Genomic DNA, 72,089 nt, shown 5'->3' with positions numbered 1-72,089 from the left:
GGGAGGGAGGGCAAAGTTATATTTCACATGGGGGCGCCAAGTTTATGTTCAACCGAGGGCGACAAATTGACCTTGAACTTAGGGGGCTTAATGCAAATTCATTTTTGACCGGGGGCGCAACATTGCTCGTATTGCCTGTTTATAGTGAAATATACATGTCCTGCCCAAAAAACTTAAATTGATGCGGCTGAATTAAAATATCCAAAACCAATGTTTTCGAGTTTTAAGTCTGTTTAGCGAGATAGATACCCTGTTCAGGGTCACAAAAAAGGGTTATTATCAAATTCAGCTCGCGCTACGCGCTCGCAATATTTGATTAATGAGGTATGCATCATCTGCATCAATCCCACATGTAAGTGTTAGTGTTTTTCAAGTCAAAATACATTGGCCGATCCAGGGGGCAAAGATTCCCCCCCCCCCATGGTGGCGCAAAAAAGGGGTAAGAAACAGAAACAAAGAGAAAAAGGACAAGCAATTAGAATAGGAATTATACCTTAGTCTTTCTTAAGTCAGTATATAAAATAATTGAGCTCGCGCTTCGCGCTGGCATCAATAAATTGTTTAGTTATATACGCATCTCGACCTTACAGTTTTTTATGCGAACGAGAAGCACAAGCTGAAAATATTTGATATTCTAACCTGACAACTGAATATGTATTTTTCATTTCATCAAGTTTTCAGCTAGCGCTTCGCGGTCGCATTCATTTCTTAATAGATATGCATCGTGTTCATCATAACAACTACTAACATAGGTGGATCCAGGCGGCCCGAGGGCAACCTCCCCCCTATTGACAGAGCAAATAAATTGGGAAAAACGGGGAAAGAAAAAAAGGGGGGAAGAAAGGAGAAAAAAAGAAGACGAAACATAACAGGAGGAAGACGAGTGAATAAAATAAGGTCAGGAGAAGACTTGGAAAACAATTTTTGAAAATATTTAATGTCACTATATTAAAGTTTCGCTCGCGCATCGCGCTCGCATTGCCTGTTCGATGAGATACATATCTTGCTCAATATGCTGATATGTAGTTTAAAATATCAAGTTTTGATATCAATATACAAAACATAATTCAGCTCGGACATCGATCTTTCATTATTTTGTTTTATTTACCAATTTATGTTTTTAAGTGCTCTGGAAAATGTCCGTTTTATGGTTTGAATCAACATTTACAACATTTTGTGCGCTCGCACTATTTGCCAAGTAGGCCTACCTATTGTCTTTTTGTATTTCATATAAGATTTTCTAAATATACCTTATCAGGTGTCTCGATTGTAAAAAAAAATAATAATAAAGGCCTATGATGAGCTAGCGCTGTGCGCTCGCATTTTGATTGATGAGTTATGTATACCTATATATTAATTCTATAACAAACTACTTAAATCCCCCCATTAAAAAATTCCGGATCGCGATTTGCGCTCGCATTATTTGCTAAAAATATATCAACCAATTAATCCTATTCATGATTACAAATATACTTAAAATATCAAGTTTTCAGGCCTCATGCACTGTCAACAAATTTCACACACTAGGCTTAACAGATTAATAAATATTAAATAAAATTTGTATGAATTCATAATAACTAAATTGTCCCTTTTTCAGAAATAAATATCGACAAGTTTTAGGAAAAGAAATAGAAGACAGTCATCATTCTTATATGATGACAAAATGTCCTTAGGCCTAAAATGTCTCGATCCTAGGTCAAAATAATAATATAAAAAAAATTTAAAAAAATGAAATGTATTCAGATTGCCAGGATTCTGTCGAACTCTAAAACACGCGCACGCATGTTTTTTGAGATACAAAGCTTGATCTTATTCAAAATGTGCTAAAATTATCCAGTTTCGGATCAGAATATCAGACATTTTCTGCTCGCGCTTTGCGCTCGCATTATTATTGTAAAAAGATACCAAAAATTACCCATGCTTTTTCATGATTGACAAACATGAATCGAATGTCCCATAGGGGGATTTGAAATCTCATCTTTTTAGGTTGAAATATAAAAAATGTTCAGCTCGCGCTTCGCGCTCGCATTATTTAATCGTTGAAATATGTATCGTCTTAATGGCTAACTACAAAACATCCTTAACAGGTCCCTTTTCGACCAGGCCAGAACGAATATTTAACATTTCTGCTCGCGCTTCGCGCTCCTGGTAATTATCTAGTTACATACGCGTCCTGTTCAGGTTCACAAACATTGCCCAAAATGTTCAATTTTCAGGACAAAATACATTAAATTTCATTTTTAGATTACATAGGGCTTAAGAGATTATTACACATTTATGTGGCTTATAAAGTAAAGCTAGGAAATGACTGTAAGGACATGGGCGTTTTGCCCACCCCCCCCCCCCAAAAAAAAGAGAGAATCAAGACTAAGAAAAAATAGAGAGAAAAGGAAATGGATTAGGGTGAAATATAATATTATTTACCAAATATTATGTCAAAATCACAACCTTGTATTTTTGTAATAAAAATGTCGGCATATTTGCTTGCTCGCTTCGCTCACTGGCAACTTCTTATTAATTTTATGCGATACACCATATCGAGCCCCCTCGAAATTGTTGGCTCATTACGGCACTGGGACAACCCCTTCAAAGAAAAAAAAAAATCAACTTTGAGCGGCCGATCGGGGAAAATATGGGTGAAAAAATGGCCCCTCCCCCTATTGGCGGAAGCTGGGTCCGCCCCTGACTTAGGCTTTCATGATATAATACATGAAAAATCTATTTAAAAAAATCAGATCGCGCTTCGCGTTCTCATTATTTATTTAGGCCATGTGAGATACCTCAATGTGTTTTTAAGAATGAAATCTCAGATTTTCTTTAACGTCTACCCCCCTCCCACTTCATTTATTTTTTTTAACTTGGTGCCGTCGCCACCCCCCCCCCCCCGTGCACCCATGCTGAATAAATACGCCACTGATGAGGAGAATTAGTCGATTGCTTCGAGATTGCATTATTCCCAAGAGGTTATCATTAATATTATTGAAGGGTATTCTAAATCAACAGTACAGAAACTACAGCTCCCGTTCACACAATATTCTAGTAGGGCCTACTCTGGTTAGAAGTTACACCAATTTGAACCCCCTCCCCCCATCGCTCGTGCTTCGCGCTCCCATTGATATCACATTATATATTGATGGATTTTTTTTTTATAGAACACATGAAAAAGTTTTTTTTTTTTTTTAATGTGATTATAAGATAATTCAAAATCCATTTAAGGCACTTAAGTTAGCCTGGCCAGGAGGGAGTGGGCGCCATTTTTCGAAAAGTACACATGGGCGCCAAAAATCAGGTCAAATCCCCCCCCCCCTCCTTCCCCACGAAATCCTGGATCCGCGCCTGGGTTCTATAACAATAACCCAATTAGGGCAATCACCCCCTGACAACTACTTCAAGGAAAACATTATCCCCATATTTTTACCGCCGGGGACTGTTACCCCCCCCCCCGGAAATTTACTCTCCAGACAATTACCCCGGATAATTACCCCTAGTACAGAGCCTTGAAAATGCCATCAACGTGAAGACATGGCGTGGTACTTTATCTTGCCATGTCTTAATTAATCATTGGTGGCGGAAGGCAAAAAAATTTAGGGGGTCCACCTGAAATTTTGGGATGGACACAGGTAAAAATTTTGACAAGCAAATCAACCAAAATTTATAGGAGGGACCACCAAAATTTCTTGACAAGAAAAAAAAAGGTTATCAACCAAAATTAGGGGGGGGAGGGACAAAAAGATTTTAGGGGGGCCCACCTCAATCTAGGGGGGGGGGGGGCGTAGAAAAAAAATTGACAAGCAAACAAAAAGGTTCTCAACTAAAAATCTAGGGGGGACCGTCCCCCACCTCAAATTTAGAGGGGAAATACCCCCCCCCCCCCCGCTTCCACCGCCTAAGTAATTAATACGCTTATTATTTCGACATAGCGATATATTCTATCTTGTCAAGTCGATATGTCTACATGGCGAGATATGAAGTGAACAAGTCCCGGCGAGAATCCCGATATATCGCCTTGTTGACATGTAACATATTTTAGTCGACTTGGCAAGATAAAATATCTCGCCATGTTGACATATAACTTTTTATAAGTGGACTGACTTGGCAGGATAACGTATCGCGCCATGCGGACATAATAAGCTTATTTAGTCGACAAGGCAAGATAAAGTATCTCGCCATGTCGTCAAGTCGATGGAATTTTAGAGGCTCCGTATGGCGTCTAGAGGGTAAATTTCCGGGGGGGGGGGGGTAACAGTCCCTGCACGATAAAAATATGGGGATAATATTTTCCTTGAAGTAGATGTCAGGGGGCGATTGTCCTTTGGGTCATCGTTATAGAACCCCATGGACTCGTATCATTGGCCTTTTGACCTCTTGATGACATTGGATCTCACTATATCCTGATCATAATTTTACACACACCGCGGACTATCGGACCCGCGGTCTATCGGACCCGCGGTCTATCGGACCCGCGGACTATCGGACCCGCGGTCTATCGGACCCGCGGACTATCGGACCCGCGGTCTATCGGACCCGCGGTCTATCGGGCTGTAACCTAATTGGTATGGAAAGAAGAGAAAACATGAGAAGAGAACAAAATAAGAGAAAGAAGGAAAGCATGCTAAGTATATTTAAAATCTTCATGCAGTATTGTATTTACGTTTGAATGCTAACAACGAAGGACATGACTTAAGTTCATCTAGAATATTATTCCAGCATTTCGATCCAATGAAAACAATAGTAGCTTTTAAGAAATTTAATTTTAACAAGGGTAAATGTAAATCCCCCTGTGCCCTAGTGCTATACATAAGTGTATTACATATTCTTAGTAAAACGATTATTAAAACATATTGGCAATATACATGTACCTTTAAAATAAGAGTACATAAAAATAGCAACTTGTAGTTGATTAATTTAAAAACAGTTAAAACATTCATTTTCTTGAAAATAGGGGAGCATTGTAAATATTCCTAATTGAACGCTTTTGTAGTACATACACATTCGATTTAAAATAGTAATTTCACAGTTTCCCCAAGACAATATTACAGTAAGACAAATGGGGTAAAATCATTGTATTGTATAGCATCATTAATACTTTAAAAGGCACAGCAAGTTTAATACGGTTTATAGCTATCTTATACGATAGATTATCAACATGTTTTTCCACGTGAGTTTTTCATTGATTAATATTCCTAAGAAATTTGTATGCTCTACTCTTTTGAGGTTGACATCACCTATCTGAATTTGCAAATCAGAGTTATGTAATGAATAATCTTTAGATTTAAAAAGCATATATGAAGTTTTATCAAAATTAATTATGAGACAGTTAGAAATAAGCCACTTGTAAACATTTTGTAATTCAGTATTGACAATTACATTTGTTTCATCTAGGCTTTGACCCGAGATAGTATCGTCTGCAAACATAATTGAACAAAAATATTTACTAATATATTGAAAATCATTTACATATTCACACAAAACAAAAAGCAAAGGGCCGAGGATTGACCCTTGTGGCAATCCAACAGTTAAATCAAGTTGAGCAGATGATACACTGTCAATACATACAAATTGTTTTCTATTAAACCAATTGTGTAAATTCCCCCTGATACCGTAATATTCTAGTTTCTGCGATAATATATGGTGATCAATGCAATCAAACGCCTTTGAAAGGTCTAAGAATATTCCAGTTAAAAAAATTCTATGTTAAAAAATTAATCAGATTGGTAACATTTCACTGAATTTTGAAGGAAAAACTCTGATGAAACCAAACCTTGTACGTTAAAACCCAAATCTTGGAAAAAGTAGGTTTTGTAGGCCTACCCTTCGTCTTCGATGGACCATAGCTCTTTGACCCTTGATAATTGTGATGCAAGCACAGTGTCAAATTAAAGTTGATGAATGACTTATTCATGTAAAAAAAAATTACAAGAATAAATCATGCAGTCTTGATATAGTTCACCTTTGAACTTTGGTTACCTTTTTTTAGAAACACCTTGTATATTTCTTTTGATCCAAAGATTCATGGAGCTCTCGACAATGCAAAATATTAGATCATAATGGATGGTAAAATTAAATGACAACTGAATTTGTTGTTGCTGCCTCTACCCATAACCTGCGCAATCTTCCAACTGTCCAGTTAGACGTTGGTGGCATACTCATTCTACCCTCAGGTGTCATACTCATTCACAGTGTCAAATTAAAGTTGATGAGTGACTTATTCATGTAAAACAAGTGGAATGCCTCTGGCGGTCTCACCTACATCACGCTATTCAATATAGCAGCAGTGCTGACTTTGAAAATTACTATAAAATAATTATTCACAAAAAACACCATTCATATAATGATATAATACTACATTCATTGATATTTGACCTTGATCATGTGACCTAAAACTTGTCAGTGATACTTCATTACCCCAATATCCACATTTTATAAACTACACTCAGCAAAAAAAGTTCTTGGACACTTATAAAAGTTAGAATATTCCATATAGATATTTGATTAAAGGCAAATTATTGTATGTCAACATGACCAGACAATATTCCTCTTCCAGTATGACATGACATTTTCATGTGAACAGTCATGCATGGGTGATTAAATGCTTTAAACAATAGCAATGTCAGTAAAATAAAATTGCAAGAAATGGACCATTCAAATGCTAATGATCATGGCCATCCTGTAGGCATACATTCAACAATTTCAACAGGTAGTTATCATTTGAATTAAATGCTTAGGGATGCATCATGAGATGCATAATGAGATGGATCATTTAGACATTCACTTTCAAGGTGAAGCTTTCCAACCAAGAGCGTGCAAGAGCAATAGGAATGTTGCAGTCTGGGCAGTCATTTAGACAAGTGGCTCGATATTTCCAGGTTTCACCAATTTTAAATTTGAACCAGCGGTATTTGGCTACTGATGAAGTTACAGACCGCCCTAGGAGTGGTCGACCTAGGGCCATCACCCCTGCAGAAGATAGGAGGATAAGGATACTTTTCTTTTGCTGATGCCAAGATACTGAAATTTGACATTTTTTCATCGACTAACTTTGACTTAAAATTCCAGTGGAATAGTGATGCATCCAAGGTAGATAGCTTTCTCTTCACTTTTACAGTGGTATTTGACTTTAAGTTTGCTTTTATCGTTTAATGGATATTAATGCCACACAAACTTTCACAACTGAAATAATGACTGATCGTCCTCTTGCAATTTTCTTTTACTGACATTGCTATTGTTCAATGCCTGTAACCAGCCATGCACTGACTGATCAGTTCTTGCAATTGTCTTTTTCTGACATTGCTATTGTTTAAAGCGTTTAACCACCCATGCATGACTGTTCACATGAAAATGTCATGTCATACTGGAAGAGGAATATTGTCTGGTCATGTTGACATACAATAATTTACCTTTAATCAAATATCTATATGGAATATTTTAACTTTTATAAGTGTCCAAGAACTTTTTTTGCCGAGTGTATATCTATAAACTTTGAAAGTTATGACAGCAATCTAATAATTACCTCTAAAATGGCCAAAGTTCAATGACCTTAAATGACCTTTGACTTTGGTCATGTGACCTGAAACTCGTATGAGATGTTCAGTGATAATTGATGACTCTTATGTCCAAGTTTTATGAACTATACCAATATACTTGATGACTCTTATGTCCAAGTTTTATGAACGATACCAATATACTTACAGAGTAAGATGGTAATTCAACAAATATCCCCAACATGGCCAAAGTCCATTGACCTTTGTCCTTGGTCATGTGACCTGAAACTCACACAAGATGTTCAGTGATACTTGGTTACTCTTATATCCACGTTTTATGAACTAGACCAATATACTTACAGAGATATGATGGTAATTCAACAAATACCCCCAACATGGCCAAAGTTCATTGACCTTAAATGACCTTTGACCTTGGTAATGTGACCTGAAACTCAGACGGGATGTTTAAAGATACTTGATTACTCTTATGTCCAAGTTTCATGAATCAGATCCATAAAATTTTAAAGTTATGGTAATTCAACAGATACCCCCACATGGCCAAAGTTCCTTGACCTTTGATGTTGGTCATGTGACCTGAAATTTGCACAGGATGTTCAGTGGTCCATATATTTTCTAAGTTATGATGACATTTCAAATACTTAACCTTAGGTTAAGATTTTGATGCTGATTCCCCCAACATCGTCCAAGTTCATTGACCCTAAATGACCTTTGACCTTGGTCATGTGACCTGAAACTCGGGCAGGATATTGAGTAATACTTGATTAACCTGATGGCCAAGTTTCATGAACTAAGTTCATATAATTTCTAAGTTATGCTGTCATTTAAAAAACTTAACCTTCGGTTAAGATTTGGTGTTGACGCCGCCGTCGGAAAAGCGGCGCCTATAGTCTCACTCTGCTATGCAGGTGAGACACAAAAATTACAAGAATGAATCATGTAGTCTTGATATAGTTCACCTTTGAACTTTGGTTACCTTTTTTTAGAAACACCTTGTATATTTCTTTTGATCCAAAGATTCATGGAGCTCTCGACAATGCAAAATATTAGATAATGGATGGTAAAATTAAATGACAACTGAATTTGTTGTTGCTGCCTCTACCCATAACCTGCGCAATCTTCCAAATGTCCAGTTAGACGTTGGTGGCATACTCATTCGACCCTCAGGTGTTATACTCATTCACTCAGGCATATACACATTCGACCTTGGTCGAATTTTATTTCTGCACGTCAACAGATCAGTTACTTTTACAGTTACTTTTTGTATAAGGAACATTTCTAGAATCAGAAGGTTCATCGACCAGTCTGTCTGTCACCCGGGGGGGCCACTTCCATTGACGAGTGGATACCATGCGCGACCACGGGGTCTTGAGAAGCACCCTAAACACGCATTTTCCATATTCTGAAAATGCACCCCTGCCCTTAACAAGTATTTGCGTGTGAAACCCTACCCTTAACAAGTATTGGAAACAAATACTATTGGCAAGTATTCCCAGAACTGAGCCCCTAATTGGCCTAAACAAGTACAGCGATGTATTTTCCATATTCTGAAAATGCACCCCTTAACAAGTATTGGAAACAAAACGATACTCTTAGCAAGTATTCCCTGAAATGAACCCCTAAACAAGTACAGATATATTTTATTTTTATGTCATGCGTCCGTCGGTCGTCGGTTTTACCTTTAGACACCATTATTTTGGTTAAGTACGGCCCCATCTTCCACACCTCGCGCAAATTGGACTCTAAACACGTAGTGTTGGGGCAAAAAGGACATCCTTTATAAAACATTTTGATTTTGTTTTATCATCCCCGCACATTTGACCCTAAACACGTATATTTTTCCGGGCAAAATAGATACCCTTTTTTCAATATTTTTGTGTTTTTGACACCCTTATCACGTTACGTACGTAACGTGCCCTATCTTGAAAAAGACATCCTTTTTACGTGTTTTTTTGGTCGCGCATGGTATCCACTCGTCAATGTAAGTGGCCCCCCCGGGGTCTGTCACAATGCTGTTCGTTCATTAGTTCTGTCTCGTATTGATTATTGCGGTTACACTTTGTAATTCCGAAGGTTCGTAATTCCGAAACACGTAAATTGCCTATACCTCGATGTTCGTTAATCCGAACATTTGTGGCGTTATTCCGAAGGTTCGTTATTCCGAAGGGTCGATAATCCGAAAACGAAATAAGGTTCGATGTTCCGAAGGTTCGTTAGTCCGAAAACAAAATAAGGTTTGTTGTTCCGAAGGATCGTTAGTCCGAAAAAGAAATAAGGGTCGTTAATCATTACGTTTTCGGAATAACGAACCTTCGGAATTACGAACCTCATTTCGTTTTCGGATTAACGAACCTTCGGAATTACGAACCTCACTTTGTTTTCGGACTAAGGAACCTTCGGAATTACGAACCTCATTTCGTTTTTGGACTTACGAACCTTCGGAATAACGAACCTTCGGAATATCCGAACCTTTGGAATAACGAAGCTTCGGAATTACGAATGTATGCGGATTATTGCAATGGACTTCTTCCTACAATCCCCTCTAATCAATTAATTCATATTCAACGACTAAAAATTAGGGCAGCACGATTAATTTTACAGATTTCGTGAGATCATTCCTCCCAGTCACTCTTTAATTCACTTCATTGGCTTCCTTTGAAACAGAGAACTGTGTTCAGATTACTCTTGTCTACAAAACAATGACACGCTCCAGAGTATTTAAATAACTTTTTGACGCTGTATACACCAACTTAAGCACTAAGGTCGGCTGGTGACACTAGCCACCTTTCGCAATCCTCACGGACGCTAATATTAGGGTCCCCTAACATAAAAGTTAACGCTTAATCATACACTTGATTTTTAAGATTGTTTGTACATTATAGTCAATAGAATCAAACGTAGAAAACTGCTCTAAAATCAATGCTAAGCTTTGTGTTACAGGCCCTACAGATCTGCTTTTCGTGTGCAAAATTCTTTCCCGCGACACCCTCACCATACATGCATGTACATTACGACTGATGGCTGGAGATATTCGAAATGCAGGACCTACAATCATTGGCGGCGCAAGCCAAACAATTTAGGGGGGGACCACCAAAATTTTTTGATAAGCAAAAAAAAAAAGGTTATATATCAACCAAAATTTTAGGGGGGACCGACAAAAAATTTTGACAAGCAAAAAAAAAAAAAAAAAAAGGTCATCAACAAAAAATTTAGGACGGTCCCCCACCTCAAATTTAGGGGGGGACACGTCCCCCCCGCTTCCGCCACCTATGCCTACAATAGATTATGACATGGATAAGAAAGTGGTTTTTCAAACAAATCGAGTACATATTGAGTGAGGAAAAAGTTTCCGAATTAAGGCTTAGATATAGATCATTACAGTCCATCGAATCGATATTGCATTTAATGTGGATTATTGGTGGATCACTGGCAATGGATTCCATGGGTCAGATCACCTCTCCCATGTCTCCAGCCGAAACCATTTTGCATGCGTTGATATGTAAACGGCATAGGCAATAGGCCTTAACATGCTAAACGCGTCTGAACACCAGTCAAATTTGCGGGTTTTTTTCATTTGCTTATTCCTTCTACACAAACGATATGTCTCTAGCACACAATGTAATGGGCATTATGTTTTACTTTCCCCAGAAATGGGGGATTACCGGTAGATTCTAATTCCCGGGGGGACCACATCCATTGATAAGTGGATACCAGGCGCAACCATGGGGTTTCGAAAAAGCACCCTAAACAAGGGAAGCAAGTCTTTTCCAGATTATGAAAATGCACCTTTTAACAAGTATTTAGCTTGTGAAGCCCTACAAGTATTGAAAACATATCCTCCTTTTCAGTATTTTAAACATCGTTTTTGACACCCTTAACGTTACATAGGCCTATACGTAACATACTTGCCCAGTCTTTCCCTTTTTACGCGTGGTCGCGCCTGGTATCCACTCTTCAATGGAAGTGGGCCCCCCCGAGCGGCCTCTCGAGCTCTGGGAGGAACCAAGTGTGGCTTTGGAAAGTTGTCCTAAACCGGATATAACGCTGTTACCTGAGTTTTGCACACGAAACGCAGATTAAATGTTTCCGTTCCAGATGCGAAACGAAAACAAATCTCATGTCACACAATTTGCATTGCAGGAAAGAGTTTTACGACCATGACGACGGGCCCAAAAGTCTCTTCCAAAATCAACTACCGTCGCAAATAAGCGTTCGCGTTCTCCAACGAAAGGTTGGGACTGTTCGTCTCACATATTCATTAACTTATACATTAGGCACATGGTTTGCTGTGTCAGCTTCAAAATATTGGAACAATTTGCCACTAATTTTACAGTCTCCATCAATAGTAATTTACTGACAGGCATTAAAAACCCATCTCTTTCACACTTTCAGCATTATAGTTTTAGCATTATGTAATTCCTTTTAATTATAATTATTTCATTGTAAAAAGCGCTTTGGGAAATGCGCCATGTATGTAGTATAAGATACAAAAAGATCTTAAATTCCGCAGATGTTTCGGTCGTTTGATTGCTGTTCACATCCCCCAGTGGCCAGGGCTTATTATAAACACTCGCTTCGCGGGCGGGTTCGTAATCCACACGCACCTCCCACTTGTCCACAGCAGCTAACAACCCACCCACACCTTGTCTCTCCCTAGTCTTACTACACCTTGTCCCCTTCTTGACAAACTCAATACTCTTTTATCCTCGGGGTCCATTCTTTTTTCTCACCTCTACCGCTAATTAAAAACCCATGACACTTTCACCAAAAACTAGCAGAGTTGAAGAGGAATGAATACTAACGAGGCGTAAGCATTAAAAATGGGGGTTCATGTGCTTGTTTTCAAACTATCAACACTTTTATTTGAGCAAATGTGCCTTTAAGAACATCAAAGATGAGAAAAATTCTAAACCACTCTCCCAATTATTCAAATTCAGGGTAATATTTGTCATACTTTGCCACAATGCAGAGTAAAGTATCCTAAAGAACTTCAGAGGCACTTAAAATTGGGTTCATGGACTATTTTCTGCTAATTACCTTAAAAAGTAAAACAGATCTCCAGTTAAAGTGCAGATCACAAGAAAAATCAACTGAAACTTATAGCTGATTATCTGTTCATTCATGGGCAGAGAATGAGCAGATCATGATGCTAACAAACGTAACTTTAGAAAGTCCATAAATTAGAGTTTTGAAGAAAATGGAGGTTAGATTAAAGATTCTGAAGCACTATTTTGAGTGTGTGTATAAAGTAGACAATTGATCAATTAAAATAAATTTGAATAATTTTTAAACAATTACATTGTCGGTGTCGGTGATGAGTGTGCTGATGATTGCCAGATCAGCCAATTTGAGGGGATGGAAAATAAGTCTGCCTTTCAAGATCTACTTGACAATAGGTTAAAATCTGGGGTCTATCAGATATCACACAACTGACTGTAAATACCAATCAATGGCAAACAATGTACTTATATTTTCAGTATAAATTTATAATTGATTGCAAGTATTAATTTTACGTATATATACTACAGGACCTCTATTCAAAATAGAAAATAAAATACTGTGCTAAGTACACCTTTTGCATCATATCTAATTCAAATTTCAATAATAAATGAGACAAAGTTCATTCTGTGAAAAAGTAGAAATACATGTATAATACTGTTTTGCAAAAATATTGCATAAAATCCATGTGGATAGATAGCATTGTAGAGAAATGTCATCTGATTTCAAACTTGAATGGAATACATGAGCATATAACAAAATAAATACAGTATGTCACATAAATTTGAGACCACTTTGATATTCAGGCTAAACCAAAACAAATCAAAGACCAAAATCTCAGGAATCTCTCTTTACAACTATAACAAGGCAAAAGCGATTTTGTGTCTCGCCCACTGATAAAAATAACCAGAAATATTGTGATTTGCGAGGGCACGCAACAGAATTCTATCGAAACTTCATTGTAAGATTACTGGGATGGAACAACACTTGTCATAAGAGCCTTGCACGTAATCTTTAATGTTGACCTGAAAATGACCTTTGACCTTACCATGTGACCTCTGACTGCAGCATAACATGCAGGTCCCCCAAGTCCATCTACCATCCAAGTTTGGTTGAAAAGTGAATTACGGTTGCGGAGTTAGGTGTCATAAGAGAGTCTTGCATGTAAACTTTAAGATTGACCTGAAAATGACCTTTGACCTTACCATGTGACCTCCGACTGCAGCATAACATGCAGGTTCCCCAATTCCATCTTCCAGCCAAGTTTTTTTTTAAAGTGACTTACGGTTGCGGAGTTAGGTGTCATAAGAGAGTCTTGCATGCAAACTTTAAAGTTGACCTGAAAATGACCTTTGACCTTACAATGTGACCTCCGACTGCAGCATAACATGCAGGTTCCCCAATTCCATCTACCAACCAAGTTTGGTTGAAAAGTGACTTACGGTTGCGGAGTTGGGTGTCATAAGAGAGTCTTGCATGTAAACTTTAACGTTGACCTGAAAATGACCTTTGACCTTATCATGTGACCTCTGACTGCAGCATAACATGCAGGTCCCCCAAGTCCATCTACCATCTAAGTTTGGTTGAAAAGTGAATTACGGTTGCGGAGTTGGGTGTCATAAGAGAGTCTTGCACGTAAACTTTAATGTTGACCTGAAAATGACCTTTGACCTTACAATGTGACCTCTGACTGCAGCATAACATGCAGGTCCCCCAAGTCCATCTACCATCCAAGTTTGGTTGAAAAGTGACTTACATGTACGGTTGCGGAGTTAGGTGTCATAAGAGAGTCTTGCATGTAAACTTTAACGTTGACCTGAAAATGACCTCCGCTGGAGCATAACATGCAGGTTCCCCAAGTCCATCTACCATCCAAGTTTGGTTGAAAAGCGACTCATTACGTCAAACCCCCGTTTGGAGAAAGACCGCAGTTCAGATTGCAAACTGCGGTGTTATACCCCATTTTTCATTTGGATCTCCCAAATATCATTTCCAAGCCCTTATCAACCGCGCTTGGCCAGGTAATCCAGGGGTAATCCCGCTGTCTCAATTTCACCTCAACAGGCCAGTATATGAGCGTTGAGCAAAGGACCAAAAGATAAACAACAGCTGTGCTATAAAGACTTCTCTGCCTGTAGTACGACCTTCGGAATGAAATTATTGTATTCGATATCTAATCACGTTTTCAAAGGCATATTGTATTCAGTAATCCAATGTTAGTCCATTTTCAATTTCGAACGAAGAAAATAGACCTCGAAATAAGCGAATAAAAATGACGGCATGTAATTGCAAAAACCGAGCTCAGCGCTGCGCATGCGTCCCATCGTGTGTGGCCCCCTGCTGTGACTGTATATGCCGGGCTGTTGTGTTATCTTCGGACCGACGTCAAGAAACAGGTGTTTTGATACTTAAATTGCTTGCTTGGGGCAGTTAGGGTTTGTCGTACTTGGAGAAGAGAATAGATGAGAAGGGAAACTGGGGTATAGTGTTCTCAAATGGAAGTTCTTCGTCATGTTACGGTTGTGGAGTTATGTGTCATAGGGTTTGTGACGGACGGACGACATTTGGATCCCTAAGTCTCGCCTTCACCTCTGGTGGGCGAAACAATAAAGCAGCAGTGCTGACTTGAAATCAACTATTAAATAATTATCCATAATAAACACCATTCATATGATAACAAAATTATGTTCATTGACTCTAATTGACATTTGACCTTGATCATGTGACCTAAGACTAGTGCAGAGTTGATCAGTGATACCTGATTACCCTTCTGTCCACATTTCATGAACTGTATACATAAACTTTCAAAGTTATGATGGCAATTCAACAAATACCTCTAATATGGCCAGAGTTCATTGACATTAAATGACCTTTGACCTAGGTTCTGTGACCTGAAACTAAGGCAGGATGTTCTCTGATACTTGATTACTTGTATGTGTAAGTTTCACGAACTAGTTCCATAAACTTTTAAAGTTATGATTGGTTCAAATAGCATCATGTGACCAAATATATTTCAACTATGATGTTGTGTGACGTCAGACCTCAATATATTTTTTGCTATACCAATATTCTGACGTCATTATTTCAGAAAACTGGATATTTAGCTAAACTCTCGGGCACACCGGCCAGCGAGTTCTCTCTCCCGGGCAAGTCCCGTGATGCGTCGGCGCAGGCACTAATCTGCGTTCCGCTGAGCGCGGTGGCTTGGAGAAGAGTAGGTAATTCAACGCAAGTAACCCGACTTTGCAAGCTCAGAGCATAGATTTTGGTTACAAATTATTAAAAGTAGGATATAAAACAAATATTTCAGGCGTTTCATTTGAAACCATAGTGGAAATTATTAATCCTCGGTTGGACTGGCAAAACTACTATATTTCCCTCAGGGCTTCGCCCCTCGGGAAAAATAGTAATTGCCAGACCAACCTCGGATAAATAATTCCATTATACTTTCTCAAAGCCTGATATATTTGTTTAATATGTTTATTTTACTTTTGAGCATCTAGTACTATTCAGATTCACAATTTGTTCTACTAATGCAGTGTAAAGTGAATGCTGGTGTTATCTGTAGTCCCTGTAGCAAGTTGAGCAACTTTCTGATCTTTCAGTTGGTTGAGGGAATCCATAAAATGTGACCCTGGAAATGTGATTGAAAACAATAAAATAAAAATAATTAGAATGAGCTGATAATCAATATTCTTCCAGATCACAATGTTTTGACAGAACGGTTCATCATCTTTTCACTGGCAGATATTCAAGAAATTTTGACCATTTAATCAATTTTCATTTCATAAATCAATTTTTACTACCGGTATTCAAATATTATTTTCATTCTATACATGTGAGTTCTCACAGAGAAGATAATTCATATACAGGCATAACAGTTGTTTCCTTCAGTCAGGTCCTGGAGAATCAAACACATCAAATGATTAGGAGCAATAAAGGGCAGGTCCAAGCTATTTGACTTGTGATGTACGGGACATTTAGAGACTTTAAAGTTGTGTAACATAAAAAATAAATGCACAACAGAGAATCTTTTATGGATTTTGGAAGGCTAGTTGTGCCCTCTTTATTCAATAAAAAATTTAGTGATCTACAATTCCATTAACGATTTAATATTTTAATTAATATGCGCTGTGACGTACGGGACCAGACAAAAGCTGATTTTTTGAAAAAAAGTTTTTGTCATTAAAACTCTGTGAATTGGAATAAGCTGGAAATCTCTCATTATCATGTTTTCATCTTGTATCTTATCAAGTTTCATTAGCCATGAATGAAATGAAAGAACTCATTGTTATTATGTAATAGCTCAAAATAGCTGTGACGTACGGGACATATGATGTACAGGACATTGTCCATGTGTAAAACGAATGGGGAAAGTGAAATTTCATCAAAATTTATAATTAACTTGATGTAAACTCAAAGTAAGTTAAGTTTTACATGGATTATCATGATTGATATATATTTCTTTAATAGCATACACTGAAACAAAACATAGCAAACACTTTACGACCTTATGAATATTATATAAGATGTCTTGCAAATAAGTCCATGTGTTAAACGAAAGGGGAAAGTGAAATTTCATCAAAACTTATAATTAACTGGAGGTAAACCAAAGTAAGTAAGTTTTACATGGAGTAATATGATTGATATATATTTCTATTATAGTATATGATTAAACAAAACACAAAAAAACTTTATGACCTTATAATTATGATATATTTAATTAATAACATATGTTTACAAATATGCTAATATATGCACCCTTGTTATTTATTACAAATCATAACTTTATTATCAGCCTTTTACCGATATTCAACCACTGAAATAATATCATTTATCTCAATTTACTTTATCTTTGCTCCTAATTGAAAAATAACCCTAATTAGAATTACATAGAAATCCTATGTATAAAGTATAGTGTGTCCCGTACGTCACAAAGCTTAATAGCTGATATAATCAAACATGTAATTGATTCAGTAAATTCACTTTAATTTTTGGATGTATAGTAATATAAATTAGAACTCTCCAAAGTGTGAAGAAAACTGTTCAACTTTTCCTTGATTAGAATCTAAAAAAACATATGCTAAATTGTGACGTACGGGACATTGCCTGTTGGACACCAGATAATTAACTTAATTAATTTTCAAAATCATTTTTTTCTCAAATGTTTGCATTAACTTAGCACTACAAGTCCCCACAGAAATATTTTCAAATATATAATTTGCATTATCTGCAGATCAAAAAATGTGATGTCCAGTACGTCACGCTAATTAATGATTTCTTGGAATTGCGACCTTGGCATTCATTAACTTTACGTTTTCAGAAGAAAAAAATATAGGGCAAAAAATAAAATGACATACAATATGTTAAGATTTAGGCAAAGATTTAATTTTGGCTTCAGAGGGGACAATAGCTTGGACCTGCCCAAAAATTTCAATTACAGATTATTATTCAAAAGTATCAAACAGGGATATAATAAGAACTGTTTTTTATTTACCCCCCCCCAAAAAAAAAAAAAGTTTATTGTTTTAAAACATTTGAAATTTTTTAAAACTTTCTTTTTTTAAATGATGCAATTTGCTATATTTGTTAAAGCCATACAGTTTTGGAGTTAAAGCCATACAGTTTTGGAGTTATCAATGGATGACTACTTGATTTTCACTGTATTTCTAACAGAATACATATTTTCAAGAAATTACTACTTATAAATCATAGGAAACTTAATAATTTAACAAGTGGAATGCCTCTGGCGGTCTAGCCTGCATTAAACAATTCAATATGGCAACAGTGCTGACTTTGAAAACAGCTATTGAATAATCATTCACAAAAGAAAACAGCCATATGATAATAAAATACCATGTCCATTGACCCAACATGACCTTTGACCATGATCATGTGACCTAAGACATATGCAAAAACAATCATTCATACACTGTACTTGATTACCCTTATGTCTATGTTTCATGAACTACATGTGTAGATCCATAAAATGTTTAAGTTATGATGCCAATTCAACAAACACCCCCAACACGGCCCAAGTTCATTGACCTTAAATGACCTTTGATCTTGGTCATGTGACCTGAAATGCACGCAGGATGTATGTATCAGAGATACATGGTTATTCTAATGTCCAAGTTTCATGAACTAGATCCATAAGTTATAATTCCACAAATACCCCAAACATTATCAAAATTCATTGACCCTAAAAACAAAAGAACTGTGCCTACAAATACTCCAAGGTTTGATATTGAAAAAATTCAATTCAAATGTTTTTTTAATCCGAGGTTTGTTCATTAGAAAACAAAATATGGTTAATTATCACGAAGGTTTGAAAGTCAAATTGAAGGAAGGTTTGATATCTTTGTACTTATTAACCTTATAATTTTAGACTATTGAATCTTTGCAATAACGGGCCCTTGGATTAACAAATCAGATGAAAGTTTTGAGATAAACAATGCGCATTTCAGAATAATAGACATTAGAAATATCAAACAAGCCTTTTCCAGATTTTTAAGGCTTGCATAAACCTTGATAAGTAGAAATTTACTGGGTATATATATCCTACTAACGAGATAAATATATAATTGAGTGAGATAATGTATATTGTTTGAAAAGTGCATATTGTGTTCATATTATGTTTACATATTATGTTTAAACACAGGTGTAGTGGAGCAGTACCATTATCGGCCAGTTTTCATATTGTAATGACTTTGAAATCGCTCTAAAGTGAACTGTCCATGCTTTTCATTTTATTATTCGAGCAAAAATAGGGTAGAAATGTCATAGAACTTTCTAGTAAAAATTGAAATGAAATAGTTTAGAAACTCATCTAATTTTCACCTGTTCCATAAAAAATTTGTGAACATGAAAAAAATTTCAATTTAATAATCCAACTCATTGCAATTGTCACCCTAAACATTTGTGTGCAAGAGGAGTATGCCCATCAATTACGATGGCATCATTCAATAAACTTCAGTCCCATATACTCACTTTGATCTGTTCTAAAGATGGTGAGTGAAGCACAGTGTGAGTGCCAGTGAAACTGCAGTAGCATAAAAAAACCCATTCATCATTTCATGTCTAACTTGTTCGGCAAACTTGACATGAATGTAAGCTTCATTTCAACACTGATCAAGATCATTGTATGTCTATGAATGAATACACAGATGGAATGGAGAAAAAGTGGAATGCTTCTGACAGTCTTGTCTGCATTACGCCATTTAATATACACTTGTAGCAGCAGTGCCGACTTTGAAAATGACTATAGAATAATTATTAAAACAAGTGGAATGCCTCTGGCCGTCTCACCTGCATCACGCGATTCAATATAGCAGCAGTGCTGATTTTGAAAACTACTATAACTCGCACAAGATGTTCAGTGATACTTGGTTACTCGTATTTCCACGTTTTATGAACTAGACCAATACACTTATAGAGATATGATGGCAATTCAACAAATACCCCCAACGTGGCCAAAGTTCTTTGACCTTACATGACCTTTGACCTTGATCATGTGACCTGAAACTCGCACAGGATGTTCAGTGATACTTGATTACTCTTATGTCCAAGTTTTATGAACTAGACCAACACACTTTCAAATTTATGGCTGTAATTCAACAAATACCCCAATTTGGCCAAAGTTCATTGACCCTAAATGACCTTTGACCTTGATCATGTGACCTGAAACTTGCACAGGATGTTCAGTAATACTTGATTACTATTATGTCCAAGTTTCATGAATCAGATCCATAAACTTTCAAAGTTATGATGGTAATTCAACAGATACCCCCAATTCGGCCAAAGTTCATTGACCCTAAATGACCTTTGACCTTGGTCATGTGACGTGAAACTCATGCAGGATGTTCAGTGATACTTGATTAACCTTATGTGTAAGTTTCATGAACTAGGTCCATATATTTTCTAAGTTATGATGGCATTTCAAAAACTTAACCTTAGGTTAAGATTTTGATGTTGATTCCCCCAACATGGTCTAAGTTCATTGACCCTAAATGACCTTTGACCTTGGTCATGTGACATGAAACTCAGGCAGGATGTTCAGTAATACTTGATTAACCTTATGGCCAAGTTTCATGAACTAGGTCCATATACTTTCTAAGTTATGCTGTCATTTCAAAAACTTAACCTCAGGTTAAGATTTGGTGTTGACGCCGCCGTCGCCGTCGCCGCCGCCGTCGCCGTCGGAAAAGCGGCGCCTATAGTCTCACTCTGCTATGCAGGTGAGACAAAAACCACCATTCATATGATAATAAAATACTACGTTCATTGACCATAAATGACATTGATCATGTGACCTAAGATGATCGGTGATAATTGATTAACCTAAACCTCAACATGACCAAAGTTCCTTGACCTTGGTCATATGACCTGAAACTCACGCAGGATGTTCACTGATTCTTGATTACTCTTATGCCCAAGTTTTATGAATGAGCTCAATATACTTTCTAAGTTATGACATTTCAAAAACTTAACCTTGGTTCATTTTCATTTTCATTCCCCCAACATAATCTAAGTTCATTGACCCTAAATGACATTTTACCTTGGTCATGTAACTTTAAAATCACACAGGATGTTTGGTGATACTTGATCGCTCTTATGTCTAAGTTTAATTTACAAGATCCATAAACTTTCAAAGTTATGACGGCAATTAAACAAATACCCCAACATGGCTAAAGTTTATTGACCCTATATAGTGACCTTTGACCCCTGGTCATGTAACCTGAAACTCAAGCAGGATGTTCAGTAATATTACCCTTATGTACTAGTTTCATGAACTAGGTCCACATACTTTCTACATGTAAGTTATGACATTTAAAAAACTTAACCTTTCAATAGGAGTGGGCTATACATGGGTCAAAAATGCTTTTTTGGGTCATTTTTTGTCATTTTTTTTTATTCCTTTAATGTATCTCGACATGAAATGACAATATTTTTTGTTTCGGGTCTGAGAAAAAGAAGTGTGCCAGACCAAAATAAAAAATGACATATCATGGCCAATGCATGGATATGTAGTATATACAGTACATACCGTATAGCCCCTATGGATAAAATTACATCTTTTATTTGATAAGATATATTTGTAAATATCCGTAAACCCTAATTTAGAGGAATTAAAGCAGTATAGCTATATGAAGCTGCTTGCTACCGTTCAACTGGTATTGTCTAATATCCAAGAAACACAAGATGATAAAACCTAATTGCAAAAACTTTTAGAAAAACAAATTGCCTGCCCCAAAAAACATATGAATAGACACCAAAACCAGAGAAAAAGACCATCCACTAAAGTAGTTGTAGCCAAAAATGTGATTTGGGGAGGTTTTGGCAGCCATTTTGGATTTTGGCCAGCCACACTTTTTTCTTGAACTCGAGACAAAAATATTGTCATCTCATTTTGAGATAATTTAAAAGGAATGCCAAAAAACTGTTGCCACAGTAAAGCCTATAATCAGCCATTTATAGCCCACTCCTTCTTTCAATACACGACGGCAGGTTAAGATTTCAATATTGACATCTCAGCCCATGCGAAATGCATTGCCTAGTATATTCTTGCTCTGCTATGCAGGTGAGACAAAAAAGAGATTTCCATTGTAACTTTTGTTCGGTAGGACATTTACATATAACAAGAGTCCGATGCTTCATGCAAAACGTAATACACTTGGGCAAGACCGTAACAGAAAGCTTAGTGATTGATCGCAGGGCTGAGCTCAATATGTTATGTTTTATTGGGTGCACCTTGTGTATGACAGTGGGTGCGCGGCAATGATGTAGTCAGGTTTGCTGCAGTCTTGGAGGTCTCGAGGCCGTTAGACCCCATCTTCTTTTTTCTCTCCCTTTCTTCAGGTGTCAAAGTAATTTTAAAAGGTTTAAAGTAAACCAACTAAAATATGACATTATTTAATTTGTTGTTTACTTATATGACATTTTAATTTGTTTACTTAAACCTTTTAAAGTAAACAACAAATAAAAATAATGTCATATTTCAATTTGTTGTTTACGTATTAAAATATGACATTATTTTGATTTGTATGTCGTATTTTAATTTGTTTACTTTAAAGCTTTTAGAGTAAACAAATTAAAATATGACATTTTAATTTGGTGACTCGGACTCGGACCATGCTGACTTGGACAATGGTGACTCGACTACAAGACTGGTTTGCTGGTATCCAAAACTCCTTGTGCTTTAGTGTTAATATCCCATTTATAATAATTATGATGATTTCTAAAAAAAAATGGGGTTTGGCACAGTGAACACTTTGCAAGCATCTCCGTACAAATGCACAGGAAACCTCATGAATATTTATTTGGGCATATTTGTTGATTTTACTCTTAGTTGGACTTGATCTCTGAAACTTTCATAGATTTAATTTTTACAGCTTTTTTATAGAACAAAAGTCGTAATTGCTGAAAAGAAAAATATTTCTTACAGTGCTGACTTGAAGGAGGTCCTCTCTCAGGAAGATGTGGAGATTGAGGTGAGAGTGATTGACGCCCGACTGGTGACCTGCTCTTTCTTCTTTGATGCCTGTAAGAGTGAGACCCAGAATGCTGAGAGGTGGACACCTGTCAATTAAAAATTACAATTAAAACAAATGATGCTTCACATTTTTGTTCACAATTTACAGTTAAATCACCTTTGCAGTGCATCCCAGAGACAAGGTAGTTAATGAAGCACGAGTCTCGCCTGATTTCACTATCAATAAATTATGCAATAATATGATCTTTTGACCCCTAGACGACCTTTGAACTTATTATCCACAAGAACACATGTGTGATATTACCCAATTTATTATGTTATAAACACAACTGATATAAAGAAATGAGAGCAAGGTGAACAAAAACTTGAACTGAAAAGGATGGACATGACCTCGTATCATTTGACCCCTGATGACCTTTACCCCCATCCCCTTAGTCCTCAACAACACACATGTGGTATTACCCAACGATCATTTGTGTAGTGTCTAGGAATTAGACTAGCGAGAATAGTGCCATGTACAATGTGGATTGTACAATGTTATATTGCACATGAGAACAGAATACAAGTGAACTGTGTTATAATGTAAAGAAACCGTCTGCAAAGTTAGTCGTGTGATTGACTATGTGAAGAGTGATCCTACTGAGATGTTAGATGTTACATTGGTGACCCTGCGAATTACGGGAAAGATGATGATTTGTCATTTTGACTGATTTTGCTCGACGGAGTTTGGCCCGAAACTCTACAACGTGCGCAGTGAGTACCGCTTAGTCCTATCCGTTGAACTGTGTGTTTATCAAGATGGCAGAACAGGTTACGATTATTACGGAGACAAGAAACATGAAGACAGGACTGTATGTCCATACACATGATCAGATGACCATGGGTAAGGCGTGGGAGGATTGGAATAAAGGATTAGAGAGTGAATTTTGTTATTTCAAGAAAACTGAGGCTCAAGATAAAGCTGACACACTCGTGATTGGTTACAGCCTGATAGTCCTTGGGTCCAACAGTCTGCGGGTCCGATAGTCTACGGGTTCACCATAGTCCGCGGTGTGTGTAAAATTATGATCCTGATATAGTGAGATCAAATCGAGAGGTCAAAAGGTCGAATGATATGAGACCATGGGGTTCTATGACTATAACTCAAATGGCAATCGCCTTCTGACAACTACTTCAAGGAAAATATTATCCCCATGTTTTTACTGCCCCTCCTCCCTCAGATATTTACCCTCTAGACAATTACCCCAAGTATGGAGCATTTAAATGCCCCCTCGCCCTCCATGTGAAACATGAGTTTGGCGCCCTACCCCCACATGTAAAACATGAATTTGGCGCCTCCGGTCAAACATCAAATCGGTGCCCCCCTAGGCCGAACATCAATTTGGCGCCCCCCAAAGTTTAAGATAAGTTAGGCGCCTCCTCAGGTCAATTTGGCAAATTTGGTGCCCCCTAAGTTTAAAGTCATTTCGGAGCCCCCTAGGTCGAACATCAATTTGGCGCCCCCCAGTTTAAGGTCAGTTTGGCATCCCATTATTTCAGGTCAATCTGGTGCCCCCGGTGGAACATGAATTCATTGCCCCCTCCATGTGAAACATGACTTTGGCGCCCCCCCCCCCATGTAAAACACCAATTCGGCCACCTAGGTAGAACTTCAAATTCACGCCCCTGCTCTTTTATTACTTTTTTTTCCTTTCCTCCCTCTCTCTTTGTCTTCCCCTCTTCTTTCCCTTTTCCACTTTCTTCCCCCAGTTTTTTTTTCTTCTCTCTTTTCCTCTTTCTCCTTTTTTTATTTTCTTTCTCCCCCTTTCCTCTTCCTCTTCTCTCTTTCTTTCCCCCTTTTTCTCTTTCTCTTCTTCTTTCCCTCTTTTTTTCTCTCCCTATTCGCTCCTCTCTTTCCTTCCCCTTTTGGCGCCCCTCTTTTTGTCTACCCGGTGGGCCCCGAAAGCCTCCCCAGAATATGCGCATGGAAGACACCTCCGATCCTTTTTTTTTCATATCAGAGACAAGTTTAAAAAGAGTCTCAAAGTAGGCCCAAATCCGTAGTGAAGCAAGGCCCCCCATACAGCAAGATGAAATTAACTAGCATTGTCGTAAACATTCCCAATAGCAGATTCCATGAAATATACAGCACGTCTCAGAAATACCTGAACCTGTATAAAAGCATTTTTTCTCGATTTTATTATTATGATCTATATAGACTGAGATTTTACAATACATTTTTGGGAAGGTACAAATTTCCATGTTGTAAAAAGAAAAAAAATCAATTATTAAGATTTAAGCTTTAGCATAAAGAACAATAGCCCTACACCTCAGACTTGTTTTGTGGGGGTAAGTTGGCAGGGGCATTGGTCAGCCAGTAAAAGATATGCCCCAAAATGAGCAAAAATGGGCATTGTGGGGTTTACAAAATTTTCTTTTTCACTACCTGGGAGTGGCTCTGGGAACGTCCAAGATATAGCCAGGGTACCGAAAAGTAAAAGCGAGGAAAATGAATTCTAGATATTAAAGCCTGGCTGGAAAATGTCCAACCTTAATACAAACAGTGTACAGGGACTCAGTTTTAAAGGGAGTAAGAGTGATCACTCGCTACCGCTCTCCTTAATCCATTTTTGGTAGAGCGATTTATCACTCGCCTCAGCATTTGCTTAACAAGAGTGTCAGTCAATGATCAAACTGTTCAAGTCAACCTTGAAAACTTCATTCGCTGTCATCAAGGTTTTGTAAATAACACACAATTATATTGTAAGCAATTAAACACACTTGCAAGAATGACATTAAAAAGTTTAATGAGATAAATATTGCATAGATCAGATCTATATCTGATTGTTTGTCTCCTTTGGTTGTGGGTTGTAACTTTATTTAGTGTACATTACTCCCTCCATTTTGAAATCGGACAAGAGAGCTCCCCTTGTATGTCAGAGAAGAGCTTTTTGTAGTGCTCTCCTAATGCTCCCCTTAAAAGTTTTAGGAGAGCTTTTTATTGCTCCCCTCATATTGATAAAACTGAGTCCCTGAGTGTATCAAAAGAAGAGATGGTGATCTGAGGATCACTCAGTCCATTCTACTTGTACAGTATATGACTTCTAATTATTAAAACAAAATATTTTTTTCCGATCAACATTGTCTTTACAAAATCTTTATGGTGGTTTCTCACATCGCCGAAACTACTTTGAGATGGATTTGGGATAACAATAGTTTATGCGAATGTAGCACCCTTTGGTGTACTTCATAATATTATTTGTATCTATTCAGTTGCATCACCCCTTTGGTGTACTACATATTATTTTATATATTCAGTGTTAGTGTTAAAATCACATACACTGTAGCTTCAGTGTATGTGTTAATAGGTAGACCCACTGATTGCACTTTTTGATATTTTTCATTAACCTGTCTGAGCTAGACAATGAATGTTTCAAGTTTAATGGGCCTCTAGACCCCCAGACACCTTCTTTGTCTGACAGGAGAATTTCCCCAAAATTTATACTTTGCACACACCTCTATAGTAGACTGGACTAGTCTATTATTTGGATAGATTAGTGTGCAATTTGAAAAAACTGTATTTTTATATATTTTTATGTGATGTTTTATTTCAAGTATTATATTTTATATTGTTTATTTGCATTTACAAATACATAAGTATTTGTAAAGTATAGTAAAGAATAAATGACCATGAATCGATACCTGGATTATTACATAATATACAGTGCGTATCAAAAAAAGTTTACACTTAGAAAACATCCTGTAAAATTATACATTTGTAATATCCTGAAGATTTTTCCACATTTTAACATTGGTACAGATCCATTTAAACAAATGACGATATAACTGTTGAAAAATATTTCCGCTTGAGTGAGCATCACTTACTTTTGAATAGTTAGTGAAAAATGATTTGCGCAGAACTTTGAAATAGTTATGCGAATGAAAGTAGACCTTAATCATGAAGAACACGTGGAATTTAGCTAGTAAAATTGATTTGAAGATATCTTTTACCTTTTAAACTTGTTTCCTTGCCCAAAACACTTCGAAGAGTGCATTGCGCCCCACCCCACTCCCTACACACCGAGGCCATCGTGACGATATTTGCTTTACACTGAGCTTTGATTTACATGAAATGGCTTAGGCTTGATTTTCATGTTGTTAATCATTGTCAAGCTTGGGATAGTGTGGAGAAGCAAGTATTAAATGAAAAAATGAAATGTAATCCCACTTTAAATGATAAAAACTTAGCGAAAAAATGCTGGAGATGTCTGATATATAAACTTTGGTCAGATTCAGTTATGTCCTCAGATCCAGCTGGCACAAAATGGGTAAAGGCTGTGCTTACTAAGTGTTTAAATTTCAATTTGGGTGGCAAAATTGTTACAAAATGCTTGAATGTATCCGTTTTATTTCAATTGACTAAAAGTGCAAGGGAAATGTATGAGAAATTTTTCGCAGGGTAAGTTTAATATTTCCCTTTCCCCTTGGCACAGCGTAAAAACGAGAGTTTCTGCGCAAACAGATTTCTGCGAGCTTTACAAAAATGGACAGTGCTCACTCAAGTGTAACATTCTGTCAAAAGTTTTACTTTTATTGGATAGATGAGACCCAAACCCAAGATATGTGAAAAAAATTACCCATATGTTGTATATTTTTTAATTCACAGGGCTTTTTCAAAGTGTTAACTTTTTTTTGATATACAGTGCGTCCCAGAAAAAATGAAACCGAGATTTAGCGATGATTTATCATAACTTAATCACAAATACAATAGACAAATGACCTACAAATGTAAAGCTTAGAATCTCCTCTTTCATTTGATATTACTAAGATTATTCCTCATTCACGCATGAGTGAGCAAAAACAATTTGAAGAAAGGATACCAAAAACTCATTTGGCGGGGGGGTATCTGAATTTTATAAAGAAAATCACATGCCTAAAAAGTTCAATATCTGTTCTTTAATTTGATACCTTAATCACAAAAAAATGGTCAAGAAGTAAAAAAGTTACGTTCCCTCGAAACAATGCTTGTATTTCCATAATTTCATTAAATAAACGTGTTTTCACCGGTTTCCCACAGAAGCTATCGCATGGTTAACAAAAGACTTCATGCATGGCTGATCGTCAACAAAACGGAGTGTCGAGTGAGTTTGAACGCTAGCCTGTAAAACCTCTTCATTTTATGAAATTATTGAAATTCAAGCCTTATTTCAAATAACCAGAACTTTCTTATTTCTTGACCATTTTCTGTAATTGAGGTATCAAATTAAAGAGCAGATATTGAACTTTTTAGAAATGTGGTTTTCTTTTTGAAACCCAGATACAGCCCGCCAAATGACTTTTTGGTATCCCCTCTTCAAATTGTTTTTGCTCACTCATGCGTGAATGAGAAATAATCTAAGTAATTTCAGATGAAAGAGGAGATTCTAAGCTTTACAATGGTAGGTCATTTGTCTATTGTATTTGTGATTAAGTTATGATAAATCATCGATAAATTTCGGTTTCGTTTTTTGTGGGACGCACTGTATATGCACTGTATAACACCCCCACAAGTTCAAATATTGGAATAGTCAATTTCTTACCTCTAAGGGTGGAGTTCCTGTCTCATCACATCTTGCTTTTAGAGATGGAGGCAGGCCATACCTTTCTCCCTCATAATTTCAATCATTTTTATTTCTTCATTTCAGGTCGTATGACCATCTATTGCCCAATGCATACTTCAATGAGACCCTCAATGTTTAAATTTTGTTAGTTTATCATTATACAGTCTGAATAAGTAACAGAAGTGAATATGTAACTAAGGTTACATTTTCTTTTATCTTTGTAAATATTCTGTACATATGTTTATTTGAATAGTATTAAAGGAACATATATATTCATATATTCTAAATATGGTTTATCGCTTGGTAAACACAATCGAAGATGTACCAACGTTACAGTACTTCAACCAGGCTGCTACTTCCACCTCGCTTCGTGGTCATCGGATGAGGTTAAACGTCCCACATGCTCGCACTGTTACTTATCAGAAAACTTTTATTCCTGATGCCATTAGACTGTGGAACATTCTCCCTGCCATTACAGTTAACTGCACTTCAGTAGCCAGCTTCAAGGCTGAGGTGCACAAAATCCAACTGCGCTTAAGACTGCGCTGATTCTTTTTAACCGCACGTAGAATAGATCTTCCACAGCACTGTACATACTCCTGCACAATTTTACAAGTACGATGATACACCAACCTGGTGGACTGTACTTTAACAGATGATGATGATGATATATATCCTTTATATTAAGTATGTTAGTTTATCTTATTGCATATTATAATTAATAGTTAATAATATAATTGTTGAATGCCTACGACTATGCGTATGATGTAACATGATTGTGCGAGTGTATGTGTCATAGGTTTTATTGTTTTTCGAATAATTAGATATTTCAGTAAACCGACAGGTAGGGAATAAATACCGATATAACTATTCTATATCATATGCATTTATCTTAAAGTATTCCGCTGCATGTTTTAATTAGTGATCCTCCCCCTACCCAAAAAATGTCGGTGCTACAATTGGTAGCAGAGCGAGGTTTTTATTTCTAATGTTTTGTCTCTACTTGCTTTCTATTTTTATTATGTTATATTAACCATTTGATTTGTTTGATCAATGATTAAAGTGTAACCCTTTAAAGTATCTTTTTTTTATTAAGCTGATATAAACCGGAGTACGTATTGGAATTATTATAGGTTCACTATAGATTTACCTACATGTATAATTTGTTATGTCTATCGTGGGTACAGATTTGTTTGTCTTGAAATTTCCATTAATACCTTTCTCCGCACCACTCTTTTGATTTGTGGTTTGTTGGAAGATAAAAAGATAACTTTGACATAGGGAAAAATAGTACTTTAATGCACCTGCTACTGGATACTTCCTTCATTATTTTACTCCTCTCACTTTTGGTTTATTAGTGTAGGTGGTACAGTTTGTATTATTTTTTTATTTTTATTTTGTTAGTTCTTGATAGGCTTTTGACGGGATATGATTTGTCCCGTTGTCGTTGTTTTGTTTCTTTTAACCTGTTCAGTGAAGACATCTGAACAGCTGTAAGTTTCAGATTTAACATCTTCCTGGTTACATTTATTTCTGCTCATTATTCACAGTCCTTTTTATTTGTTAGGGTATGATAATTGAATAGAATTGTCTGTTTATTATTTGTTTTCTATAATAATCATGGCGCAAGACAATCCTCTTACCTCTTCTTTTGATGTGAAGGAAGATTCACCTCCTCCTGCCATGTCTGTCCCTGACACATTAAGTGCCTTCTTGAGTTAGTCTGGTTTAACTTGAGAACAGTAGGACCAGCTTATTCGAGGTCACTCAGGGAGAGTGGTTTACAATACTAAATCCTCTCAGTCTCGTCTGCCCCCGACTTGGCCTGTTTTCTGGTAAGGAGCCAGTAAAACAGGGTGAAGTCAATTGGGAGACTTTCAATAATGTGACGAAGGAAATTGCTGCCATGAGCAGCCTTGATGAGCAGTCTAAACGCCACGAAACTATTGCTTCGAACTTGGCTATGCCCCCTGATGCCATACCTGATTCATATGTTGAAGGTGTGGAGGGAGACCCTGCACTGCCAGGAATCAGTGATAGTGAGTGGCAACAGTACCAGAGTTTGGATACAGATATCAAATCAGTAAAGGAGTTTGTTGAATTGAGGTCATGCCCTTCCTTGAAAGATAGGAAGCAAGCGAGCCCAAGGCTTGGATTGCTTTATCGTGATCTGAATAGGCTGGTTCTAAACAATGGTTTCCTATCCAGGGAAACCAAAGATCCGATATCTGGTGAGATAAGACGTCAACTTGAGCTCCCAGATAGTCATATCCATCAAGCCATTCATGGTATTCATGATGAATGTGGCCATCTTGGATTTGACAAATGTGTTTCTCTCGCTAGAGCTCGATTTTACATGTATTTCCCCTTTATGGCTTCTTTCATCAGAGCATGGATCGACAAATGTGATTGATGCATTAAGAGAAAAAAGAAGCAGGAAAAGGCGGAAATGGATTCGATTATAACAACTCAACCTCTAGAGCTGTTATGTATTGACTTCTTGAGTGTTGAGCCTGATAATGGAGATGTAGAAAACATACTGGTCATGACTGATCAATTTAGTAAGTAAGCAGTAGCTGTACCCACTAAAGACCAGCGTAGCAGTACAATAGCTAAGGCGCTGTGGGACAATTTCTTTGTCCATTACGGACGACCCGCCAAGATCTTGTCTGATCAAGCGCAGGAGTTCAATTCTCGTTTGATTCAGGAGCTCTGTACTAAGGCTGATGCGGAGAAGGTGAGGACCACACCTTACCACCCTCAGTCCAGTCCAGTGGAGAGGTTCAACTGTGTCCTACTGGACATGCTTGGATGCCTCTCTGATAAGCAAAAGTCAGAATGGCACCGTCATGTGAGCACCCTTGTACACGCTTATAATGTGTGAACACGACACTACGCATTTCTCCCCTTACTATTTGATGTTTGGGAGGAATGCGCGTTTGCCGATTGACCTTTCCCTAGGGATTGACCCACAGTGGTCCATACATGCTGACAAGACATCATATGTCAAAACACTGAGAAAGCAGCTTGCCGAAGCATATAAACTGGCCGGGAAGCATATGGCAGCCCGTAGTAGTGCCAATAAAAGGCACTACGATCAAAAGGCCACAGCACCTGTATTGCAAAAAGGTGACCATGTTCTTGTTAAATTGTGCATCTTAGAGGTAAGCATAAGTTGGCTAACAAGTGGGGAGATGACGTGTATGCGGTACTGTCTAAAATGGATGACTCACCTGTCTATCGTGTTCAGAAGGTGGGTACTGACCTTACACCTAAGGTCCTCCATAGGAACCTCCTGTTGCTTTGGGGTGGGGGGGAGGTAGGTCATTACGTGAATAACATAATAAAAGTCTGCAGGATTGACAGGGGTCTGTTGGGACACGCTAACCAAACATGTTTTTCCCCCTTTTTTTAGGAGGGGGGGGGGGGGGGGGGCGGTGCCCCAACGTAATTTCTCCTTCTATTTCATGACGTTTCCTCAATTACTGGCAAGGAAACTTTTAGTTCATTATCGGTTTTATCATTTGAACTAAGTTTCTGTCGACTTTTTGATGGAAAAGTTTTCACCTGGGATATGAGAACAAGAGCTTCTAAAAACTAAAATTATAATAAATTCATTTTGTAAAACAACATGAATTACAAATGGAGGTGGGGGACTAATAATAATAAACAGTTCTTGTATAGCGCATATCACGATTATGAATAAATGTCTCTATGCGCTTCCAAAGGACTTGGATATTATTACCCCAGCTGTAGCTTGGCAGCCGTAATTACTAAGATTACAGCGCACACGCATTTCAAGGAATAAATTCCTGCCAGGTACCCATTCACCTCACCTGGGTTGAGTGCAGCACAATGTGGATAAATTTCTTGCCGAAGGAAATTACGCCATGGCTGGGATTCGAACCCACAACCCTCTGTTTCAAAGTCCGGAGACTAATCCACTGGGCCACAACGCTCCACTAGTACTAGTACTCTATAATTCTTTATAAGTAAATATTCGTGCAATAGCAAAAGCGCACATTATGGTTTACCATTATATATTTTTGTCTCTTTCCCCTTTTATTTCTCTCTCATCCTTTCTGTCATTCTATACATCGATATTCATTTTCTATTCTTTCTCTGAATCTCATGCATCTTCCAGGGAGAATTATATTTTTTATGAATAAAGCTGTCATGCGCAAGAAGTAAACATTCTTGCGATTATATATGCGCCTGCATGTGATGTCAATAAACTGAGTCCATATGACTCGTTTGAGATACGTTACAGTTGAAATTAAATGAAAAGCAGTTTCCATCAGAGCTTTTTGACTATTGCTAAATATGAAAAGCATTCAGTTGGTCATCCTGATGATAAACACTAATCTTTGTATTATTCAGGGCGTTGACTATCTGTATCCTGTTAGTGTTTCTGTATCTGTGTCCTGCTCTTTTCATAAGGATTTTATTTGAGTGTCCGCCATAACTTTCTTTTGTTTGGGGATCGCCGAGATCAATAACTACATGGATGTTTTTATTTCAAAAAGACCAGAGGATGAATTGTGTGCTTAAATTGCTTTATTTTCTTTTTCTTTCCCTTTAGAATAGAAGACAAAATAATAGCAATAACGTGAGAGAACGAGGGCGATCGGGGGGGGGGGGGGGGGGGTTAAAAATGCACCAGGAGCCTGTTTCATAAATCTTGTTATAACAAACTTACTAAAACAAACAACAGCTACTGAAATCATTCTATGTAATTAGCGGATAGTTAATCTGATTTATTTATTGTGCTTTTTTTTACTATAACAAGTAAAACTGGACCAGGGGATTTCCTCATTTTCTCTTTCTCTGGTTTCTAAAATATAACTGACTTAAGATAAGATAAGATAAGATAAGATAAGATAAGATAAGATATTTATTCGTCTTTCTTTCTGCACATACATTTTATCTTACAAGTATGATTTCACATTCTACAAATGAAAAAAAATCAATTAACCATAAATCATTGTTACAGTAGAAAAAAAGAAACATAGCAAATAACTAAACGTATTGAGAGAAAGACAAGGAGAACCCCTGAAAAAGCAAGGCTTGTAAGGCTAGGGTCTCCTTATATCTACTGCTTTCATTCCCTTTCTTATATATTTCTTATATATTTCCTCTACACCTTTTTTCATCCTCTCATTTTAAATATACAGTGCGTCCCAAAAAAACTTTACAATTTTGAAATGGCTGCCAAATAAAAAATATATCACTTTTCATGCTTGAGCGAGCACTGAAAAAAAGGGTATGAAAATTAGGCTGGGCTGGAATTAGCCTTTCCAATTTATGTCAGTTTTTGAGGGGCAAATCCTTAGGAACTTGCAAAGTTAAGGGGGTTGTGATAAATTAATGATCAACCGTGACCAGTTTTGGTTGTTTAAGCAAATTTCATTAATTATTAAATGAACTTTAATGCATGAGTGAACACAAATTACACTTTTTGGGCAGCATTTCAACTTTATCATGTGGATCTCAGCAATGTGTTCATGGTATTAGGGAGAATAGGGGATGAGATAGGACTTAAGTGGGAGAAGTAGGTTGATGGAATAAGGGTCAACAGAACATTTAGCCCCCCCCCCTCCCTCTCTCCCGCCCTCCCCTCCTGTTGAGAGACTGATTGCTACTGTCATGTACGTCCAGAGCAGAATGTTGATTTAATGATAAATTCTAAATTGGGGCATCAACTTTTTCCTATCAATCATTTAATCAACAATTTATCAATAAATCAACCCATTTAATGTGCAATGTGATCAATCAAACATTCACTTTTTTTAATGAATTATTTCATAAGAAATCATCGTACCGGTAATCAGTCAATTTTTTGGTAATCATTCAATAAATAAAAAAACTGAACATCAGCCAACGGTCACTTGGCAGTTAAGTTCTGAATAGTCTACAATCCAGGAAGTGAGAGAGAGAGAGAGGTAGTGAGCCTGGATAATGGAGGTAGAGGGGGGGGGTACATATGACCTTAAATTTGTAAAATGACAAAAAGAAGAGGAATGCCCTTTTAACTAAGTCTTACCATATCTCGCCCTCTTGCTTGTAACAGGTACCATCATATTACTCTGACTCTCACGAAAACACTGCTGAGGTCCACAAGATGAATATGCTACACTAACATTACAATTCCTGTTTACTCATGCATTTAATTTCAATTTAGTAGCTCATGAAATTTGCCTAAGAAACCAAAACTTATCTCACTCATTAATTTAGCTTAACCAAGGAGGTTTCAAATGAGATGGAGTAACAGCATATAAATCTCTTTGAACAAGGTTAAAAGCCGCCAGCAGAAAGTATGTTAGGCATGCACTTTGCTCAACATCTCTTGCAATTGTGTAGACAAATGATTCCCGCATGACTCGCAGCTATAGGTCATACATAAAGGGAAATATGCTTTTGTGATGATAATTACTTTTTTGCGGCATCTTCATGATCTTGGTCTGGTTATATGTGTAGTACATAATTTGGAGGCATGCGAAAATAAACTATGCAATATGTCCTGAAATATGACTCAAATTTGCTCGACTGGGCATGTGCGGGCACTCATCTGGCATATACAGTAATGAACAACAATATTCCACCGACCACATTTGAAATTTTTATTCGCCGCAAACGATCAGAAAAGTGTTAAAATCTGGTTTCAGTAAAGGTCAAAATCTTTCTTTTTTTACCAATTAAAGGTTAATTGATGTTTTGTCATGCATTCAAATTTCAGTTTGTTTATTAATATGAAAGATGGAAAATTGATACAAATGGATATTCGTAAAGTTTCACCCTTCGGATTTCTTCACTGAAACTGGCGGCTTCGAAGGCGGACATCAAAAGGTCCTTATTGCAGTTCTTTCTTTTGTGTATCTTTAGAAATGAACAGCTGCTTGAATAAATTTGTTGCCTGTTGGAACTCCAGTCATAGAATCTTCTTGGCTTAACGCCCTTTGCTTAACACCCTTTGCTTTGCAAGTTCCAAAGGACTTACCACTCAAAAAAACTGTAAGGCTAATTCCTGCCCAGCCTAGCCGAGCTTAGTCTCTCAGGAGGAGAGAAGTGGGGTGGGGGTGAAATGGAAGGAGGGGTTGCTAAACGTTCTGTTGGCCTTTATCCCAAAAACGTATTTCACCTACTTAAGTTCTATCTTAACCCCTATTCTCCTGACTCTCATGAACACATTGCTAAGATCCACATGATAAAGTCAAAATGCTGCGCTAAAAATTGCAATTCATGATCACTCATGCATTAAATTTCAAATTAATAATGCATGAAATTTTCTCGAACAACAAACTGATCACATTTGATAATTAATTCAGCACAAAACCCTCAACTTTGCCCCAACTTTGCAAGTTCCAAACAAAAAAACCTGAAAGAAATTGGAAGGCTAATTCCGGCCCAGCCTAATTTTCATACCCTTTGTTTCAGTGGGCAGTGAATAGTTTTCCAACTTTTTGGTGTCATTTGGAAGTTGACTTTATTGGCTTTCCATATATATAAATTTTCCCCCAAAAAGTGATATACATGTATTTTTTATTTGGCAGCCATTTCAAAAGTGTATAGTTTTTTTTGGGACGCACTGTATATCGTCTTCCTACTCCCTTGTCCCTGTTTTGGCATATACCTCCCAAATAGTGCGATCTACCAAAAATTAGCACGCAGGTCGTCTGGGACATAAAATCTACAAAATTGTGCAGTTATTTATTTCATGCAAATTGCTATAAATTGATTATGGTGATTTATGCCTAATTAGTATGCAAAATTATACTTTTTCCTATAACTCACTACATAAAGCTCCAAATGTTACAATTTTTTATATAGAAACTCTTTATAATGTTATAAGCAAATGTACAAGAAATAAATTGCGATATCAGATCACTTTCTTATGTATTATATATTTTTTTGCAATTATGTATTTCTTTGTATTTTTACCTATTGTTTTTCATTGTTTTTTCTACGAAATTTGTTGGGAACTATTTTAAGATCATAAACAGCATAAAAATAAATCCATTAAGACCAGCAAAACTAAATTTAACCATACATTTATGATTTTTGATTGAAAACACAACTTGCGTTGACTTTGTACACAAAATCATGATTTTGCGCAATTTTTGGTCTGACATGCACTACAGAATGTTGAATAATTTTGGAAATGCGTACCTGGCCATCGCAATGCGCAAGACTTGAAAGTAAAAAGTCAGTGAGCGGAGCGGTCAAAAAATTTCGCGCAGCGAAAGTATTGTGCAAAATGTTGAGGCCTCCCCCCGCCTGAATAGGGTTAAACTAATAATGACAGAGATAATAAAATTAGCTTATAATTCTACTCATATTATGAAACAAGTGGAACGCCTCTGGCAGTCTCGCCTGCATTACGCGATTTAATATAGCAGCAGTGCTAACTTTGAAAACTACTATAAAATAATCATTCACAAAAACACCATTCATATAATGACATAATACCACATTCATTGACCATAAATGACATTTGAACGGTGACTTAAGACTTGTCAACTACACCCATGTCCACATTTCATTCACTCTATCCATAAACTTTCAAAGTTATGATGGCAATTCAATAATTACCCCAACATGGCCTAAATTTATTGACCTTAACTGACCTTTGACCTTGGTTTTGTGACCTGAAACTCACAGGGGATGTTCAGTGATACTTGATTACTCTTATATCCCAAGTTTTATGAACTAGATCCATAAACTTTCATAGTTAGGATGGTAATTCAATAAAAAAAACCAACATGGCCAAAGTTTATTGACCTTTAATGACCTTTGACCATGGTCATGTGATCTGAAACTCGTACAGGATGTTCAGTGATACTTGATTACTCTTATGTCCAAGTTTTATGAACTAGATCCATAAACTTTCAGAGTTAGGATGGTAATTTAACAAATACCCCCAACACGGCCAAAGTTCATTGACCTTAAATGACCATTGACCATGGTCATGTGACCTGAAACTCGCACAGGATATTCAGTGGTACTTGATTAACTTAATGTCCAAGTTTCATGAACTAGATCCATAAATTTTCAAAGTTATGATGGTAATTCAACAAATACCCCCAACTCGGCCAAAGTTCATTGACCCTAAATGACCTTTGGGCTTTGACCTTGGTCATGTGACCTGAAACTCAAGCAGGATGTTCACTAATACTTGATTAACCTTATGCCCAAGTTTCATGAACTAGGTCCATATACTTTCTAAGTTATGATGTCATTTCAAAAACTTAACCTTCGGTTAAGATTTTGAAAATAATTCTCCCAACATGGTCCAAGTTCATTGACCCTAAATGACCTTTGACCTTGGTCATGTGACCTGAAACTCAGGCAGGATGTTCAGTAATACTTGATTAACCTTATGTCCAAGTTTCATGAACTAGGTCTATATACTTTCTAAGTTATGATGTCATTTCAAAAACTTAACCTTAGGTTAAGATTTGATGTTGACGCCGCCGCCGGAAAAGCGGCGCCTACATGTATAGTCTCGCTCTGCTATGCAGGCGAGACAACAAAACAGGTTTTGAGAGGGAAAGGGAGAGTAGTTGTTATGCTACCTACATGCTTTTCATATTGCATTTCCTTAACCCCATACTATCCTTAACCCTGGACTATCCTTAACCCCATACTATCTTCTTTTGGATTCACACTGTCTTTCTTAACCCCATACTATCTGCTTAGCCGGGGTTAACGCCTTAACCCTGGACTATCCCACAGCTCATGAATATTGATGATTTTACCATACAGAGCGTGATTAACGTGCAATTTCGACTTCTGTGATTGGTTATTGCTTAGCCCCACTTTTCCTTAGCCCAGTTTCATTTTACACTGCATCTATAAGTGCTAGCACCACAATAAGCCGGCTAACCCTGGTTTTTTGCAGGGCCAGATAGTACCGTGCTAGCCCACTTTGCTAAAACGTAGTGCGAAAACGAAGTGGGCTAACCTTAACCCCGGGAAATTGGTGGGGCTAAGGCCCCCCCCCCCTTAGCCCCACCAATTTCCAGGGGTTAAGGGTAAAAAGTACAGTGTGAAAAGCATATTAGTAACATGATGGTGAATTGAGTAGTGAAACAGAGTTATCATGTACATGTAAGTAACACTCCTGAGAATGGTGATTGTGGGTGTGGAACCAGATCAGATTTTATTGGGGATTGGATTGGAGGTGGTGCTATACAAGGCTGCTGGTTCATATTTACTTTAAATCTTATCTAAAGATATATAAAACATTCACATACCTCACTCTCAGATCCTGTCACTTCTTGGTACTTTCTCCTCTGACCATGGAGATCAGAAATACTCCCCTCTCTTTTTTTATGTTCTTGTAGAGTACCTTCCTCTGTGGATATCTTCAAGATTCCTTTTAATTGACCACTTTTATTTCTGGCAGCACCATTTCCTTCAAGAACACCTCCAGCAGAGTGAAGCCTCTGCAAGTTGGCTTCTTGTGTTCCTAGATCATTTATAGAAAGGGCGCCCTCATCGAACACACCTTGTCTTCTTTCATGGCTACCATCACTGCTTCCAGTTTGCGATTCGAACTGTCCAGTCTTTGATGAAAAATGTCTTTCATAATGATCTTGCAAAGGTTGTTCATGATTCTTCCAGTCAGGATCCATATGACTATTCTCCATTTCTTGACCATCATCTACATGTAATTCTCTCCCGAGTGGGAGTAGGTCTATGCTCCTGGTTACATTGCTTCTCTGGACAATGCTATGACTTATTCTCAGATTCTGTGTATTAGAGGAAGTACTACTGACCAGATCTTCTAGGTGGTTCAGCTTATGACGTATTGACAGAATGGTTGATTCTGATTTCTCTTTGATTCCCGCCAAAACCTCGGATTGACGAGACATCTGTTGCTCAAGTCTCAGCTTGAGTGAAAAAAGAAAGAGAATTCTTTCACAATACAGCAATAACACACTTAATACTTGGTGTCACCACACAACAGTGGAAAATGATTCTGATGTGATTAGCAACCTTGGTTTAAGTCCCTTGTGTACAAAAACACACTTTAATCCAATTACAGGAATGCGCTGGCTCTTCGAAGGTGAGGATTGTTAACTTGATTCTCACTACAAGTATCTCAACTTCATCTACAGGTACAAAGATTTATGGGAGGTATCATTTCATTAAATGAAATGTTTCAAATTGTTGATGTTGTTTACAATGAGAATGTAACCTCTCACATAAACATGGTTTTAGTTAAAGAAGGGAAAAAAAAAAAATCATGAGGGCCGTCTGCACCATCCCGAGTTTTCAAATTAGCGCGCTATTTCTGATCCGACAAATTATCCCGATCTGAACAATCTCGAGATTATTTGTAATGGAGACGCAATTATCGCGCTAGTTCGTAGGATTAATCTCGAGATTGCAATCCCAAGTCAACTTGGGATTATTTGCAAAATAGCGCGCTATTTTACAAATTATCCCGCTAATTTGCAGGTGCAGACGCACTCGGGATTATTTATTCATGGCGTCAGACCATAATGCATCGATGCCTCGCTCGAGCAGGAATTGCTCTTCTTGCGATGGTGAAGACGGGGTTTCTTGAATCTCGAGATTAATCGCGAAGAGGGCCGATCAGGATAAAATCTCGAGATTGAGCAAACTCGGGATGGTGCAGCACCGCCTATGGAGGTTTGGCAAGAATTTGGCTCATAAAGTATGTGATGCATTATCCAAGTCCTGATGTCATATGCTAGCTCCCTAAATGTGTTATGTGATACAACTCCATTAAATGCTACTTCTCAGAAAATTGAAAATGTTGTTACTTTTGCATTCAATATATATCATTGTAAACATTATTCATACTCACTACTTTAGGACAAATATCTAGAGTCATCAAACATTTAAGAAATATCTAGAGACAAAATACAAATAATGAATTTTTATGAGTGCAATGGAAAGAATACTTCATGAGGTGAAAGATGAAATGATCCATCCAACGAGGCGTAGCCGAGTTGAATGGATCTTTATTTCATCTTTCACCGAATGAAGTATTCTGTCCATTGCAAGAATGAAAAAACATTCATTATTTGGTTTATACGACACCTAAAGAATGAATTTTTTTCCCATATGAAATTCATGAATTTCGATGCAAAACATGCTCATGCAGTGCGAGTTCGGTATGTTGATTGTTACGTCATTACAACATGCGCACTGCTGGTGCATGAGCTGCAGCAGTCTTGGTGCGCGAGTGGAATGGACAAAATCGTATGGATCCAAAATTGCACGATGAATGGATCTAAAATCGGTCGTTGACGTCATTGTAAAATGGGCTGAATGATCGATATCAAACAACCAATCAAATCACATGTATCTATCTAGGTGTCATATAATGGGAAATGATCATTATTACAGTTTGAACATACCTTCAGTAAATCCTGCTCTTGTTGCAACTGGAACTCCAAATCAGTATGTTTATGTTTACTATTCTCATTTTGTGAATTAAACTCTGATATTTTTACCTGGAATAATAATAATAATAATAACAATTACACTATCTTATGTAGTGCTTAACACAGACTTCATCATAAGAATTAAACTAAATGTATGTGTTCTTTAAAACATGCAGCATTGTTACTCTGGCTGTAGCTGAGCAGATGTTACAATTCCAGCCAGGTACCAATTTCTCTCACCAGAGTTGAATACAACAAAATTTCGATGAATTTCTTCCTCAAGGAAATGGGTGCCTGATGTACATGTAGGGTACAGTTCCTCAAAAACACTACACCACGATGCTTCCATGCAGGTACAAACTAGCACATCAATGATGTGGAGCTCATCCGGCATCTCGCAACGAAATTTAACACTTTTTTAATTTCAGCCCAGTTGACACTGTAGTAAATTATATTGATGACATGAATTAAGGATATAGAATTGAAATTGATGAAGATATGACATAGAAGCATTTTTTGTGATCTATGAATAAATTTCATATAAATTAAGCATACCGTAAATAATTTTCCAGTAAAAATTTCTTAACTCTGTGTAGAACCTTGGTGAACCTCATGTAGCTCTCAGATGGAACAAAAATAATCAAAATCAATCAACAAATAAATAAGCATTTTTTGTGAGTTTAGAAAATACATGAATGAATTAGCATATTTAATGAGTTTCAAAATTCTGTGTTGAAATTTTGTATCACCACCTCGAGCTATCATATAAAGCAAACAAAATTGAAATTGATCAACAAATGATCATCAACAAATAAAGAAGAAGCATTTTTTTGTGAATTTTGAAAAATGTGCATAAATTATCATATTTAATGAATTTCAAAGTTCTGTGTAGAAGTTTTGAACCCGCCCACCTACATGTAGTGCTATCATATAAAGCAAACAGAATTGAAATCAGACTTGAAATGGCGAAGAAGAAGCATTTTGAAATTGGGGACGGACGACATATGCCAGATGACGGACACCACGCCACGGCATAAGCTCATCTGGCCCTTCGGGCCGGATGAGCTAAAAACATGTTGGCACTTGGTTGGCAGGAATTTATTCCTTGAAATGCCGAGCGCTGGAAAGGCTGCTTGAGCTACAGCCAGGGTAATAATATCCAAGTCCTTTGGAAGCGCATAGAGACGTTATTCATAATGTGTAATGCGCTATACAAGACTGACTTTTATTATTATTATTAAAGAATGTAAAACTCATACACTAGAATGAAGAGCAGATGAATTAAATTTAAAAAAAGATACATGTAAATGGCAATGCGATGATAAATTTTACAAATTCTTAAGGGATAAAACCAATTTTACAAGTCAAATTTAAGAATGATGAAAAACCAAGAGGATAAACACAATTTAGTTTGGTCTTCTCCTAAGAGATGCACTGTAAAATACATGATTATAAGATTGTGATAATAACACTAATACTACTAACACTAGGCCTGGGACGAATGTCAATTTTACCATTTGATTATTTCCTGAAAAAAAACAACAATAGTTGAATCATTCGATTGTTCGTCGGGAAGATCGTCTTCTAAGCCAATAGTTGACCTAATTATGAAGACCTCTCAAACAGGGTTTCAATAAAATCTAGGGTGGAGTATTATATGTTCCTTATAAATGAAAGTACATGTAAGACCCTTCTCTTTGATTTCTATTTCAAACAAACTATATGAAATGAGATTAAAACTTTCATTTTATTGTTCCAATGAAAAATCTTTCCTAAATCAATGCTTGTATTATGAATCCCTCCAAGTGCAACACCCCTGCATATGAATGAATCAGCCTACAGTCTTACATGTATGTCCAAGTACATCTCTGTAAAAAACTCATTCATGAAGTATTCTTTGAGGCAAGCACACATGTGGTACCTTTTACTTAATGAAAAATTTCATCCATTGCCTACACCATGCCCCAACCTCCACCTGTGGCACTGCCCATGATGTTAAATATATTTTGCAAAATATTTTTCATTTGAAATACCTCTCAAAATTACAATTTTTTATCATTTGAACCTATAACTGGGTCTATTTTGGCAGACTAGCAACATCTACATGTCTATAATTAGGTGATGGCGCGTGTTGGAATGTTGTTTTGATTGATGAAAAAGAGATTGCATCGTTTTGAAACATGAAAAGAATTCTTGTTCCCACCGCTATCTTTCTCCCTCTCTCTCACACACACCCACACACAGAGATGGGGAGGGGTCAATTTGTTTCTTAAGTCACAGCCTTACGTGTCTTCTTCTTTGTCTCTAAAAGTGTTTATTGGCCATCGAATGTCCAATCACATATCGGCTCAAGTCAGCTACATGTAGTTGTGTGTGTGTACTTTCTGTTTTAAGCACACAAACATGCAACCATACATGTAGTTACATACACCTATGCATACAACATACATTGTGTATTGAGGGCACGCGAGGCCGGGTGAATTTGAAATTTTCAGACCTCTTTCAGGTTGGTGTTTAACAGTGAATGTGATACAATAATTGTTTATTTTTGACAAATTACATCTGTAACATCATTTTTAAACCTGTATCAAGTAGTTAAAAGCAATTGTTGTCATTTTGTTACTATAACTTGAGTATTCGAGTTATCCAAAGTGTCTAATCAGGGTCTGCCGAACATTCAAACAGTATAAATTTGACTAATCGATTAGCGATCGGCGGCAAACCATTCAAACCATTCGATCAATCCATGTTTAATCCCAGGCCTAACTAACACCTACGACTACTAATAATATTACTGGTAATAGTGATGGCATTTTGTTTCCCTTCTTATTACAACAAGTGATGATGATGTAGAAGCCAATATTAACAATAATAATAGTCATTTTCATTATCATCATCATCATCATCATAAGAATAATAACAATAAAAATGATAACAACGGTAATAAAGCCCTAGTCAGAAGCCAGACCATCCTTGATCAGATACTTGGAAAAGATCCATGTAGACACTTTGGGCATCCATGGAGGTCAGCATATGCCCAAGAGGCCAACATGGGAGTTTTTGGGAAGTCAAAATCATTAGGCATCATCTGTGAACTGCAGTGTTGGCAGAACCATTCGGGATGGTCTGTGAAGCTGCCATGTAGGTCTGTGCTAACACCCTGAAGGTCCATGTAGATGCCTTGTTCTGTTGGCATGGTCCATGTAGATGTCATTCAGGATCTGTTTTTATATGTGACTGGGGCTTGATAATCACATCAATCATTTACATCAAGCTGATACATGTATGTGTATCCTACTCCGTATTCAACTGCTGTCTAAAAGGAATAATTGGAAATTCTGTCAACTCAAATACCTGTTTGAATGATGTTAATTTCTTGTTGATCTCTGCCTTCTGGTGATGGACTTCTTGGAGTTCATCAAGAACTTCTAAACGGGATATCTCCAGGGTGCGTAATCCCTCATTGACCTCTTTCTGGATCTCCTCTTTAAGATGCTGGAGCTGTGAATCTAGCTTTTTTTCCTGGTCAATAACCTCCTCATGAGTGTGAAGCTGGAGAACACAAGTAGTAACAAAAGAAAAGAGATTTACCACCTCTTTGGGTATTACAGGGATACTTGCTTTTGATGATAGACAGCAAGGGAACAAAAACTAGAAAATTCATGCGATTTAATAAATATTTACAAACCCCACTAAAAAGATAAAAAAATAGTTGCAGAAAACACTGATTTCATGAGAAAGTCTGTACAATCAAGTTGTTACCACATCATCCTAAATCTACATGTAGTTTCGGAAAAGCTACATAAACTGAATTTCATGAAATTTAAGCTGAACAAGTGGAACACACTTGGCAGTTACGCCTGCATCCACGATTAAATATAGTAGCAGAGCTGACTTGGAAAAAAAATACTCTCAACATGATAAATGTTAATTGCCTTTTCACCTTAATGTGAAATAAACTCTTACAAGACTTTAACTCATAATGAACTAGATCAATATAATCGCAGAAATGATTAACAGTACATGTGTAAAGTCCTGGAGGGAATGAGATAAGAAATGGAAAGGCAAGAAAGTGGAGGTTGAAAGTTGAGTATTCTTTTCGAAATGAGTGTAGTCCTTAAAAGGACTGAAAACCAGAAGGAGAGGAATGCTGAGTAGTAGGCAGGCTTGAGTAGGTTAGAGAAGGCTGGCTAAAGTTGGTGATTGGAGTAGGAGCAAGAGAGTAGACTCAACATTTTGGGTAGGTTGACTGTCCTGAAGATGGACAGTCACTCTGCCCATCTATAGATCTTCTGCGATTCTTCATACCACCATGCAAAACTTCAAACATCATCTAGATCATTATACATTTAAAGTTAAGACATTTAAAAAATACTCCCAACATGGTCAAAGTTCACTGACCCTAAATGACCTTTGACCTTAAATTATATGACTTGAAATTCATGCAAGATGATCAGTGCTACTTGACTAACCCTTTGTCCAAGTTTCATGAACTAAATCAATGCACTTTAAAAGTGAAGACATTTCAAAAATTGAACCATGGTTAAGATTTCATTGTTACTGTCAACATGGTCAAAGTTCATTGAACCTTAATGACTACTGACCTAGGTTCATGGGACCTGAAAATCATGAAAGAGGATAAATGTTACTCTAAATACTCTTTTGTCTTAGCTTCAAGAACTAGATCCCTAAACTTTCGAAGTTATGATGGCAAATCAGCAAATAACCCCAACATGGCCAATGTTCATTGACCAAAAATGACCTTTGACCTTGGTCATGTGACCTGAAACTCACATAGGATATTCGTTGATAATTGATTGCTCTGATTACTTTGAAAGTTATGATGGCAATTCAACAAATACCCCTAACATGGCCAAAGTTCGTTAGCCCTAAATGACCTTTGACCTTGGTCATGGGACCTGAAACTCAGGCAGAATAATTAGTGATACACCATCCCCCCTATGCCAAAGTGTCATGAACTAGATCTATACAATTTCAAAGTTATAACACTTCAAAATCTTAACCTTGATTAAGATTGTGATGTTCATTCCCTAAGTTCATTGACCCTAAATTACCTTTGACCTTGGTCATGTGACCTGAAACTCATGCAAGATGTTCAGTAATACTTGAATACCCTAATGTACAAGTTTCATGTACTAGGTCCATAAACTTCCTAAGTTAAGAAGACATTTCAAAAACTTTGTTAAGATTTCAATGTTGATACCCCCGCCAGAAAAGTGGCGCCTACATGTATGTACATGTACATGTATAGTCTCATTCTGCTATGCAGGCGAGCAAAATATGAAATGGGGAAATTCAAAAGAAAAGCCTATAAGGCATGCACTTTCAGGGATAAATATTGATTTGCAGTAGCCACATTCTTAAAAGGTCCTTTGGTATTAAAACTACCTGTTGTTTTGTGATGAGGTATTCTTGTTTCCAATTCTCCACTTCTTTGCTCATTCTGATGGCATGCTTAGACTCCTCCTCCAGTCTCATCTTCAAACTTTCAATCTCTTGAGTCAGTTTCCTGTGCTCAACTCTGAAATCCTGTAAAGAGACAACAAAACAATGTAAGCAACATGTTATCACTGCACATGGTAAATAAATAGTAATGTAGTAGAAAACTAGAGGGAAATATCGAGCACATTGTCATGCTAGGTGTTATGTTTGAGTCCAAATAATCAAAATTTATGACAGAAATTTCCAGTTCGAAGTACATGTTTATTATGGTTAATCAGGTCTACAATAAGGGAACTACGCCCTCAGATGATATCAGTCTGTATAGTGTATTTACAGACACAACACTAGGTACATGGTCTATACCTGCTTTGTCTACATTCCATTTACTCACTTTGTACAGTATCTAATCCTATTCATAAATTATTAAATTGCCATTTAGCCCATTTGCCATTTTGTCTAATTTCCAAATAGATCATATCCAGTTCTTCTCATATTGACTTGGTCTACCACTAATAACTCAACATGACTAAATGAAAGGTTCATGAACAAAATATAATATTTGAAATGCAAAATAACAAGTAAACAAAGTGGAAACTACAACATCTGGACAATAAACAGACGGGGTATTAGACCAAACCCATTTTGTATGAGACTATACTACTAGCGAGCCTGGCCTCAGTGGCAGGAAAGTCTTGCAAGTAGAAAGAATGAACAGCTAGGATAGGGCCAATAGGCTAATCCAAGAATATCCTCTTGGGCAGTGCCCTGATAATGAGCCCAAGAACTAGTGACAATGCTAGCGTCAAGAGCTCTTAGCCTCTCGCCTGAAAGCAGAGCCTCTTGTTCAGCGGCCTGGATAGCTTCGACGATCAATCTTGAAATGGGTAATTGCAAAGCAAGGAAGAAAGGTTCACACATAAGAAAAGTTTATCATCCTCATGATACACATTTGTCTTTTCAAGATACTTTTTCAAGGAAGGTACCAGGCACCAGACCTTGTCCCCCATGACAGAGGAGAAGTCAGAAATGGGACTGAGAATATCTCAAAAGAGCCTGAAGCAATCGCAATCCAAAACTATGCAAAGACTCTTGGGGAAGGGAGAAGCCAAAAAGGAAGTGTCCAGTACCGATAAGTCTGGCTTTGGAATGGGAACCCATGAGGATTCTGTGAGGAGTGATGAATCGGTATATGAAATAAGCATCTTTGAGGTCAAGAGAGACCACAAAATCTAAGGAAAAGACACAAAATTCTCATTCAAAAGTGTTCTGGGCATATGTACGAATTTATCAATTTCATGTGGATGATCATACACAGTTTTCCCAAGCATTTGGGTATCATGGATATAGATGAGGGAGACAATTTTGCGTGGTCCTCCACCACCTATATCACACCTTCCTGCAGCAGATATATACTGTGGATGAGGGGCGGGCAGACCAGGCTGCCTTAGATGAACCACTCCATTTGGAATTAGCTCTGGCTATACATCTATACAATAGCCCCCCCCCCTCCCCCATCACACAGAGGACAAAGGAATCTCCGGTGATCATTTTCCCAAGCAGGAAGAATGAATACAGGATACCCGGCTTGGGTCACATCCTCAAAAACCCTGGCTGGGCCTTGCCGGAGTATTGCTGCTACAAGCTGGTCTAGCATAGGTGTCAGGCCCAGCAAGCCTAGGGTGAGCTGTGTTAGCTATGGAAGGTTCGGTAGCATACACCCTACTTACGCGACTTCTTCTTACGAAGGGGAGCTGGGAGGTTTTGCTGAATCTGTTTAGACAGCTTCAGGGCCAGTTCTTACTACAAAATGCAAGGAAACTGGTTCCCAAACAGGTGCTCCTCCACCTGAGGGATACCTCTATTAAGCAAACAGAAATCCCTCGGCTAGATGCCAGCTGAGAGTATGCTATCTTTCTTAAAGATGGCAGCAGTAGAATGCTGCGACCAAAGATTAAAAAAAAAAAAATGGAAATAAGGCTGTTAGCCTTATTCCCAATCAAACTTGCATTTCAAGATCTTGGGCTAACCTCTCTTCACTGGCATAAGATCTACATTGTAGATAGAAAATTCACAAATGTCAGGCGAGAATGACTTTGCTTCAAAGTAGCTCTTCATATCTGTGGACTAAAAATCAAAGTGGTGGGCGAGTAGCTTTGCCTTCTTAGAAGCAAGTCCACCAGTGACGTTACATTTGATCCGGGCTTTATTTTGTCTAAGATAAAGGGTTAATAATAATAATACATATGATTTATATAGCATATTTTCCATTTTGATTAAATGCTCAAAGTGCTTAGAAGAGAGCAAAACATAAAAGTAAAGAGAACTAAGAGACGTACAAGAATGGGTAAACTACAAATGAGGAAAAATATCTGTCTTCAAACCTAGTACCTGCTGGTGACAGTCAGACCGCAGGTCCCTATGCTAATGAGCAAAAAGGCTAGATTCATCCAAATCATCTCGTGGCTGAATCCTCCTTCTTGCAAAATCTCGTGATTTGTGAGATTTTCTTTCTCTAAGAATTTACCTGTTTTAACCTCAAGTTAAATTAAATATTATTGCACCATCAGATAGAGTAAATGTTACTCTTTCATATTGGTCATTTATTTTGTATGCAATATTTTGTTAAATAAGTAAATTTCTGGCCTGAAAATGTGCCTCAAAACTGTATTTTCTTCCTCTGTTTTCTTTTGCAAATTGTGCAAAACTTTTTATTTTGAGCCTCAATGATATCTATATCACCATAAAGCTGAACTTCTGTACTTTCTCACAATGCCACTCTTGATATGCGGCACCTTTTAATCGGGTCAAGATCACACTTTTCCCACCAAGGAACAAGACAAGATTTCTGAAATTTTGTACTTGCATGAAATCCAGAGTTCTGATTGGCTGGATAAGGTTCAGAGAACAACAGGCACGGGGTATTTGAGGAGATTACCACATGGGAAGTGTGACCTTCCCATGAACCCAGGCACTGGAACCGTTGGAATTTGCCAGTGTGTGGTCTCTTTGACCAATCAGAGTGCAGTATTCTTATTTTCAAGCTGCTTTATTTATTTATAAATGATTTACCCCAATGTTCAAATATGCTAAATTTAATGTTATTTGACAAAGAAACAATGCAAGCTGCTGAATTCTGAAGTTTTTGAAGTCGGGTAATTTTACAGTTAGGTATATTGAAGAGAAGACTTTTACTGAAAAATGGATCACAGATTATTTAACCGATCAAGAACAAATTACTATATTTAACAAATGTGAGTCAAGCTCCAGGACAGTGAGATATGGAGTGCCCCAGGGTTCAGTCCTCGGCCCACTCCTTTTTCTGTTATTTATAAATGATTTACCCTAATGTTCAAATATGCTAAATTTTGTGTTATTTGCAGATGACACGTGTGTCTCTATGTCTGCTAGTAATGTTGATTTTCTGTTGATATGAATTTACAGCTTAAAAAGATCAATGAGTGGATGTCAGTCAATAATTTAATTGTGAATACTTCAAAAACCAATTATATGTTGTTTAGTACATGTACATGCAGCCATAAGATAGATAACTTGAAATTATACTATAATAACTTTGAAATTACTCAACTTCACGATGTAAAATTTTTAGGCATTTATTTGGATGACAATTTATCTTGGAACTTTCATATTAAACAGGTCTGTAATAAAATTGCCAAAAAGATTGGGGTAATAGCCAAAATTATGAAAATACTTACCATGATTTTCTTATTTACGAGATAACTGGATATACTCATTTGATTTGCTAGTTCATTACGATTAACTTGCACGCCGAATATAAGTACACAATTTTTCCTGCGCGCGCGCGCAGCATCTCCCTACGCACGCACTATCCCAAGATCATCACGCAAAAAGGCGTCCATTTCCTCTCATGAGCCTGAACGCAAGACATGTTGCCACGCAAGGCGAGGGGTCAGTGGGAGGGTACAAATGAGTATATCCAGTTATCTCGTAAATAAGAAAATCATGGTAAGTATTTTCATAATTTACATCAATAACTGGGATATACTCATTTGATTTGCTAGACCAACACGGATTCAACGTGAAGGGAGGCATGTCTAGACTAAGAAGGTGCGTACAAAAATAGGGAGATGAAGACACGAAAGGCCGCTGCCTTAAGGACAGAGGAGGCAAATAAGGCCACATGTGAAGAAAGGCCCTTAAGAACAAGGAATTAGAAGAGCGCCAAAAAGGCGGTCCTCAAGATGTCGTCTACGACGATTCAATAGAAGAAGCCAAAGAAGAACGATACTATAGTATCATGGGCCCTCGGCCTAGTGTCAGAAGGAGAACATCATCACCAACTGACTTGATCGTTTCAACAATCCAGCATGAAATGATGTCTCGAGAAGCTGCCGCAAACGGCTCGCGCGACAATACAACCAACTGAACAGAGTTGGGTATTGTCTGAAGAATAGCAAACAAAGATAAGGGTTAAAAGTCACGCCTAATCTACGCCAATCCTGGCAAAAGTCCGGGAGCGATGCATAAGTATGTAAAGCTACGTACTGTAAATGGTTACAAATAAACAGATACAGGAGGGATCACGACTGATAGACAGACGAAAGATACCCTAAATACCGACCCAAGAGGGAGTTAGTCAAGCGTCAAGAACGACCGACAGGCGCCATGACGGACTAAACCATACAAGCTCAACGTTTGAGAAGCAACTCAAGAGTTTGTAAGATTCGGATTGAAGGTATTAATCATCCGTGACCGGAGGGATGATAATCGCCGATGATCAAAAACGATCCGACTTTGTTGAAAATTCGACAAGAATTGTGATCGGAAGACTGAAACTTGAACGGTTCAGTAAGTGATCAATCAATCAATCCGAGAAGGCAAAAGCGAGGCTAATAAAAGCCACGGTCGGGTCACCGGCTTAATAAAATAAGCCAAGCCGCAACGATGCAAACGTAAGGAATGCGAGATATCTCAGAAGCCCCCGCGTGGGAGAAAGCGCCCAGAATTCGATATCTGTCTCAAAAGCGTGAGGGCAGAACATCTGCAGAATTCTGATAGAGATCTGTGGCAGGACGTTTCCAGCGGTCCGATAAGGACATGGAACGGCAGAGAGTAAGGTTGAAGTAAACCACTCGTAAGGGGACGACCGATGATGGCAGCTCGGGCAGGGCTCGCACGAGCCGCCCGAATACGAGACAAACAGGTTAAAAAATAACCATAATGCACCGGGCGGTGAAGGCATAGCGATTATTAAGTATAGGAGAACTATTAATCGCCGTGACATTCAGATCCGATATTTATGCTCATAAGCTCGGCAGAGCTACGAGATAGTGAGACATACCGCTGAGCGGTGATGGTGCTAATATCGGAGTCGTCCTCACTACAGCGGCGATCGCTGGAGGACGGGTGTCTGTACTAGCCCTGACTCTAACCTTACAAGGAAGAGAAGGAGTTAAAAGTAAAGACAGGGCACCCTTACTTTCGTATAGAAAGTGAGGTTCAGGCCAAAAGCCGACGGTCCCGTCGCCTGGGCGGACGGTCCGCAGGCGTGATAGGTTGCCCTCTCAAAAAACAGCCAAACATTCTCATGAGAGAAGGAAGGCATGCGGTATGTTAGAAATTCTTACCTCCAATCTACAGGCCCGCCTAGGGGGTAGAATGGAGAGAGTTACCGCTGAAAGGCCGTCGCCGTAAGCGATGCCCGGTCAAACTGTGAAGCTTGACGTAGAGGGCGAATTTGGGAGTACCTGCATATTAATGGGGGATACCCATGCAGGTGAACTCGCCGACGGCTCCCCGGAGTGCGGGCTGGCAGGAGAAACTCAATCCGCTCAATGCCCGACACCGGCAATAAGACCGACAGAAAGCAGCCAAGCGGCTGCAGCGTCCAACCAGCGACATACGGGGGCTTGCCGACTTGCTGGGTGAGACCCATACGTCAGCAGCACCTGTGCATATCGTGAAAAAACCCGTGCGGGTGAAAGGGCCGGCAATTTCAAAGAAAGAGAGCCGGCGGCTGGTGCGAGGCTGCTGATAAGCCCGGCCATCGCGTAGCGGCGGTCTATAATGACGGAGAACACGAGGGTAAGAACCCGTAATGCTCGGGACGTGTTGATGCAACCTGTAAGGATGCAACGTCCAGCCGTCGGTCACCGAGAGCTTGCCGACATGTTGGAAGCACCTGCATAGAAACGGGGTCACCGTGTAGGTGAACAGCGTTTCAATAAAAGCCCGGCGTGAGAGGGCAGGTAACTGCTTGAACCGCATGGTGCTTAGCACGGCGGTTGAAGCTGACATGAAGCGTGGGGGAATTTACCCGCACTGCTCGTGGGCGTGTGAAGCAACATGAGAGTTGCGACGCCTGACCCACAATTATCGGGAGTCTGGTGACATAATGGGGGGCGATGCCCGTATGTCGATAACACCTGTGTATTAGCGGGAATTTCCCTTGCAGGTGCGTGAGCCGGCGAATCATGAAATTGCCGGTGACTCTCCGAGGTGTGAGATGGCGAATGTCTGCTTGACCTGCCCGGTGCTTGACACGGCGGTTTTAGCTGACAGAGAGCATGAGGATAAAAATCTGTGATGCTCGAGGGCGTTCTGTTGTAACATGAAGTTACGACGCCTGGCCATCGGCACAAGAATTAGAAAGAAAAGGTCTGCCCGCGAAGCGGGGTTAGCAACCTAGAATTTCTTCTTCTTCCTCTTCTATGCGGCCCCCGCCGGAGGGCAGAAGAGGGCACAAGAGACAGGGGGGACGTGATATCTCGCATGAGAAAAGTCACCCAAATCTGATCAAGCCGTTTAGGCACATAAACGCTAATTCCACGGTTCCACCTTTAAGGGCACGTGGACGCGATTCCACGGTTCCACCCTGATCAGATAATCGTGAGATTGACGGGGTCAAGCTCACGTGTCTCTAGCGACTAGGGGCTGGTAGCCCTTTGCTAATGCTCCCTGTAGGAGACTGACAAAGCATCGAGCCTAGTCTGTGCCGGGAAAAGATTCCCATGCTCTTAACCCGGACTTGTTGGACCCGATAGCCGGTGGGTAAAGCAGCCCTGGAGGAGTGAGGTTTTCTATACTAGTACAACACTCCCCAAAAAAAGGTTCAGGTCCCGTCGAGGGAGCCTTGGCTATCACCTTTCAGGCACGTGGCCGCTGCGCCACGGTTCCACCCTAAAACGCTCGGGCACGTGGGCACGTGGACGCAACTCCACGGTTCCACCCTCCTTTTTCCAGGGCACGTGGACGCAACTCCACGGTTCCACCCTTTATAGAGCCCATCGCAAAGGGTCTCACTCTCTTGCCCTCATACTCACCGCCGCTGATCACGGGAACAAAATACCATGTCTGGTTCTCTCCCAGCGGCAGGTTTGGAGTCATCAAGAGATGAGTCAAAAGAGCTCATCAACCTGGTAAGTTCTTAGCCTGAAAGAACAAAAGGAGGGTCGAAAACAGAGAGGGGGCGGAGGGGTGGGTGGGCAAGAAAGGTGACAAAGCAAGATCCTTTTCAGAAAGTATTAATAATAAAATTAATAACTTCGGAAAAAACAGGACCGACTTCTTAAACATGAGATCAAACAAAGTAAAGAAGCTGAAGTGAGAAAAAAAAACTAAAGTTTTTTTTTTTTTTAAATCAATTACACGTATACATGACGTTAATTAATCAAAAGAGCAGGATCAGCTAAGAAAAAAAACCACAAGGTTTTTTTGTTTTTGTTTTTTTGACAAGGGTCAAAAGAAATAAGTAAAGGAGCTGATCTGAAAGGAAGAAGTAAAAACTTACTTCCCTTAAACTGGAAAGCCGAAAACTCATTAGCGAAAACATTTTTAAAGGACGCTAAAAGATAACAGGGGGGCTTCCCAAAAAATTTAAGAGAAATTTTTTTTTAAGACAATAAGTCTAAAAAAAAAAAATTTCAATACAAAATAATTATTAAAATTAATTAATAATTAAACAATTAATTAATTCATTAATTAATCAATCAATCAATTAATCAAACAAGAACAAAAGAAGAACAAGTTGAAAACAAGTTTGAGAACAAACAAGGACGACGCTCCTACCTGTCCCATAGCCTAAGCTGTGGAGAGGAAATAAAATCAATTCAATTTAAGACGAGGCAAAGGAGCAAGTCAAGAATTATAAAAATTAAAAAGGATTATAAAGAAAAGGGAGCGTCGTATCAATGCCTGTGGCACGCAGGAGGAGTGCGCGGAGCTACGGGGAAGGGAAGCGGAAGCAACCCGTCTGTGAGAAAACGAAACTGACGTTCGGAACTCACAAGTTTATTTAAAGAAAAACGTGAAAAATAACACGAAAGCTCCATGCAGTAGAGATATAAATGAAATCAATCTAAAGCCGAAAGGCAAAGGATTGTAAATACATAGATAAATATGTAAACAACGGACACTTTCAGAAGTAAAGTGGGAGTGTACTTAGCTAACGTCTGATCACGGCGGCAGGCGAAAGTAAAAGAGGAAATGGACGCCTTTTTGCGTGATGATCTTGGGATAGTGCGTGCGTAGGGAGATGCTGCGCGCGCGCAGGAAAAATTGTGTACTTTTATTCGGCGTGAAAGTTAATCGTAATGAACTAGCAAATCAAATGAGTATATCCCAGTTATTGATGTAAATTAAATTTTTGCCAACTTCAGTTCTAAAAATGTTATGTACCATTAACTATGGAGTGATTGCATGGGGATTTAAAACTAAAAGAAATATACAGAAATTTTTTATTTTACAAAAACGAGCAATCCGTCTAATAACTCATTACGATTACCTCTCTGAAAGTGCACCTCTTTTCCAACGAAACAATATCTTACCGATTCAGAATATCATCTCATTACAGACCTGTTTATTCATGTATCAATGCCACAACCATATGTTACCTAAGTCTCTTCAAAATTATTTTAAAATGAATAATTTGTATCACTCATATCAAACTAGAAATTGTAACAGTTACCACCCTCCTTTGCCATGTATAGCTTTAACTAGACGATCTGTTTTTTATTTTGGACCACTCTTTTGGAACTCATTACCCAATTCTGTTAAATTATCAAAATCTTTAAATCAGTTTAAACGTGCATGTCTCCAAAACAAAATACTTCTAAACACGGCTTTCCATTTATTGTAACGATTTGTTTTCACCCCCTCCGTCTTTCTCTTAGACTTATTTGTAATTATGTTATGATTATGATGACATTTTTATTGATCATTTTACATGTATTAATATGTTTTATTCTTACATTGGGGCCAATTTATACAAGCAGTTGTGCTTTCTTTGACCCCTCCACATGTAATATATCTTTTAATGTCAATGATTTGTATATATGTATATTTCTAACTGTGGAAATAAATTTGAATTTGAATTTGAATGAGGAGATGAGTGAGTCCACAAGTTTCTCTGTTGCAGAACGAGTTGAATATTTTCGAATGAACCAATTTTACTCAATTGATAGCAGACAGATTTACAAATACTTGTGACCTGATTTGACATTGACATTTGGGAATCGAAAATGACACCAAGATTGCGGCAAGAATCAGAGAGAGGAACAGGATTACCAGCAATGAAAATGGAGTCTATGTTAAGTTAATTGAGATTTGGAGCCAAAAAGCATGAACTCACATTTACTGTGGTTCAGTTGCAGTGAATTTGATTTCATCCAGGTGTCAATAGCAGAAATGCAAATCCAAAATGGACAAAGCTTGGGAAGCTTGAATTTGGTCGGGTGGAAAAGAGACAAAAACCTGTATATCATCGGCATGAATATGGTAAAGAGCAGGGTGACTTTGAAAAATATGGCGAAGACTGAGTAAGTAAATTGAAAATAAGGTCGGCCTGCCTACAGAGCCCTGCAGTGCTCCACAACCTAATGACCGTGAGGAGGACACCGTCAAGAACGACAGACTGTGAATGGTATGATAGGTAAGATCTAAACCATTCAAGAGCCTGGTCCTGGATACCTAAGCTGGCAAGAGTATTTACAAGTATCTTGTGATCTACTGTATTGAAGGCCGAAGACAGATCTAATAGGCCCATTGCTGGAGCGGATCCAGAGTCCATTTTCTGCAATATAAAACTAGAAACATTTATGAGTAGGGTCTCAACACTTTGATGAGGTCGGTAAGCCGACTAAAAAGGGTCAAGTAAATTGTGTTCTAACAAATATTCATGCAGTCTAGTGAACACAACTCTCTCAAGGATCTTAAACAGAACGGGAAGATTGCAAACTGGATGATAATTCTTCAGGGTTTCCCGATCCCAAGAGAGTGTTTTCAAAAGAGACGAATCAGAGCAGACTTTAACAAAGAAGGTACAGTAGCTTGATCTATACCGAGGTTAACAATTTGACAAATAATGGGGCAAAAGTGGAAGCGCAATCCATAACTAAAATAGTAGGAACAGGATCTAATTGGCAAGGTTTGGGAGGCAGTTTACAGATAAGGGAAAGAATATCGTCTGCGCTGGTATGTTGACAAGTCCCCAGGTAGGAAGAGGTGACTGGCTCTGATTCAGATGGCACACTATGATGTAGACTATTTTGGATTTTATTTACTTTAGAGTAAAAAAATTAAATAAATGTTTCAGCCATTGAACTACCATTGATGTAAGTTGTTAGAGGAGCAGACTGCTTCCGGTTCAGAAGTCACTTTGCAACGTGACAGTTTCGTATGATCATTTCCACAGTTTTTGATGAGTCTGGTGTGATATGAACGCTTGGCTGGTGAAACAAGGTAGTTCACACGGTCTCGCTGAGCACAGAATGACTGACAGTTGTTGCGCCATCTCCTTTCAAGTCTCCACCGCATCGTCTTTGCATCCAAGATATCAGAATTATACCATGGACTCTTCTGATGTGATTTGTCTTTGCGAGTCCTAGCTGGGGCATGAGTGTCAAGTAATCTGCAGAGTTCTGAGTTGTAGCGAGTGACAGCGTCATCAACGTCCTCTGTACATGAAGCCATAATGTTGCTACTTGAGATATCATTACCAAATGTAGTTTTATCAATGCCCTTGATGTTGTAAGAAGTTACATCTTTCCGTTTGGGCACGTTGAAGCGTAACTTGTAGGTCACAGCGGAGTGGTCGGAAATTCCAGTGAAGACTTGTGGGTGGGAAAACAACAGCCTGTCAGAATTCCGAACCTGAATAGCATTGAGAAAATGACCATGGTCATGTGTAGTCACCAGCTGGAAAAATCCATGGCCATCTATGAGATTGTTGAACATCTGAGTGTAGGGATGAAGAGACATCTAACTGTATAGTAAGATCTCCAGTAATAATCAATGGATACAATAGGGTTACAAGAGGGTTGCAATAGGGTTTTCATTAAGTTTCGGGTTAGGATAGGGTATAGTGCTAAATCCAGGGTTGAAGTTGGTCATTCCATTTGCGTGTGGAATTTATAGCAGAGCAAATATCATGGAACCAGTCCACCCGTTGCAACGACAGTCACGGTAGGCTTGTGTACGTCATCAGGAAGCAGAACACCTGAAGAAGGGCAACCGCTCAGGAATAGAAAGTGAAGCCTGGGTGTTATTTACATGTACCTGTGTTGGCTGGAACACCTTCAGCATGTACTTTAGAAGCCAGCTTCGAGCTCTAGCACCAAGTCCATGCGGCGGTGACAGGACGTTGTCGGTCTGCGAATCATCTGAAGATTCATCAGAGGGAATGGTAACAAGGTTCATGGGGGACAGCTGGTTCCAACTGCAAACAGACTCATCGCCGGGTGGGGCACCAAGGGCTGCCAGCACATGGGCAGCCCCAGATGTGAGATATGAAGGCCTCACTGGTGGAGCTGGATCCCAAGCAGGTTCACAACTTTAAGGCAAATTCTGTCCGGTCTGAGCCGAAGGAAACAGAGAGCTAGCAGCCTGAATTAAAAAAGAACAAGTAGAGATGGCCGAACCCATGAGTACCATACCTGAATGGGCAACCCTTGACAGTATACAGGTACATGTATGGGAACGTGTCTTGAAGCTCACTGGGTGGCTAAATCACATGCCAGGAATACATGTAACATCTGGTGTGACAGTCTCCCATGAAAGACGTGTACGCACTACCATGTGTTAATTTTGCTGCTGTGTGAGGTGTGACCAGGACCCTTAACTGAGAGAGGGCGTCATCACCAATGGTGTGGTGTGTTACAGCCACATCTGAACCAGCACCCGCTTGTCTCACATGACTTACCTTTCTTGGTTGAGCTAGTAAATACCATATAATATACATGAAAAGGAGGCTTCTCCCCTGAATACCTGCTTTTTTCACCTGTCACATATCCTCCAATGAGGAGGGGGAGGCAGTAAGTCGATGGAGCTCACCATCGTAAGCCTGCAATAACAAAAGTAGTTCGCAGAAGAGACAAGCAAAGAATACAAATGGACCAAAGTGTGGAAATAATTGCGCTGTGCAGAATTTCAACAGCTGCAAGAGAGGAAAAATCCTAAACAAAGTGCGGGGAACTAGTTTGTACATTATTCAATTTTATTGCAGTTTTGTTTGTTTAATTTCAGTTTTGGTTAAAAGTTCATTACTTTTAAGCCAGAGTTCACAGAGTTCTTTAACCCCTCTCTCATTTTCAGGACATTGCTCTACTCCAAAATAACCCTAATCTACATTCCTCTTTTCTTTAGTCTCCATCAGCCTTCTTGACATTTATCCTCACTTATCTTTGTTATCTTCATCTCCTTTGTTATCCTCATCCATCCTTCATTCCTTGCACCCCACACTTGACCATTCCTTTGTTATCAAATTCCTTTATCTCTTGGCCTTCTCTTCAGCTACTCCCCTTCTCTCTCTTGGTTGACTGAATCATGAATATTTATGTTGTAAGAATCCTTATGTGTGATTGGTTTTTATCCATGATGATGCGTTACTTTCTTATTGTCATCTTCCAAGTTAATTTGAATATGTTTTGAAATCTAGTACCTTGTGCAAAGAAAGCCTAGAGAAGAAATGAAGAATAAAATATGCCCTGCCAAGCTCAGGCAATTGAGCACAGACCTTCAAAGCAGCAACATCTACCTCTTCATCTGTTCTTGTTCTGAGTTGGAAGAACCTGCGTATACTTAGAGCTAATAAAATATAAAATATAGCTCCTACAAAAGCAACAAGCATCACGTGAGCAACAAGGAATTTCCACCACGCATAGCAAACATGCGTTTTCAAAGAATAAATTCCTAACCAAGAAATTCAAGTGTCAGTGAGCACTCCAATAGAGATGACGAAGGGAGTCTATGCAAAGGTACCTGTTTGTACAAAGGACGCTATAAAGAGAAAACACAGCATGTACTGTACTAAATAAAATCTAGGTACATTTCCAACGAACCTAAAAAATAATATATGGTGTTGGGGAGTTGAACAATTTTACAAGCAATGAATGCAATTGTAAGATAAAGAGCAAAAAAAACTGGTTTTGACTTTTGCAGACAACTTATCTGAGTGTGCAAGTGAAATATAGAGGTGCACTATCGGGAGTACTGGTGTGCAAGTGACATATGGTGGTGCAATATCGGGAGTGCTGAGTGTGCAAGTGACATATGGTGGTGCAATATCGGGAGTGCTGAGTGTGCAAGTGATGTATGGTGGTGCAATATCGGGAGTGCTGCGTGTGCAAGTGATGTATGGTGGTGCAATATCGGGAGTGCTGAGTGTGCAAGTGACGTAGGGAGGTGCAATATCGGGAGTGCTGAGTGTGCAAGTGACGTATGGTGGTGCAATATCGGGAGTGCTGAGTGTGCAAGTGACATATGGTGGTGCAATATCTGGAATGCTGAGTGTGCAAGTGATGTATGGTGGTGCAATATCGGGAGTGCTGCGTGTGCAAGTGATGTATGGTGGTGCAATATTGGGAGTGCTGCGTGTGCAAGTGATGTATGGTGGTGCAATATCGGGCGTGCTGAGTGTGCAAGTGATGTATGGTGGTGCACTATCGCGAGTGCTGCGTGTGCAAGTGATGTATGATGGTGCAATATCGGGAGTGCTGCGTGTGCAAGTGATGTATGGTGGTGCAATATCGGGAGTGCTGCATGTGCAAGTGACAACTTGCAATAGGTCAAATGAGGGGAATTCAAGATGAATTACAGCTTAGAGTGGTAGATACATTGATTTATTGTAGATGTCTTTCCTGCACACTAATAAATAACATACAGTATGTAATGTATGAAATGGCAATTTATACAGAATATATTCAAAATAGAACATGCTTTATTAATGCCCAGTAATTATCTTTAAGCAGTGTTCCAATGAATTGTAACTGAAATTAAAGTTGTTACCTTTCCTGCACACTTTACAAAGTGCATTAAAAAACAATGTGAACATAAATATGATCACAAAAGATAAATCAATAGAGCAATATACACATTTAATATAAAATAGTGATTATTACATGTACCTTTCCAGCACTGATCCATTTTCTTCTTATCTGTTTGTTTTCTTGATCCAGCCTGTTCTTCTCTCCTTCTATTGCCTCTTTTTCCTATACAGCAACAAAAAACAAAACTAGAAATTTGACTTGTCCAAAGGACACAGATGCCCCCACTTAACGCGATCAGAAATTCATTCAATATGTTTGAACCAACTTGCATATACATGTATAATGAACCGTCACCTTTGACCATTGACCTGCGGACTCTGAATTCAAACTTAGCCTGTATTTTGGTGTCATCTACCTACATACCCCAAATTTTTTTAAATCTGTTGAATATTTCATAAGTTATCATGTGGAAACCAACTCACATACATGTATTAAATGAGCTGTGACCTTTGACCTGCGGACTCCGAATTCGAAATTAGCCTGTATTTTGGTGTCATCAACCTACACCAACAATTTTTAAAATCCATTTAATATTTTCAACCAAACATTTTTAATATCTGGTGAATATTTCCAAAATTATCATAAGGAAACCAACTAGCATACATGTATATAATGAGCTGTGACCTTTGACCTGCGGACTCATAATTCGAACTTAGCCTGTATTTTGGTGTCATCTACATGTACCTACACACAAAAAAATTTCATAATCCATTAAATATTTTTTTTAGTTATTGCGCGGAAACCAAGTGGGGGGACGGACGGACTGGGGCAACGTTTAATGCCCCCTCTGGACTTCGTCTGCAGGGGCATAAAAAAGAACAAATGAGATCACTTATAGCTCAGCTTTACAGTTCATATCCTGACACAAATAGATAGATTCTCAACTACACACAGTCAAAATGTCTACCTCTTCCATTGCTGGACCAAGAATACACTACTTATCTAACTTCTTAAATTTTCAAATACTTTCAGATATATGACCTACATTGCCCCAAAACTTGTCAGATCCTTGACACTCTCTTTGCATACTTAGACCAGACTTGCAGTTGATCCGTCAGTTATCGCGAGAAAGACAACATGATGAACAGACATCCTGAAAACATAATGCCTCCGGCAACCACCTACACATGTGACCTGAAACTCGCAGAGGATGTTCAGTGATACCTGATTACTCTTATGTCTAAGATTTATGAACTAGATCTATACACTTTCAGAGTTATGATGGCAATTAAAAAAATACTCCCAACATGGCGAAAGTTCATTGACCTTAAATGACCTTTGACGTTGGTCATGTGACCTGAAACTCAGGCAGGATATTCAGTATTATCATATAGGGCGTTTTAGCCATACATTTAAAAAATCCATATTTTGGTCTGCATCGATTGCCCGTGCAGTATCAGAGCGTATCCCTCAAAATGACCAAAATTCAACAAATATCCCATGAGCTCGTGTACAAAATTTACTGTTGAGTATGAGACCATATTGTACGGTCTAGTGCGCAATAAGGCTTTGAGATATATTTGCTCATGTGTTTAATATCCACATCTCGTGATCAAATAAAATCGGAAATATTTGCAATCATCTATTTTCAACACAAATCACCTTTTAGTTTTCCAATTAAATTGGCAGCATCACAGGTCGCCATCGAAGGCTACAGTGCACCTGTGTATTCTTTTGAGCTTCTTTAGAAATCAAAAGTTACATGAATTAATTTGCATTTCATTGTCAATCAATCCTTTCTACCTCCATGGTCTTGGTCATGTATATTTTATTGTACAGAGTTATTATGCAATGCAGTTGGCTAATGAGCATATTCTCATTCACATGGTTCATTCCTTTGCATAACTCATTCTTAAGGTCTCTGCAAGTTCTCAGTCTTGATCCCTATTCATTACTTGGATGGTTCAAATATTTGTCCTTACAAGTTTTTATTGTTAGCAGGTGAATACAATATTTCCTATCTTCAGGGGTGTGAGTGGTCACAAATAAAAAGATCTGAAAAAGGTTGAAGAGTGCTGAAAAAGTCTGATATAGAAAGAGCTCCCATATAATCGCTAGAGGGTATTCATTTGTCTCGCAATCTACTATGGTCAACAAGGAAATTCGTGATCACTCTCGCAAAAAGTGTTCACTAGCTTACAAGTTCACGAGCTTTCGAGTGCCACTGCAACTCTTTATCAAGTGACGAAAATTATCTGACAACGTAGCCTATTTATACCAACCCCCAGGACTGTACGCACGAACGCGGGAACAATAGGTGGGCACTGATCCGTTATGTGATTGGTCGGGCGTATATGCAAATAAGCCGGAGGTATATGCAAATACGCTGCGAGTCGGCAATATGCAAATAAGACAAAATTGGCGGGCTCGCTAGTTTCCCGGGGGTGGGGGTTGACTAGCTGAGCGGTCACTCGCTCGGGGCCGGGAATGATCGGGTCGGCGTGCACTGCCAGGTAAGGGGATATTGTGCTGTCGGATGGTTCGCATCCAGAAATCGGGGATGTCGATCCCGCTGTCTCTGTTGAAGTTGTTAGGACAAAGACGTATACTAATAGCCTCCTTAATCCTGCGTGTATACCAATGTCTCTCTTTGGCAACGCAATGTACACCCTCCCAATCTGGGTGGTGTTGCTTTTCCCAAGCATGTTCTGGCACCGCGGATGTGTCGGTTCGCTGTAACCGAACATCGCGCTTGTGTTCAGAAATGCGTTCAACTATCGGTCGGGCTGTTTCACCGATGTAAGACCCGTCACATCCCTGGCAAGGAATGTTGTATACTACGCCATCACGTCTGTGATCAGGGATGGGGTCTTTGGGGTGCACAAGCTGTTTGTGTAGGGTGGTGTCCGAGCGGAAAACCGTTCGGATACCGTGACCTTCTAATCGGCGGTTGAGCTGTGGTGAAAGACCATCTATGTATGGCAAGACTGTGCAAGTCTTGAAATCTTTCTGATCCCTTGGCGGTTGTTTCTTCTTGAAAGTGTTCTCGATAAAACGGCGTGGGTAGCCGTTGCTGTATAAGGCGCCACGTATATGTGCTCTTTCTTTCGGGAGTTCAGGTGGGTGGGTTATAATACGTGCTGCTCTGTTGAACAGGCATTTAACAAGACCCTTCTTGACTGATTTGTCGTGATGCGAATCATATGGTATGTATTGGTCTGTATGAGTGGGCTTGCGGTAGACAGAGGTGGAGAGTTTCCTGCCCTCGTGTCTTTGGGCTAGTGTGTCAAGGAATGCTAATTTCCCTCCTTGCTCAGTCTCCAGAGTGAACTGGATGGACGGTTGCTGGCTATTCATGTATGCGAGTAGGCTGTCCGTTTCGGAATTATTTACAATTATGAAAGTGTCATCGACATATCTCTTCCACACCCGAGGGCGGCATGTGGAAGGACACTTGGGCAAGGCGTTCTGTTCAAAACCTTCCATATATAGGTTGGCCACAACCGCTGAGACTGGGCTACCCATTGCTGCTCCTTCTGTTTGCTCATAGAAAGTGCCTCTGTACAGAAAATATGTGGATCTGAGGACGAACTCCAGGAGTTCAGCTATTTGTTCAGGCATACATGTACAATGTAAGTGTGGTACGTTCTGCTAATGTAGGGTCGGATTGCATGCGTTGCAGGGCCATACTGCATGCGCCCTCTATAGGTACGTTGGTGAAGAGGGAGACTACATCAAAAGAGATCATGGATTCTTGTTCGTTAATTGTCTGCTCCGATGTGAATTCATCCGCGGTGGCAGAACATGCTTGGGAAAAGCAACATCACCCAGATTGGGAGGGTGTACATTGCGTTGCCAAAGAGAGACATTGGTATACACGCAGGATTAAGGAGGCTATTAGTATACGTCTTTGTCCTAACAACTTCAACAGAGACAGCGGGATCGACACCCCCGATTTCTGGATGCGAACCATCCGACAGCACAATATCCCCTTACCTGGCAGTGCACGCCGACCCGATCGTTCCCGGCCCCGAGCGAGTGACCGCTCAGCTAGTCAACCCCCACCCCCGGGAAACTAGCGAGCCCGCCAATTTTGTCTTATTTGCATATTGCCGACTCGCGGCGTATTTGCATATACCTCCGGCTTATTTGCATATACGCCCGACCAATCACATAACGGATCAGTGCCCACCTATTGTTCCCGCGGTAGTGCGTACGGTCCTGGGGGTTGGTATAAATAGGCTACGTTGTCAGATAATTTTCGTCACTTGATAAAGAGTTGCAGCGGCACTCGAAAGCTCGTGAACTTGTAAGCTAGTGAACACTTTTTGCGAGAGTGATCACGAATTTCCTAGAAAGTTAGTGAACACTTTTTGCGAGAGTGATCACGAATTTCCTTGTTGACCATAGTAGATTGCGAGACAAATGAATACCCTCTAGCGATTATCTCAGTCCGCAATAATGAACCTATTTAGTATTATTGAGCTCCCATATATTTTGTACAGAGGGAAGCCAAAATAAGCTGAAATTAAGCTGAAAATAAAAACAAAAAAAATCTGAAATCAGATAAAAATATGAACTCTCACACCCCTGTATCTTGGGGTTAGTTGAGATTCCCATGAGAGGAACCTTACTTCAAAGTTATATTGGTCACTTGAAGCTGAGGAATCGGAGAGGCAAGACCTCTTGAGTTTTCTCTGTTATGTTAAGTCTAGGCTAGTCAAGTTGAGTTAGTCAGGGCAAATATCAAAGGACTTCAACCATGTTAGAGGATAATCAATGATTAACTTCAATATTCCCCCAACAAGCTTGCTCAATCAGGTTCCATTGTTAAACAAATCCAGAGATGAAAATGATATAATGTTTGGATTGAAATTGAAGGCACTAATAAACACAGTTAACTGTTTTGATACATTTGGATGTGTCAATCCTTTAATGTAAAATGATATCGACCTATAATAATGGTTGCTTTAATGGGTTGTTTTGCAAGTTAGAATTCTTATGTATTTGATGATGAAATGAAATGATTTGATCCTTGTTTTGTCAAATGTTACTTTCAGTTCTGTGTTTAACTCTAAGATTCCCCAAGGGGGGGGGGGGGGTATGGGGCATTATGGCCCACCTCAATATTTTTCTCTATAAACCCACTGTGCAGAATTTTTTGACCGCATCGCTCATTGACTTATTTAGTAATAATAGTACAACGTTGCTTGTATAGCGCATATCAATAGGAAAATAGACAATGAAAGAGAGAGGATTAAAGCTACTGTATTATGTAGACTGTCTCAATCATAAAACCGCTTAAACAAATAAGTTTTGAGGCGACTTTTGAATGCAGAGCATGTAGATGCCTCCGTAACTCTTTGTCCGCCGTGCACGGAATCCCCTATTGCCTGATTAATTCTGTGGACACCAGAAATGGGTGCTCTGGATTTGCATGCGTAGTTTACATGGCTGTAACTTTTTTATACTTTTTCCTACAGAAAAATGTTCTCAGTAAAGTTGTAAAGTATGAAATTAGCTTTCTATTGATGTATATTTCATAACTATTTACTCATGTTTAGAAGATATACATGTATCTCTGATCAATGGAAACCTTCAAGTTTCAATTGGCAAACTATAAGTGTACAGGCTATTCATTCCCAGATTTTTACAAAATATGAGAACTTTGGTGAACATCATGTAAGATGATGCAAAAGTTCAGATTATAAGCTTTCTGTACATACCAAATACATGGGTGAAAATAAACCAGCTACTTGTAACCCCTTTGTCAAAGAATAATAGTACAGGCCCAATACTCTAAGCCTAGGCTATTTTTTTTTTCAATGGCAAGGCAGGAAGGGCAGCTTAGGGAGCTTAGCTTTTGTGATTAATAGGATTGTTTCTTGCTCTTATTGTGACCCCCTGATAGAAATGTAATGAAAAATCATGTGCCTTCTTGGGTATAAACATGTGGTAATGATAATGTATTGCAATGTTGTAGATAAATAGACTGTTTGACACCTCTCCCCTGTGACTCTGACATGTATCTGCAAAGTAGTTTGTAGACTCAATAAAAATAATTTGGATTGAATAAACTGTTACATGTAGTTCTTCAAACTTTATTCATTTTTTTTTTTTGGGGGGGGAGGGCTCATATAGGCCATACCATTTTGTTATGCCATTATATATAATATATATATATATATATATATATATATATATATATATATAGGAATAAATAAATTCTGATTATAATATAATATGTCTTGATTTGTAGTGGTTCTTTCAGAAATTTCATTTCCATCAAAATAAAATTAGATTCTGCTAGGATCGAAAACTTAGGCCCCTTTTTGACTTTCTAAAATAAAATTAGAGATACATGTACTACAGAAAGTGTGAATGGAAGCGTGAATGACAGAGCGAGGAAAAAAAGAAAAACTGGATGATCTTACACAAGAAGAAAGGAATATTTGAAAATGTACTTGGAATTGAACTACATATCGGTTTAGTACATAATTGTTCCCAAATAGATTATTTTTCTTCATTTCACTCACCTTGATTCTCACTTGTACATGTTCATGCATAACTTCATCCAAACTACAATTATTTGATAATAAATCATTATTATAAAATCATGTTTATTTGATCTATTAGTTATAATTGTATAATTAGTTATTATTGTATAATTAGTTATAATTGTATTATTTTTCAGAAAATTCATTTCCCCAAAATAAAACTTAGGGATAAGGCAGAAAGTCTGGATGGAAGAGTGAACGACAAATCAAATCTCGAACTTCATCGGGAGAGAAAAGTCGCTGTCTCCTTCGACCAGAGGCCATCTCAAAACTTGTGGAAACAGTAAAAAAAATGTCACTTTTCTCAAAAAAGTAGAATGGGAACGATATGTAATCAACTAATGTCAGGGAGCGTACGAGTGTTTGCCAATCAGCGAACTTGGCGGACAAAGAGTTAATGGAAGAAGGGATTGTATTCCAAGGTATAGGGGCAGCATGACAAAGTTTTTAATGTTATTTAAAAGTCTCGCGCAGCTTTTGTGACCTAATTTGCAACGCCCGGGTACGCACTTAAGAAATTACACAACATCATGTAAGTACATGTCAGAGCCAAAACTGCTCAAAAATTTGATTTCATCTAAAAATCAAAATGTATTTTTAACTTAAATTCATAAGGAGTGATTATCTTTACTTCTATTGACAACAATTGATTTTAATAATGCTATTCATGACCAAAATAATGTTATCCACAAATTTGGGAAAAGAACATAAGAATTTGAATTGTTAGTACAATTGTTACAAAACGCTTTAAAAATATCTATCACAAACAAGGACCTTTATTGCATCAATAACAGCAAAAAGTAAGATTCCATGAATAACTTAGCATAATTACCCTGTATATAAATTCAGTAAAATTTACCTATGCAACGGATAGATTACATCATTCTCTATCATCCTGCAATTTTTTTTTCGTATTCAAGAGTTTAGGGGAGCCCACACTACAGTGTACCATCCATTGTAATGACAAGAATTAAAATACCCAAAGAGTATCAGGGCTAAGAAGTTGACACTAGATCACAAGATATCACACCTTCCCCTTGACTGTGGCACCCCTGATTAAGGAATTCTACATTAACTCACACAAGAAACAGTGAACAATAATACCCTGAATACTAACTTCTGACTCTGGAATCATACATCTCTTTTCACATTTAGGACATCTTTGATACCCAAGTGTCATGTGCATTTTGTGTACAAATCAGCAAATAATAACAAAAGAATATACATATTACCCATTGAAGTGAGGCTACTCTTCTCTTTGAAGCATCAAGTTTATCCTTTACATTTCCCCCTTTCTCTTGTTGATCTGAAATTTGACTTTCTGAAAAAGACAGAAAATACAGGTACAATGACATAGATTCTGTTGTAATGTGAAGTAGATTTTCATTAAGTTTGTTTATAGAAGAGAGAAAAAAAAGCAGTCAACAATTAATCTAAACAAATGAAACAGCTATCAATTGCAAATACTCTCAGTGTAGGTTTTATCCACGACTGGAATGTGTTCTTATCATTTAGCAAATGAACTGGTCAGCAAATGAACTGGTCACCAGTCTTTTGCAAAGTAAAAAAACACTATTTAACAATCTTCAAGGAATAATAGCAATTGATATTATATACCCAGTAAAGGCTGAGATTGAAGGGAAAGATCAAAATGAAGAATCAAGTTGGAAGGATGTTGTTCATCCATCGATGTGACAAGGACCATAAAATCATCGTGGGGCAGTATACTGAACATTGTCTTTTCTCAATCTTCTCAATCTTTTCTAAGAGATATGACAGAATTGGTATTCTGCTGGATGTACATGTACTGTTGTCATAAAAATTGTCATAAATTTTGTATCTTCTCTTTAGCTCACACATAAAATATGCAGTTCATAAATGTGCACAATCCAATGTACAAGCAAAAAAAAAAAATCCCAATAACATGCTGACTACATGTATACATGTATGTCAAGCACACAGAGATATTATTTAGATCGGATTGTTGTATAAGTTTCACTCATCATTCATGAATATTTTCAAAAATGCTTGTTCATGTTACAAATAGTTAGGAACTACATATTAATTTCCCTTTTTTCTCTCTCCTAAAAAAATCCTTTTCAGCTCCCATGTATCAATATATGCCAGGCACTGTATTGAAGATACCCCTCACACGCCCCTCACTGGCTTTCCTATTGTTTAGAAGGGCTCCCATTCTGAACTAATGGTAATTTTGATTAGTTTGCCTCTGAAATGTTGGGTGGGAACTATATGGAAAAGACAAGTTCAGAATATCGATTTGTGACAATCATAGCACTGTCATATTTTGGGGAGAAATGACAAAATTTATGACAGGTTTGGAATAATGAGGCTTGGTGGGTCCGCAGATAGCTGATCAGGCTAATCTGTGCCCTTAATAGTCTCTGGTACATGTAGTTGCTACAAGGTTGGTAGTCTTTGTCTTCCTAGCCCGCTAGCTTTCTACAGCCATTGCAATTATGTAAGCCTTGCATGCTTGGCATCCTTGTAAACAGCTGTTCGCCATGCTCCTCTGTCTTTGGCTGTGTGCCCCCAAGTTTCATGGCCAATGTTGAAAGACGTCAGTGTGGCTTTTAGGTATACTTAAAATACTTCTTTTGACCTCCATGAGAATGTCTTACTTCCTAAAGCTCGCCAAACAGAAGTTTCTTTCATGTTGAACTCGTACAGCATGCGAGCTACTTGTCCTGTCTAGTGGAGGTGCATCAGGATGGTGTAGATGCGGGGTAGTTTTGCCCGAGGACCTCGGTGTCTGGGATCCTGTCTTGCCACTTAATGCTAAGAAGCTTTCTTTGTAGATTTCAGCTAGAATGGAGTCCAAACCACTAAGAAAATTTTCCCGATCTAATTATAAAAAAATACCCAGACTTCCGTGGGTTTCTAAATCGCTCCTGAAGTCAATAAATCGTAAAAACAATTTATATTGTAAACACAAAAAGAATCCTGAAAATAGTAATTTAAAACGTAAATATGTTCGTTATCGGAACGTTCTTACATCCCTGTTACGTTTAAGCTAAAAAACAGTATTTTGCAAATCAATTTAATAAGTATAAAAATGATGCATCGAGTACATGGAAGGTGATAAATAATGTTTTACAAAGAAATCGAAGGAGTTCACTTAAGAAATTATAAATAATAATGTAACGGTTGTTAATCCTGCAGATATGGCTGACGTGTTTAACAACTATTTTGTTGATATTGGCGCAACTCTTTGCCATAATATTCCTGAACCTGACAAAAGATTCCAATACTTTCTAAAAAATCCCAACCCTAAAACCATTTTCCTTACTCCGATCACTGAATTTGAAATTAAAAATATTGTAAATAATTTAAAACCTAAGAAAAGTCCTGGATGCGACGAACTTACGAATTGTGTCATAAAACGTGTCATTAATGAAATTTTAACTCCCTTGACTTTTATATTCAACCAATCTTTGGTAACTGGTCTGGTTCCTCAAAATATGAAAGTAGCCAAGGTTGTTCCAGTGTTTAAAAAAGGCGATAGACGGATTGTCAGCAACTATCGTCCAATTTCACTCCTTACTTCCCTTTCTAAAATTCTTGAAAGATTGATCTATTCTCGTTTGACAAATTTCTTATCTGATTATCATATTTTATGCAACTCCCAATTCGGTTTTAGAAAAAAACATTCCACTGTACACGCCTTACTTTCTTATATTCACAAAGTGGCAAATGCTATTGATAATTCTCTGCACACAGTTGGTGTATTCCTGGACCTTTCCAAGGCCTTTGACAAGATTAATCATGATATTTTGCTTTACAAGTTATCACATTATGGTGTGCGTGGAAAGGCCTTGGAATGGTTCACGAGTTACCTAACTAACAGAAAACAATTTGTTTCACTAGAAGACCATAAATCTCAAATTAAAACTATTTCTTGCGGTGTACCGCAAGGATCACTCCTAGGCCCACTGCTTTTCTTGTTGTATATTAATGATGCGTGTAAAAAGCACTTATCTATTTCACACCCTTTTTTACTTTTTTGGCTGAAATTTGTATTTTTCCCTCTTAAAAAGTACTTTCTGTTTCAAAGTTGAAAAAAATGTGGTGGGGTTAGGGGTTATGCAATGGGTCATCAATACATGGCACCACCACGATGTCCGACTCATTCATTATTGGCCTGGGGGTGATGGCTCAACTTGCCCCTATGCTCAACTTACCCTGCCTTCCCCTATAGTTCTCATCAAACCAGTCCTTGTGTTTCCTGGTTCATGGCCCCAGGCAATCCATGGCTGTGATGTACATGGTCTCACAATGTGAAGCCCATGCTTTCTCAACATTCTGGTCTTCAAGCAAGGTAGACTCTAAACATTTTTCCAGGGTACTGGAAAAAGACTGTTTGAAGGTGTTGAATCTCAGTTTGTTGATTTTCAGGCACTCTCATGCCTTAAGGCAGTCTCTTGGGCTAGACATGGAGATTGAGTTTGGAGACGACGAGGTGATGATCATTCCAGCACTCCGAGCCAAACATAGACTTTGCGACATTTACATCTTGTCTGTCCCTCTTTCTTACTAAGACATAGTCAGCGCTTTGAACGGGGATGCATCCCCAAAGTCCTGTTATGGGTACACTGTAGGTACATGTAGGTTGAACACTGTGCTTGTAATCAGAAGACCATGCCAGGTTTGAAGGAGAAGCAAACCATTGTTGTTGCATTTGCTTTGCGATCAATCCTACCAAGAAGATTTTTTCACTATCAACTCTCCCAATAAAATCACCAAGCATGGTGAGTTTGTCAGCATGGGGAACAATAGTGATGACAGCTAGTGTTCAAGTCTGTAAAACTTGTCCTTGGACTCATC

The 72,089-nt window shown here is 38.3% G+C and overlaps 1 protein-coding gene and 1 long non-coding RNA gene across 2 annotated transcripts; both read right to left on the bottom strand.

Annotated features, from left to right (window-relative positions):
* Positions 1-12,320: 12,320 nt before the first annotated feature.
* Positions 12,321-23,077, bottom strand: LOC135156823 (uncharacterized). Its single transcript, XR_010295867.1, has 2 exons — positions 22,940-23,077; positions 12,321-16,131 (listed from the first exon to the last, which is right to left on the bottom strand). It is a non-coding gene; the product is annotated as an uncharacterized LOC135156823 (long non-coding RNA).
* Positions 23,078-38,776: 15,699 nt separating this feature from the next.
* On the bottom strand, positions 38,777-46,540 carry LOC129278105 (centriolin-like). Its single transcript, XM_054914327.2, has 4 exons — positions 46,397-46,540; positions 44,342-44,539; positions 40,961-41,056; positions 38,777-39,460 (listed from the first exon to the last, which is right to left on the bottom strand). Exons 1-4 carry the CDS (start codon positions 46,484-46,486, stop codon positions 38,795-38,797), a joined length of 1,050 nt encoding a protein of 349 aa, XP_054770302.2. The 5' UTR covers positions 46,487-46,540; the 3' UTR covers positions 38,777-38,794.
* Between the last annotated feature and the right edge of the window lie 25,549 nt (positions 46,541-72,089).

Source organism: Lytechinus pictus, chromosome 15 (assembly GCF_037042905.1).
Source record: "Lytechinus pictus isolate F3 Inbred chromosome 15, Lp3.0, whole genome shotgun sequence".
NCBI lineage: Eukaryota > Metazoa > Echinodermata > Echinoidea > Temnopleuroida > Toxopneustidae > Lytechinus > Lytechinus pictus.
The sequence above is the reverse complement of the archived record's forward strand: the minus strand, read 5'-3'. Positions and strand labels throughout refer to the sequence as shown.

Bases quoted from the DNA above. Each gene is read 5' to 3' on its own strand.
- LOC129278105 (XM_054914327.2), bottom strand. From the start codon at position 46,486: ATGAGACTGGAGGAGGAGTCTAAGCATGCCATCAGAATGAGCAAAGAA. The intron at 44,540-46,396 runs GTAGTTTTAATA...TGTGTTCTCCAG, and splicing joins ACCTCATCACAAAACAACAG to CTTCACACTCATGAGGAGGT. The intron at 39,461-40,960 runs GTATGTTCAAAC...TTTTCACTCAAG, and splicing joins AAGAGCAGGATTTACTGAAG to CTGAGACTTGAGCAACAGAT.